Here is a 72,089-nt window from a genome sequence, read left to right on the forward strand (position 1 = left end):
TGAGGAGGCTAGGGACACGAGCAGGGCCAAATTAAGATCAAAAATCAGACAAAGGAGGCTGGCCCGCGGGGAGTGTTTTGTCTGCGGCTCTTGCGAGCACATGCAGAAGGACTGCCCAAAACGGTCAATCTACAACGCCCGTCCTTAGAAACTGGGCTAAGGGTGGGTCATAACACGCACGCGGGAAAACCCCGCAAATCAGCACGAATCCCAGTAACAATCCTTTGTGGGGATTTAACCCTTCATGCCCCAGCACTGATAGACACAGGGTCTGAAGGGAATCTGCTGGACAGCAGATGGGTAAAGGAAGTAGGGCTCCCTCTGGTGGCTCTGCCGGCACCATTGCAGGTGCGAGCACTAGATGGCACCCTGCTTCCATTAATCACACATCAGACACAACCAGTGACTTTGGTTGTGTCTGGGAATCACAGGGAGGAGATAGTGTTCCATGTAACACCTTCTACCTCCCGAGTGATTTTGGGCTTTCCATGGATGGTGAAGCACAATCCCCGGATTGATTGGCCGTCTGGGGTTGTGACGCAGTGGAGCGAAACCTGCCACCGGGAGTGCTTAGGATCCTCGGTTCCTCCCGGCACCACGGCTAATGAGGAGGTCAAAGTTCCCCCCAATCTATCGGCGGTGCCAAGGGAGTACCACGATCTTGCTGACGTTTTCAGCAAAGATCTGGCACTCACTCTTCCCCCGCACCGACCGTATGATTGTGCCATCGATTTGGTCCCGGGCGCTGAGTACCCGTCCAGTAGGTTGTACAACCTCTCACGTCCGGAACGCGAATCAATGGAGACCTACATCCGGGACTCCTTAGCTGCCGGGCTGATCCGGAACTCCACCTCCCCGATGGGTGCTGGTTTCTTTTTTGTGGGCAAGAAAGACGGCGGACTCCGTCCATGCATTGATTACAGAGGGCTGAACGAGATCACGGTTCGCAACCGATACCCATTACCTCTGTTGGATTCAGTGTTCACGCCCCTGCATGGAGCCCGAATTTTCACAAAATTGGATCTTAGAAACGCGTACCACCTGGTTCGGGTCCGGAAGGGAGACGAATGGAAGACGGCATTCAACACCCCGTTAGGTCATTTTGAGTACCTGGTCATGCCGTTCGGCCTCACTAACGCCCCCGCGACGTTCCAAGCTTTGGTAAATGACGTCTTGCGGGACTTCCTGCATCGGTTCGTCTTCGTATATCTGGACGATATACTCATCTTTTCCCCGGACCCTGAGACCCATGTCCAGCATGTACGTCAGGTCCTACTGCGGTTGTTGGAGAACCGGCTGTTTGTGAAGGGCGAGAAGTGCGAGTTCCACCGCACTTCTTTGTCCTTCCTGGGGTTCATCATCTCCTCCAACTCCGTCGCCCCTGATCCAGCTAAGGTTGCGGCGGTGAGAGATTGGCCCCAACCGATAAGCCGCAGGAAACTACAGCAGTTCCTAGGTTTTGCAAATTTCTACAGGAGGTTTATTAAAGGTTACAGTCAGGTAGTTAGCCCCCTGACTGCCCTGACCTCCACCAAGGTCCCCTTCGCCTGGTCGGATCGGTGCGAAGCCGCGTTCCAGGAGTTGAAACGTCGGTTCTCGACTGCACCAGTTCTGGTGCAGCCTGATCCTGATCGCCAGTACATAGTAGAAGTGGACGCCTCTGACTCAGGGATAGGAGCCGTGCTGTCCCAGAGCGTGGAGGCTGATAAAGTCCTCCATCCTTGTGCCTTTTATGCCCGCAGGTTGACCCCAGCTGAACGGAACTATGACGTCGGCAATCGGGAACTTCTTGCGGTGAAGGAGGCTCTTGAAGAGTGGAGACACCTGCTGGAGGGGGCATCGTTGCCCTTCACGGTTTTCACGGACCATCGGAACCTGGAGTACATCCGGACCGCCAAGCGGCTGAACCCCAGGCAAGCCCGCTGGTCTCTGTTCTTCGGGCGCTTTGACTTTCAGATCACGTATCGCCCCAGGACCAAGAACCAAAAACCAGATGCATTGTCCCGGGTGCACGAAGAAGAAGCCAAAGCGGGGCTGTCGAACCCCACCGAGACCATCATCCCCGAGTCCACTGTCGTGGCCACCCTCACCTGGGACGTGGAGAAGACCGTCCAGGAGGCCCTGACAAGGAGCCCGGACCCGGGAACTGGCCCCAAGAACAGACTGTACGTCCCACCAGAGGCAAGAGCTGCCGTATTGGACTTCTGTCACGGGTCCAAGCTCTCCTGTCATCCCGGAGTGCGTAGGACCGTGGCAGTAGTCCAGCAGCGCTTCTGGTGGGCGTCCCTGGAAACCGACGTCCGGGACTACGTCCAGGCCTGTACCATCTGCGCCAGGGGCAAGGCAGACCATCGGAGGACGACGGGACTCCTCCAACCCCTGCCAGTGCCTCATCGCCCCTGGTCTCACATCGGCCTGGACTTCATCACGGCCCTCCCGCCGTCCCAGGGCAACACCGTTATTCTCACGATAGTGGACCGGTTCTCCAAGGCGGCCCACTTCGTGGCCCTCCCGAAGCTCCCAACAGCCCAGGAGACGGCAGACCTCCTGGTCCACCACGTCATGCGGCTGCATGGGATACCATCGGACATTGTATCAGATCGTGGTCCCCAGTTCTCTTCGCAGGTGTGGAAGAGTTTCTGTAAGGAGCTGGGGGCCACCGTGAGTCTCTCGTCCGGGTACCACCCCCAGACCAACGGCCAGGCAGAGCGGGCTAACCAGGAGTTGGAACAGGCCCTTCGCTGCGTCACCTCCGCGCACCCGGCGGCCTGGAGTCACCATCTGGCCTGGATCGAGTATGCCCATAACAGCCAAGTCTCGTCTGCTACCGGCCTCTCCCCTTTTGAGGCATGTTTGGGGTTCCAGCCCCCATTGTTCCCGCTGGTGGAGGGAGAGGTCGGTGTGCCCTCGGTCCAGGCCCACCTCAGGAGGTGCCGCCGGGTGTGGCGGACCGCCCGCTCTGCCCTGTTAAAGGCCCGGACGAGGGCCAAGACCCATGCGGACCGCCGACGTTCCCCGGCCCCCACGCAGGAGGTGTGGCTGTCGACAAAGGACATCCCCCTCTGTGTGGACTCACCCAAATTAAAGGACAGGTACATCGGACCATTCCCCATCCTCAAGATCATCAACCCGGCCGCAGTGAAGCTCCGACTCCCAGCTTCACTGCGGATCCACCCTGTCTTCCACGTGTCCCGTATTAAGCCACACCACTCCTCGCCCCTCTGTGCACCTGGACCTTCGCCGCCTCCTGCCCGGCTCATCGACGGGGAGCCTGCTTGGACGGTCCGCAGGCTCCTGGACGTCCGTCGTAAGGGCCGGGGGTTCCAATATCTGGTGGACTGGGAGGGGTATGGACCTGAAGAACGCTCCTGGGTGAAGAGGAGCTTCATCCTGGACCCGGCCCTCCTGGCCGATTTCTACAGACGACACCCGGACAAGCCTGGTAAGCCAAATTGGTACTATTTGTTGTGTGGGCCGCTGAAGAGGAGGTACTGCTGGCCCACTACCACCAGAGGGCGCCCTGTTTGGAGTGCGGGCTCCAAGCACGAGAGGGCGCCAGACCCAGAGGAAGTGACAGCTGTCACTCATTACTCCAGCTGTCACTCATCTACACCACCATATAAGCCGGACTGCAACTCCACCTCCCCGCCGAGAAATCGACTACCAGTACTAAGGTAATTTCTCTGCTGAATTTAAACTGTGACTTACGTCTGATCTGTTTGCAGCCGTTGTCCTGTGGTGCCCTTTCAACTGGGTTGGCGGTCAGTGAGAGAAGCGACGTCTTCGCCTCTCACTCCATCCAGATAAGTGGTTACAGGAGCTGCTAGTGTGTTCCTAGGTTGGAGGTGGAGGTGCTTCCTCCCAACTGTGTTTGGACTGTTAATTACTGAGTGTGCGGACTCACACTCACACATCATCTTTCTGTTTCCTGCCAGCAGTACCAGGGTCGACAGCCGAAGACAGAGGCCACCTGGGGACTCGGGACTTGGCGGCTCCGGTGTTCTTCAGGCCGTTGGTGGTGGAAGCCGTGTGGGACGCGGCTTCTCTCTCGTCGGGCGTCTTCTATCTTCGAGCCTGCCCACACGTCACCTGGTGTTTATTGACTGTGAAAATTAAGACACGTTTCGTTGTGTAATATCACAACATTAAATTGTTACCTTTTGGCTTACTCATTGTCCGTTCATTTGCGCCCCCTGTTGTGGGTCCGTGTTACGACACCTTCCCAACACTATTATTATTATCATTATTATTATTATCTCTCTATTATTATTTATTTGTTTTTTTGCATTTGCTACGTTGACCCGGTGTTAAAGGGCCTTTAGTGGTTTGCACTGTTGCCTCACCGCAAGAAGGTCATGGGTTTTTTTTTCCCACCTGTGTCCTTTCTGTGTGGAGTTTGCGTGTTCTCCCCGTGTTTGTGTGGGTTCCCTCCAGGTGCTCCAGCTTCCTCCCACATCCAGAGACAAAGATTTTAAACTGACTGTAGGTGTGAATGTGTTTGTGTGTCTGTATGTGTCCCTGTGACAGACGGGTGTCCTGTCCAGGGTGAACCCGCCTGCTGGGATAGGCTCCAGCTCCCCGTGACCCTTAGCTGGAGTAAGCGGGTATAGAAAATGGATGGACGGATATTGCTTATGACATCACAGTGGTGGTTAGATTCAAGGAAAAACTGGAACCACGGGAACAGGTTTTGTTTTTGTTGTCATATTTGTTCCAAAGCAGGAGCACAATCGAAGCTTTTCCTCCTGATTAATTGAGTTGAGAGACTCTTATTTATAAAGTGTTTATCATTTTTTAAAACCTCACCCTGAAGCACAGAAATGAGAACTGTTTGGTTTGTCGTGGCAGCAGAAAACACACACAAAAAGCTGTTCTGGTTATTTATCAGGATCTGTCCACCCTGATGGACAAGTGAAGAATGATCTTGACTTTTCTCTTTTCTTCGATTCAGATTGAGTGATTTCCTCATGTCCATCTCCAGATGAAATGTGTTATCGCTGCACCACACACAAGCTGTCCTCTGAGAGACATCTGTCATCTTTATGAATCTCACCGTTGCGATGCCAAGAAACTGGACTCCGGATGGTCTCATGTTTCATGCGTCATGGATTACTTTGGATCAGGCCGGCAGTCGATCTCACACACTGAATGCCTGTTTGTAATGTTTGTGCCGTACTTTAACTGACCGTTGCTACACGTCCAAACCTTTCAGCAACACAGGTGTGTCAAGTTGCACATTGCAGCATGCATAGGGTATAGATACATTCCCCATCAGAACTATTAACACCCTGAGGTTTTCAGACAGTAATGCACATTAATGTACAGTATGTGTGCCATCAGAATATTTAATAACAGCTGGGGTGGTTTCACTGAAGGCCTCCCCAGCCGTTTAGGGTTTGTTAGAATTTGTTGGAAAAAAAATTTAGATGTTGTTTAGTAGATTATACATTAAAATTTGTCAGCTAGTCATCAATTAACCCTTTCAGTTGGATCCATTTTCAACATGAATGAGCATCTTTTTAGCAACACAAGATATATGACATTTATTATATACTGTATATCACATTTCACAAATGTTGCCTCAACTGCATTTGAACTTTTTAAATACAAAATATAGACTTTGAACCATCTGCCCACTTTTTCCCCCAATTCTCTTTGTTTTCCCACCCAAAATTCATCCATCCATTCATTTTTTTGACATGAAGCAGAAAGTCTGACCACATTACACCCATTTTGGCATCCCTTCACTGGTTTCCTGTCCCAGTGAGATCAGAGTTTAAGGTTCTGCTACTAGTCTGTAAAAACTGTTCACGGACTGGCACCTCCCTACCTAGCTCACCTAATTAAACCTTACGTACCGCCCGGGCTTTGTGTTCTCAGGGTGCAGGACTACTTTGTGTCTCTAGGGTGAATAAGAAGTCTGCAGGTCAAGTCCAGACTTAAGATACACTTATTTTTCTTTTCATATGGCTAGCATACTGGCATAGTATAGTTCTACACTTTTTATTCTTTTAATTAATTTTATTAGCAAACTTTACCTAAATTCTGGGTCTTTTAGTGAAGTTTAGGGCTAGTGGCCGGCGATCACCTTAGTATTTCTTCTGTTTTTCTTGTTGTCTAATACTGACAAGTTATACTGTATTTGTTGCCTTTGTGATGCATGATTCTGTTTTTTCTCTCTGTTTAAGGTGCAGCTCCATCGAGAGATGGTGTGGTATCTGTGCTAGAGACTCTCCTGTCCTGTGCACCAACAACATTTCCTGTATGTTCGTTTTGTGAATTGTTTTGTAATTTATGTCTGTATCATGGCCCAAGCAGAGGGTCACCCCTTTCTGGTCTGCTTGAGGTTTCTTCCTCAGAGGGAGTTTTTCCTTACCACTGTTGCTCTGGGGGTTAGTCTGTGTGAAGCGCCTTGAGGCAACTCTGTTGTGATTTGGGGCTATATACATTTAATTTCAATTTTCAATTTAATTTCATTAATGAAAATAAATTGAAATTTTCTATAATCTATAATTTTCTATCTTTTCTTCTTTGAAGCTTGAAGCAATGAAGCATCGAACCGACCGGCTGCTTTGTTGGTGCTTTGTTTTATTTTGTTTTATTTTCTTAATTTTTTCCCAGCTAAAAGAGCATATGTCTGTGAGTAATATTTACCTTTTTTATGTTAAACCGACCTGTTATGTTCTTCTGAAACAGTTGATAGATGAATTTTATAACTTAAAATGGGACCGACGTTAACGTTTTAGCATATCTATGGCATTTTCAATGTTAGAGTTAGCATTAAGATGTTCGCATCTCAGCACGTTTGTGTGCATTTGTTTTCTGTAAAATAATTAATGGCTCAGAGTTTGTTGTTGTAAAAGAGTCAGATGTATTACAAATTGTAATATTTTTTTATTTATATATTAATAATAATAATAATAATAATAGCAACAACAATAATAGTAATAATAATAATAATACAATAACATGCTTTTGGAGGGTGAATATCTGTCATTGCAGGCGACGGCATGGACGGAGGGACTCAGAAAATGCATACCGCAGGACAACAGCATGTTATTTGCATTATTATCACTTTTTACTGAGATACACAACACGTAACGCGTACATAAAAAGTTGGCTCACTTTAACTTTTGTCGTGTCGGCTGGCACGCGCTGCTCTCCAAATTCAGCAGTGCGTCCTCATCAAGAAGGCTGCTTAATTGGCTGCTGTTCATTGTAATACTATCCATGAGAAAATCATCCGGAATATCCATATTGGACCAAAACACACTTCTCTCCTTTTTATCTTTTTCTCTGCGGACAGTTTTTTTTTTCCCTCTGCGGACAGTTCTTGGGCTGCGCACGCTATGACGTCATTTGTTTACACACAGCGGGCGGGTATAGCCAGTTAGCATCAATGTAAATCTACGATACCGGCCTAGCAACGCCTCGGTAAAGTGATAATAATAACTAATAATGCTACAATACAGTTTTAGAGAAAGAGACAAAAAGAACCTGATTAAAAACACAACAGAAAAGATAAAACCAACTAACAATGAACATAAATAGATACATATAGAAATAAATAAGTGTTTCCTGTGAACACCTAGTGACTCTTAAACTTCCACTTCATCCCTGTTTTATTTAAGTTTCATGACAATTTGTTTCAGTCAAACCATATTTTCAATGTGGTTAATTTCTTCTGTGATTTCCTCCAGAAACGTATCTCTTTTGCATAGTTTTCTCACACACTGACTACTGTTTCACTAACTGGACATTTGCAGCCACCTCGGTATTAAAATCCATAGAGCAGCTGTATAATAGAGCAGTTAAGATATATGATAGACAATCTAATTCTTATCATCACTGTAAGGTTCTGGAAAAGCAGAAGTTTCTAGACTTTGAAAATCTGAAGGTATTCAAATATGCCTGCTTCATATATAAATGTTTACACGGACCAACTCCTGTTAAAGAATTCATCCACATAAAAAGATTCACAGGGTACAAGAGCTGACACAGAAGGACCACCTTTGGTCAGAACATGTTATTCATAAAAGGTGGGCAAGCTTGGAACAACCTCCCAGTCACAATCAGGGAGAGCACCACTTTCAGAAGGACAGCTGAAAGTTTGGTTACTGGCAAATCAGACATGCAACCATCTGGAGCCTAACTGTGGAGGCACCACTTGAGTTTTTTTCTCTTTTTTTCCAGTTATATGTATGCTATGCCCTTGTGTACTTTATGTTAATAAACAGTTTAGTAGTCTTTACACAATAAACTTGTGTAGGACACCCTGTGCAGTATTTACACTTGTGCACGTGCAAATGAGTGTATTGGGCAACGTGCAGTACAACCCAGTACTGTAATTAGCAAAAATTAGCATCCTGCTACAATCTGGCATATTTACATGTAACTATGTTCATTAATGATTTGTAAGGCTTGCTTGCCTCTACTGGTGGTTGGCTCTCACTGCGGTATTGTATCACTTCCTGTTCCGGAGCACAGCGGTGTTTTGCTGTATCTGTTAGCTGTTTAATCTGCGCAGTTAGATTGATCTAGTTATCTAGATAACGATTTGTTTCACAGTGTAATCTTTACGTGCCTTAACTAAAGCACTCCCTCTGGTGAATCACCTCTAAATTATTTACACATTATTCACTTTGTGTGTTTTTAGGAATCCGCTAGCTTAGCGCAGCTACTAGCTCTTAGCCGGTTTAGCATGGCGGCTTCTCCTGTCTCTCACGCACTTTTCTGCTCTGGGTGTGAAATGTTTAGTTATTCCTCGGCCTCCTTTAGCAGTAATGGTACTTGTAATAAGTGTAGCTTATTCGTAGCTTTGGAGGCCAGGCTGGGCGAATTGGAGACTCGGCTCCGCACCGTGGAAAATTCTACAGCTAGCCAGGCCTGTAGTCAGTGCGGACCAAGGTAGCTTAGCCGCCGTTAGTTCCCTTCCAGCAGATCACGAGCAGCCAGGAAAGCAGGCCGACTGGGTGACTGTGAGGAGGAAGCATAGCCCTAAACAGAAGCCCTGTGTACACCGCCAACCCGTTCACATTTCTAACCATTTTTCCCCACTCGGCGACACACCCACCGAGGATCAAACTCTGGTTATTGGCGACTCTGTTTTGAGAAATGTGAAGTTAGCGACACCAGCAACCATAGTCAATTGTCTTCCGGGGGCCAGAGCAGGCGACATTGAAGGAAATTTGAAACTGCTGGCTAAGGCTAAGCGTAAATTTGGTAAGATTGTAATTCACGTCGGCAGTAATGACACCCGGTTACGCCAATCGGAGGTCACTAAAATTAACATTAAATCGGTGTGTAACTTTGCAAAAACAATGTCGGACTCTGTAGTTTTCTCTGGGCCCCTCCCCAATCGGACCGGGAGTGACATGTTTAGCCGCATGTTCTCCTTGAATTGCTGGCTGTCTGAGTGGTGTCCAAAAAATGAGGTGGGCTTCATAGATAATTGGCAAAGCTTCTGGGGAAAACCTGGTCTTGTTAGGAGAGATGGCATCCATCCCACTTTGGATGGAGCAGCTCTCATTTCTAGAAATCTGGCCAATTTTCTTAAATCCTCCAAACCGTGACTATCCAGGGTTGGGACCAGGAAGCAGAGTTGTAGTCTTACACACCTCTCTGCAGCTTCTCTCCCCCTGCCATCCCCTCATTACCCCATCCCCGTAGAGACGGTGCCTGCTCCCAGACCACCAATAACCAGTAAAAATCTATTTAAGCATAAAAATTCAAAAAGAAAAAATAATATAGCACCTTCAACTGCACCACAGACTAAAACAGTTAAATGTGGTCTATTAAACATCAGTTCTCTCTCTTCTAAGTCCCTGTTAGTAAATGATATAATAATTGATCAACATATTGATTTATTCTGCCTTACAGAAACCTGGTTACAGCAGGATGAATATGTTAGTTTAAATGAGTCAACACCCCCGAGTCACACTAACTGCCAGAATACTCGTAGCACGGGCCGAGGAGGAGGATTAGCAGCAATCTTCCATTCCATCTTATTAATTAATCAAAAACCCAGACAGAGCTTTAATTCATTTGAAAGCTTGACTCTTAGTCTTGTCCATCCAAATTGGAAGTCCCAAAAACCAGTTTTATTTGTTATTATCTATCGTCCACCTGGTCGTTACTGTGAGTTTCTCTGTGAATTTTCAGACCTTTTGTCTGACTTAGTGCTTAGCTCAGATAAGATAATTATAGTGGGTGATTTTAACATCCACACAGATGCTGAGAATGACAGCCTCAACACTGCATTTAATCTATTATTAGACTCAATTGGCTTTGCTCAAAATGTAAATGAGTCCACCCACCACTTTAATCATATCTTAGATCTTGTTCTCACTTATGGTATGGAAATTGAAGACTTAACAGTATTTCCTGAAAACTCCCTTGTGTCTGATCATTTCTTAATAACATTTACATTTACTCTGATGGACTACCCAGCAGTGGGCAATAAGTTTCATTACACTAGAAGTCTTTCAGAAAGCGCTGTAACTAGGTTTAAGGATATGATTCCTTCTTTATGTTCTCTAATGCCATATACCAACACAGTGCAGAGTAGCTACCTAAACTCTGTAAGTGAGATAGAGTATCTCGTCAATAGTTTTACATGCTCATTGAAGACAACTTTGGATGCTGTAGCTCCTCTGAAAATCAGAAGTGCCTGACTCCGTGGTATAACTCACAAACTCGCAGCTTAAAGCAGATAACCCGTAAGTTGGAGAGGAAATGGTGTCTCACTAATTTAGAAAATCTTCACTTAGCCTGCAAAAAGAGTCTGTTGCTCTATAAAAAAAAAGCCCTCCGTAAAGCTAGGACATCTTACTACTCATCACTAATTGAAGAAAATAAGAACAACCCCAGGTTTCTTTTCAGCACTGTAGCCAGGCTGACAAAGAGTCAGAGCTCTATTGAGCTGAGTATTCCTTTAACTTTAACTAGTAATGACTTCATGACTTTCTTTGCTAATAAAATTTTAACTATTAGAGAAAAAATTACTCATAACCATCCCAAAGACGTATCGTTATCTTTGGCTGCTTTCAGTGATGCCGGTATTTGGTTAGACTCTTTCTCTCCGATTGTTCTGTCTGAGTTATTTTCATTAGTTACTTCCTCCAAACCATCAACATGTCTATTAGACTCCATTCCTACCAGGCTGCTCAAGGAAGCCCTACCATTAATTAATGCTTCGATCTTAAATATGATCAATCTATCTTTATTAGTTGGCTATGTACCACAGGCTTTTTTTTTTTTTTAAATATTTATTTCATTCATTTAAAAGAAAAGCAGAAAAGCAAAAAACAAAAGCACCACAATACCAGAATGAAAAGGAGCAGAAAGAAGAACAAGTCTTATGATTTCTGCCCCTTTTAACAATACAATCTTTCAATATACAGCATCATAGTCAACATTATTTAACAGATTGCATTTCTTTAACTTGTCACATACCACTGACCCATTTCATAATTATGACCATTAATTAATAGATTACATCACTGACAGGTTACATTTAAACTTAAGACACTCCAAACATTATTAACAGTTTACTTTTTTTTTTTTGACTTTCTTGCAGCCCACTGACTTACTTCATAGTTTCATACTTACTTAATACATCTAATTTAATATTTTTTTTAAATAATTTAAGCGACCTTAATTCTTTAATTTCTTTATTAAGATTGTTCCATAATTTGACACCATTTACTGCAATACTCCTTTCCTTTACTTTGGTTCTAAATCTTGTTTTTTTAAAGACTTCTATTCCTTTCAATTTATAACTACTTACTCTTTTTTCAAACATATTTTGAATGTTTGTTGGTAAAGTATTTTTATTAACTTGGTACATCGTTTGTAATATTTTCAAATCGACTAAATCATGAAGTTTAAGTACTCTATACTTAATAAACAATGGATTAGATGGATCTCTAAAACCACTGTTACTAATCACTTTTAAAGCTCTTTTCTGCAAAATAAATAAAGGTTGTATATAGGTTGTATATGTTGATCCCCAGATTTCTAAACAGTAAGTTAAATATGGGACAATCAATGAATTGTACAATGTTAATAAACCATAACTATTTAATGAATATTTTACTTTATGCAAAACAGCAATGGCTTTCGCTATTTTTCCTTTTATGTAATTTATGTGTGACTTCCATGTAAGATCTTCATCAATCATGACTCCTAAAAATTTCATTTCTTTTACCCTTTGTATATCCATTCCATCTATTTGTAATGACACATTATTTTTTTTCGCTCTATCATTAAACAATATGAAATTTGTCTTATTAATATTTATTGACAATCTGTTTATATCAAACCAATGTTTAACTTTTTCCAACTCTGTATTTATCACTTGTGCTACTTCCTGTATATCTGATCCAGAGTAAAACAGCGTTGTATCATCAGCAAATAAAATGCTGCCAAGCACATTGGATACATTCACAAAATCATTGATATACAAAATAAACAGTTTGGGTCCAAGTACCGATCCTTGTGGTACTCCATAAATAATGTTACACAATTCTGATTTGGTATTATTTATCTGAACAAACTGTTTTCTATTTTCTAAGTAGCTTTTCACCCACTGATGTGCAACACCTCTTATTCCATATTGTTGTAACTTGTGGAGCAATCTTGAGTGGTCTATAACATCAAAAGCCTTTTTCAGGTCAGTAAAAATACTTACAAAATAATCCTTATTATCTATTGTTGTTGATATTTTCTCTATTAATTCCATAATTGCCATAGCTGTCGAATGTTTTGTTCTGAATCCATAGTGAGCATTATTTAAAATATGATGTTTCTAAATAAATTTATCCAATCTTGTTACAAAAACTTTTTCCGTAATTTTAGAAAACTGTGGAAGCAATGATACTGGCCTGTAATTAAAACAATTATGTTTGTCTCCATTTTTATATAATGGGACTACCTTAGCAATTTTCATTTCATCTGGAAAAACCCCAGTTGACAGAGACAGATTACAAATATAGGTAAATGGTTCAATAACAATTTCTATTATACTTTTTACAGTCATCATGTCTAAATCTTCATGGTCAGTTGATCTTTTGCTTACACAGTTTTTTACAATATTTCTTATTTCATCTTTTTCCACATTGTCCAGGAAAATACTATTGACCGTATCTACCAATGTACATAATTTATCTTCTATTATTGGTTTATTTCCCACCAGACTTGACCCTACATTTGAAAAATAATCATTAAACCCATTTGCAACTTCTTTTATATCATATATCTCTTTATTTTCCTTAACAAAGTAATTTGGAATAGTTTCTTTCGTTCCATCACTATCAATCACACTTTTTATAATTCCCCATGTTACCCTCATATTATCTTTACTCTTATTTAGTTTTTCACTGTAATAATCTTTTTTTTGTTTCCTAATTATTGTTAATAGTTTATTTTTATATTTTTTGTATTTATGTTCTGATTCCTTTGTTTGCAATTTTAAAAAGCACCTGTATAAATAGTTTTTCTTTGCACAAGCATTTTTTATTCCCTTTGTCAGCCATGGTTTATTTACTCTTTTCTTACTAATTTCAATTAATTTACAATTTTATTGTATGATTTCATCAATATTTTCATAAATGCGTTATATGCTACATTAACATCACTGACATAAACTTCTTCCCAGTTTTGATTTTTAAGGTCATATTTTAATGCCTCTAAGGCTTTTACTGACATCTCTTTTAAAGTTTATATCAGTTTTTTTGTTGTACCTATTTTTATATTTAAATATTGAAAAAATTGGTAAATGGTCGCTAATATCTGTCATGAAGATCCCATTCTTGATAATTTCATCTGTTCTGTTTGTAAATATATTATCAATTACCGTTGCACTTTGTGATGTAATTCTGGTTGGTTTTGTTATCAAGGGGAATAACCCCAAACTATACATTGTATTCACAAAATCACTTAATCTTTGGCAGCTGGAGCTTTCTATGTTAATATTAAAGTCCCCACACATAAAAAGCGTTTTGTTTTTAATTTGATGGAATAATTCAATTATTTTATCTGTAAATTTCACAACACAAGAATCTGGTGCTCTGTATACACAACTGATTAAAATATTCTTAGATGTTTCATGTACAAGTTCCACTGTTACAATTTCTATGACATCATTCATAATTGTCATTTCTTCAACAATTGTACACATCAGATCTGTTTTTGTATACAGAGCAACACCACCGCCTTTTTTATATCTTCTGTTTACAAAATACAGCTCATATCCCTCCATTTGAACTTCATCCATGAGATCATCTTTAAGCCAAGATTCAGTGATTACAACAATACTAAATCTATTTTTAAACTGATTTAAATAATCTTTTATTTGTGACATTTTACAATACAAGCTTCGACTGTTTATATGTATGAGTGACAGGGTATCTTCTGCAATTTTTTCACTATTCAGCTGTTCTACTGTATAATACTCACAACCAATCGTTTTTAAGTCAGATATACTTTCATCAATATTAGTGTCTATGTCATATATTTTATCCTCTGTTTCCATGTTTGATCTGATTTTTTGTTGGTCCAATTACCAACAGATGTTATATTTGATTGTCTATTCAGGTCTGTATTTTGTAAGGTCCTCCATGTTTTTGATTTGTATACTGTTTGTTCCTTCTTTCACTCTAATCCACACCCTACAATTCCAGACCCATGTAGCAACAATATGTTTCTGTTTTCTTAGTAGTCTTGCTTCCCTAGCAATATCTGCATTTTTTTTGTTAGATGCTCATTTATATAGACACTCGTTCCTTTCAAATTCTTTGCCTGTCTTAATAACTCATTTTTATATTTTCTGCTTGTAAATCGTATAACAATGTTAGATAGTTTATTTTTTCTATCTTTAGTTGGAATAGTATAACAGTCTGATATTGTGTCTTGATGGATGACAACACCTTTTTGATATAAAAAGTTTGTAACTTGTTGTTCCAATGATTGTCTTTCTTCAGGTGGCAGTAATTAAACCATTACTTAAAAAGCCATCACTTGACCCAGCTATCTTAGCTAATTATAGGCCAATCTCCAACCTTCCTTTTCTCTCAAAAATTCTTGAAAGGGTAGTTGTAAAACAGCTAACTGATCACCTGCAGAGGAATGGTCTATTTGAAGAGTTTCAGTCAGGGTTTAGAATTCATCATAGTACAGAAACAGCATTAGTGAAGGTTACAAATGATCTTCTTATGGCCTCAGACAGTGGACTCATCTCTGTGCTTGTTCTGTTAGACCTCAGTGCTGCTTTTGATACTGTTGACCATAAAATTTTATTACAGAGATTAGAGCATGCCATAGGTATTAAAGGCACTGCGCTGCGGTGGTTTGAATCATATTTATCTAATAGATTACAATTTGTTCATGTAAATGGGGAATCTTCTTCACAGACTAAGGTTAATTATGGAGTTCCACAAGGTTCTGTGCTAGGACCAATTTTATCCACTTTATACATGTTTCCCTTAGGCAGTATTATTAGACGACATTGCTTAAATTTTCATTGTTACGCAGATGATACCCAGCTTTATCTATCCATGAAGGCAGAGGACACACACCAATTAGCTAAACTGCAGGATTGTCTTACAGACATAAAGACATGGATGACCTCTAATTTCCTGCTTTTAAACTCAGATAAAACTGAAGTTATTGCACTTGGCCCCACAAATCTTAGAAACATGGTGTCTAACCAGATCCTTACTCTGGATGGCATTACCCTGACCTCTAGTAATACTTGCTTGCTCACAGGGGGTCGTTTTGACCGTTGGGGTTTTTACGTAATTATTGTATGGCCTTGCCTTACAATATAAAGCGCCTTGGGGCAACTGTTTGTTGTGATTTGGCGCTATATAAATAAAATTGATTGATTGATTAATTGAAATGAGAAATGTGGTTTAAAGATCGGTCAAGATTAAAGACGTTTGAGATTAAAAATGTTCAAATAACATTATAAAGGCTTTATTTACTACAAACATTCCTAATCACTTTGACAGCCAACAAGTAGTTTGATGATGTCATAAGGCACCAGTGTACTTCAGTGACATCATGAAGCCCTTTGATGTTTGTGTGTCACCAGTGTTGCCATATTTACTTTGAAAAGTTACTTTTTGAGTTACTTTATACAGTTATTTTATTAGCAGTTTTATGCATTTACTTTATTAGTGTTGTGTGGGCCGCTGAAGAGGAGGTACTGCTGGCCCACCACCACCAGAGGGCGCCCTGCTTGGAGTGCGGGCTCCAAGCACAAGAGGGCGCCAGACCCAGAGGAGGTGACAGCTGTCACCCATTACTCCAGCTGTCACTCATCTACACCACCATATAAGCCGGACTGCAACTCCACCTCCCCGCCGAGAAATCGACTACCAGTACTAAGGTAATTTTCTCTGCTGACTTATACGTTGAAAAGTAATCTGAACTTCTGTTGCAGCCGTTTTTCCTGGTGCTTTCCTTGTCTGGAGGATTGGCGTGACAGTGACGGCTTCACCTCGCACCCCATCCCAGATAAGTGGTTGATCAGGAGCTGCACGAGTGTGTGTGATGTTGGAGGTGGAGGTGCTCCCTCCTAACGGTGTCTGGACTGTTAATCACTGAGTGTGCGGACTCACACTCACACATCATCTTTCTGTTTTCTGCCAGCAGTACCAGGGTCGACAGCCGAAGACAGAGGCCACCTGGGGACTCGGGACTTGGCGGCTCCGGTGTTCTTCAGGCCGTTGGTGGTGGAAGCCGTGTGGGACGCGGCTTCTCTCTCGTCGGGCGTCTTCTATCTTCGAGCCTGCCCACACGTCACCTGGTGTTTATTGACTGTGAACATTAAGACACGTTTCGTTGTGTAATATCACAACATTAAATTGTTACCTTTTGGCTTACTCATTGTCCGTTCATTTGCGCCCCCTGTTGTGGGTCCGTGCTACGACACCTTCACAACAATTAGAAGCTGTCAACAACTTGCAACTAATAAGTAATTTAACTAATAAGGTAACTGGTAATCTAACTTGGTTACTCTTAAGACTGAGTACTCAGTAAAGTAACTAACTAATAGTTACCTTTCTGAGTACTCAATCTTAAAAAATAACCAATCAGTTACATTCAGCAGCAGTTGTCCGCAGCTGCTGAATGTAACTGTATAAAGTAACTGTAAAATGTAACTAATAAAGTAACTTTTCAAAGTTACATTGGCAACACTGGTGATCAGAAACAAAAACAGAGATGAACATAAAACCTGGATATTAAATCAGGATCAGAAAGATCTTTTCAATAAAACAAATGTACAATAAAATTACTGAAGGCTTCTCTTGAAATGGAGAAAATCAAAATCCAGAAGAACTGAACAAAATGTGGGGGCAAGAAACATAGAAATCAGAAGCAGCAGCTATGACACACACAGACACACACACACACAAAGTCAAAATTTGAATTATTTAAAATATCGTTTTACAATGTTTACAATGAAAAATTCCCCATTTTTGTGTGAAAAAGGGTGTCAATTTTTTCAAACATTTTCAAATAAAATAAACTTCACTCTGATGAATAGAAATGTTAAGTCACAAATTTAATTCTTACCGTACAGATGTCTTCAAACTAAACGTCATCACAGTCCTAACAAAGTGATGACAGTGATGGATTTGATCTCTTCCTTTTCTTTCAAACCACAGACCACTTCCAAAGAAAGGAAACAGTCTCTCCCTGGTCTTAGAACCAAGAACCCTCTGCTGAATTTAGCCCCCCCCCCCAAAAAAGAAAGAAAAGCAGAAAAGTTTGAGTATCAGAGCGAAAAACAGAGATAATTATCAGTGGCTTAAAGATTAAAGCGCCATATTGTAAAATGGCAAAATAAAGACTGCTACAAGAATTTACACACACACACACACACACACACACACTCACACACACACATATATATATATATATATATATATATATATATATATATATATATATATATATATATATATATATATATATATAGGCCGCATTCGACAAGGAAAATGTTGCACTAATTTGAGAATTTTTACATAATATCATTTTGCTGCAAGTTTTCATACATCAAGACATCAGGCTCATTTCAGATGGATCATCAGATTAGTGTATCCTTCATAGTCTATCACATGCTAACATTAACTAGTAAGCAATGTTAGCTTATCTCTATGCTCATGTGCTAAGGGCTAACATTAAATGTCCAAAACATACCTTCATTGTTATGTATGTACAGTAGTGTTCAGAATAATAGTAGTGCTATGTGACTAAAAAGATGAATCCAGGTTTTGAGTATATTTCTTATTGTTACATGGGAAACAAGGTACCAGTAGATTCAGTAGATTCTCACAAATCCAGTTTCATAGCCTTAAGAGTGTGCATATCATGAATGCTTGGTCTTGTTGGATTTGTGAGAATCTACTGAATCTACTGGTACCTTGTTTCCCATGTAACAATAAGAAATATACTCAAAACCTGGATTAATCTTTTTAGTCACATAGCACTACTATTATTCTGAACACTACTGTAGGTTGAAACGTACCATTTAAATCCTTTAGACTTTTTCTGTGGCTGCCGTCTTTGATGCTGGTTGGATAATGTGATTCACGAAATGAACGTGAGTTGCAGCAGGTGACTGAGTGAAAAACAACATCATGACCCATTAGTCTTCCTTCCCCTGGAAGCAGTTGAGCCGAGTGGATGAGCGCGAAGCACAGTCCACCGAATAGTCGAGCAGGCAGACATGGAAACTTGACAGGCCAGCTGGTTTAGAGGTCACCCTGTGGTTACATTAACTACAAATGACGGAGAAACGCAGTTGGCTTTATCAGCTGATGGGCGTTCCCTGGACGTGTATGCTAATATCTCCTAAAGGTGTCTAGTAAATCATGTAAGAGGTGTCATCTAGTTACAAAAACAGCTTTTCTAGATTTCAAAGTGTTGATTTCTTGCTAACTTTTACAACATATATGAGAAACCTATTTACACAGAAACACAGCTGTTTCGCAGTGTATTCTGCTATCTTGTATTTCTTTGTTGAAGAAAACCACCAGCTGACGTCACGCTGGCTCTTCACTCTGACTGGCCGTCACCATGTTGCGCCGCCCAGGGTTTGCATAAAACAGACTTCAAGTCGATTTTGGCCCCACCTAGCTGGCGTCAGAGCGACCACTGCTAAACGCCCGCCCTGATTGAAAACGAACGGCAAGTCATCGCTTTGCTTCTGTCGCTTGTAGCTAATGTGACCTTCGGGGTAGAGACGTGGGACTGTGACCAGTGGATCCTCGGTTTGATTCCAGTCCTTTGGGCATGGGCTTTAATCCCCAGCTTGCTCCTGGTGTGCAGTTGAGCGTGACAGCAAGCTGACATCAGTGTGTGAATGGGTGAATGTAGAGTGAATTATATTGTAATTATAGTTTTCAATCACAGCAAGAATATATCCATCAGGTTTGGGGTCAGATCAACAAACAAACAGGAGCTCATGTGACTCCAGAGTAAGAAGGTCCCGTGTGAAGCAGGAAGTTTGCAGGTCGTTCCTGCTGTTTCTGCTTCAAAGAACCGCTCAGTAATGCTTCGCTGGCTTTTATCTGTGAGCCAAATGATGGCCGTTAAGTCGCTAATGGGATTTTTATTGTTTTTTACAGTGCCTGGAAAGCTGCAGGTTCAGTGTTTGGCTGCAGTCTGGACAGAAGTCATTTGAAGGTCTTTTTCATTGTGCTTTGATCCAAACTGCAGATGCTGACTGAACATCTTCTTTCTTTAATTATGAAGTTTGATTTATTGCATAAATCAGTTGAGTGTAATTTTATTTTAATGTGTGTAGTTGCAACAGATCATTCAACAGAAATAAATCCCTGTTACTGTGACTCATGAACACTTCTCATAGTGGACTATCTGATGGTTGTAAATTATTCAGAACATCTGAGTAATTGTCAGTCAATGATATAAATATTTGTTATTTCTAACAATTTGGTTTTGATGTAAATGTCGGATATCATTAGTGATTTTATTTTATTATTTTATTTTTCAAATTTCATAGTTGGTGTCACTTGTTTAGAGAAAGATTATTGGTTGTGACTTGCTTCATGCTGATTCTTTGCACATACATTGTAATTTCAAAGCCGAGACTGCACCTGGGGACAAACTGGTATTTTCATATTGTGACAATAAAACAATAAATTTAACAGCACCGACAAAGGAACCTGACTTTGTCAGCTAGGAAAGACTTCCTGACCTTAACTTTATGGACCATGGTGTGATAGGTGCAGAATTAGGGGATGCCCTTGTTGCAGAACTTGAACAGCTGGGGTCTGAGTATTCGGGTTTGAAAGTGTCCTGGAGCCAGATTTTCAGTTACTTCCTGGACTCAGCTATCAGAAGTGTATCTCTTTGTGCTTAAAGTACTGAACCTGTGGAGAGATTGTCTTATCTCAGCAGTCCTCTGCCTTTGAGAATGACAGTAGGCCTCCACCATATGAGCAAACCTCACTATATATTGCAATGATGATGCAACTTGAGATAAATGAACATACATTGATGAATCAACATTGTTTCTGGCTCCTCTGTTTCCCCTGACATACCATAGTTTGACCAAAAAACACAAATGTTGAACTCCTTTGTGGTTAGATTGTGTCTAACTGTAATTAGGATGGTTAAATGCAGAGGGCAAGTTTTGTTGTATGTATATACTTGAATGTGCAATGACAATAAAGTTTCTATTCTATTATTCTATTGGCTTTCCAACTTTCTGGATCCAGGGCAAGACACAGTCAAGGTGCTGGGGAAGATGAGAGGTTGCAACTAAGATGCACCATCGGGGAGATCCTCTGCTGCACCTAGCTCTAGGTGCTGATACCCTGCTGCATAACTCCAAAACATTCTGTGATAGATAGTGCAAACTATACCTTATTGAAATCTTCATGATCACTTAAATAATGTTATGCACTTTTCAATATTGTTGGAACATTTTAAATTTTGATTCCTGTGTAATCCTGCACTGACCCTGACATGGCTATAGCTACCACCCTGGGATGGCCATCACACCTTCTTGTGTTGGCCATGGTACACTGAGGCTGGATTGTGCGTATTGTTTGGACACCTAAGTGGTACAGATTAGCTCAAAATTGGCTTTGAGCTCACGAGCTATTATCCAAGGAGACAAGGTGCGATGCTGGGAACCAGCCAGAATTTTCACTAATTCACAACAGAACCACTCACTAACCAACCAAAGTGAACACACTGTCTTCCTTTTCATTTTTACAAAACATCCAGTCTTTGTGAACAGGATTGGAAGCCCTTCCACACTGGAGGAAAATCACATTACTCAGCTGCCATGTTTGAGGCCAGTGTCGTATCTGAAGCTGGAGCCGGTTGGAAAACACTTCCAGACACAGTCTTTGTCTCGTCACCGAGCTGAAAGTGGATATTAAAGGGAAACAGACCTGTGTTCCATGCTTCCTGTAATGGCTGCTGCAGTGGATCCATGTGTAGCAGCAGATTTATGAGTCATTAATGAGGAGCTAAATGATGACTGTGAGTGGTGGGTGAAATAATGACCACAAGGTTGTTCATGGGTTATCGCTTAAATGTTTTCCTTCACACGGGGGGTAGGTAGTCCATCTTTAAATCTTTTCACACATTCATCGCTCTCAAGTAGAAAAGTCCCTTCAGAGCGCAACACGCTGTGACACAACCACCATGAAGGGTCACACTGTGGCTACATCCAAACGCGGAGACTAGCATGCTATATAGTTAGCAAAAAGTAGAACATCTCAATCAGTAGGACATCCAAATACTCAGTAGGCATTTAGTAGTAGTCGGATGGTATCTGGATGATCTACAACCTCCACAGTGTGCAAACTGACTACACTGTGCTATCCCATGAGGCAGCTAGAGCTTGTGAACCAAACAAAAAGTACTTTCTGGGAAACTTCAAAAAAGACAGCAGACATACATGAAGATGGGAGCATCATCCACAGGGCAATGGTTTTATCCCAATATATAATTAGAAACCGTTTCTAAAAGTCTACCATGGTACAATAAAAATTTTCAGAGGATATATAGATATGCATCGTCTGTTAACATTCAGGCCAAAGGACAGGTAAGATGGCGGCCAGATAGTACATCCAAACTGTGTCCCTACTACTTGCTGGCTTAGTTCTAGTATGTAATTGTTGGGTTAGTAGTCATCATCATGGTGGTGGCAATCCTTCAGTGAGGAGGAAGGTTGTCTCTTTATGGATTCCCGGATGGGATGGCTGAGGCGCAGATGACTGAACAGTCTTTCTGGGTTAATAATACGTTCCTAACCAACACTAGGACGTACTCAGTATGTGAATGCAGTGAGTGCTCACCGTCTACACTCTAAAAATGGAACTGCTGTCTTAATGAGAAAAACTGATGTAACAATTTGCATAGATTTTTTAAAGTTATTGCAACTTACTTTTTTCAACTTTCAACTGAGTTAATACCACAATACTTCTCTAGTTAAGTTGCAATAACTTAACAATTAAGTATATATATTTCACTCCACAGATGAATAAAATAGACATTTCCTTAAACACAACATCCAGAATAACACTATGTAACAAATTTTTATTTTGGTTTTGTTCCTGGGTACACAGAGTGTTTTCCTAACCTGTTATGTCTTAAATAAATAGAAAATAGCTGTTATTCCACAGAAACTTTGCTTCTGTGATCAGGACAATGATATTTTGAAATTTGTCTGTTTTCAAGAATATTCTCGATTCGCCTTCACTACTACTGCTACTGAGTAGTCTTCTAGAATATTCTTGAACTGCTAGAACGGTCCACAATTTTCTAGAAGTTTCCAGAATTATCTAGAAATTTCAAGAAACTTTTAGAACTTTCTAGAATGTAAAAAAATAAATAAATAAAATCAAAGTTTATGCTGAATGTAGTCATTTTTCCATAGACTTTAGACATAAGCAGTTGAAATATAACAGAAGCCAGGAACAAAAATTGTGTTACATAGTGTAATATAATGTTTGAAAGATTTATGTACCACGGAAATTGTTAAATGTACGCTGTAAAATATGCAAGTTTATAATCAAGCATTGACCTTTTTTTTCCATGGTGCAAAATGTTCATGTGCATGACTGTTATGGGAAAACATACTTTATACATAAATCATACATTTTCTGTGAACATTTTCCATAGTGTTACAATCAAAATACAAAATAACTCAAACAACTGGATTATGTATCTGAAACAGAGTCAAACCTTTGAGACAACATCTGCTGTCTTTCATCAGTACACTGTGAGTGAATTTCTGAAGACAAGTGGTGTGTAATTTGTGTGCAAATGAGTCTTTGAATTGAAAGACATCCTGGATCGTAAGCTGCGCTGGTTTGAAGAGGCCATCTACGAGCGAATCTGCAACCCCGACCTGAACAGGAAAGAAGGGCTACGTATGTGGGACCCTGCCCTGCCACACCCAGAGACAAATGGTCCACAAAGGAGATACTTGATTACATCAAGAGACTCTTTAACACATCAATTCATAGACTCATTTACACACGACATTACACACCACTTGTGTTCAAAAACTCACTCACAATTCATTGATGAAAGACAGCAGATGTTGTCTGAAAGGTTAGAGAGCTTATCCAGTTGTTTGATTTATTTTGTCTTTTTTACCTGGATGTTTAACCTTCATCAACGTAGCAATAGAATAAGTTTTGTATGTGGAAGATCCATCAGTTTATCTAACAATAAACATATTTGTAATCGGAATATTAATTGATATATGATTAGTGCTTACTTAAATCTATACTTTTATAAGATGAAATTCAATAAAGTTTCATGTAAATAATGTGTTTTTTCCAGATGCAATCCCTGCGCTTCTCACGTTAATACATAATTTTTTGTTTATTTTTAGGTGTAAAGAGTTTCCTGCCGATCCAAATACAACCAGCAAGATGATAAATCCGGATGAACCCCCACGTGTCCAGCCAGACTTGCCAAAGTCATCAACTATTCCATCAACAGCGTCTGAATGGGCAAAATCCCTAAACATGGTTCCACCTGGATTTGGCCAATCATCTAAGCACATTGGAGGCAAAACTGAGAAGCAGAGAGTTGCAGGTTACACTATATGTGTGACAACGTGCAGCAAATGAAAGTTTATAATCAACCATCATGTTTCCAAGTGAAAACTGTAGTGGTGCAAGTTTCTCCAAAGGTTGCTATAAAATAAAAATCCTTTTGTATCCAGAGCATTCTGCAACTGTAAAGCAGGAGCTCAGGGGAGCTGCAGGCATGTATCAGCTACTTTATATCAGCTGAATGACAGATACAGATTCTTTATTTGTCATTGTAACAGGTACAATGACAAATAAAGCTTCTATCCGATTCTATTATCACATAAAGTGATTTCCTTTTCATGACTAATGACACTTAGAAAAATAAACGATTGAATTATCTGAAAAATGTATTTAAAAAAATTAAAACTGATTTTTCTGGTTTATGATGATTTTCAATCCGTCAGCATCCTTTGTAAGAGGATGAGATGGGATGTCAGCTTGAGGGCTTTGTCCATGTATGGCGTCATCATCTGCAAAATATGATGAATACATATTTGTTACAGGATAATTGACTTGAGTATTACTCCCCAAACAAATTGTATAACAATTATAACTGGGGCCATAAAAAAATCACAAAGTTATTTGATAAAATTCATAAAATATTAACACTCAAATTTTGTATGTAAAAATTTGTTTATAATGATGCAAGATGGCGTTCAATGGTCTGATCGTTCCTCCGTCCACTACAAAGCAAATGTGTCTGAAGAAAGTTTGAATGGTTTTAAAAAATGGTCACATTTTTTTCCACATTTTAGAATAAAGTGTTGGATGATGTAAATAAACTACATTGCCCTTTATTTCCAACTCTTCCCATTTTCCTTCTTCATAAATTTTGCTGCTTCACATCCTTAGGACTTGTAGAATTTCCAGAGGTGTCAAATCCAGCTTCAGAAAGTAAAAGTCCAGCCACATATTTGTTCCATCTTCCCAATAAACCAGCTGATTGTAATTAGTTCAGCTCTTCAGGCAGGTGGATGAGCTAAATATTGACATCATCTGTTGTAGGTGCACAGGTAGAAGCAACACATGGGAGGGTTTTTAATTTCTGAAGCCAGATTTGACAGCTCTGAGAATTTCAAACGGGATGTTTTTGTTGATTTGAAAGCAGGTACAAACTGGCGTGCTGAGATGACTTCAACTCCCATGATGCATAGCATGATCGGAATCCAAGATGGCCGCCAAGCAACTTCGCTGTTAGCCGCTAAGCTAATCGGTATGCTAATCGATAGCTTTTGTTGGCGCCAAATACTGTAATACTGATCACTAACTACAATTATCTACTAATCTAAACAGTAAATTAATTTCTGGTTCTGCTGAATGGAAAGGTTTAAAGTGTGGAGAAAATGTTAAAGGTGCACTTACAAATGCCATTTGGTTTTCATGTAGTTCAATAATTTGATTTTTTTTTTTTTTTGCACAACTGATTTTGGTTATTACATGTAATTGTTATTTCATTATTCAAGCTAGTAGGGAACATGCAATTCATGTTTACAGAGAAATTATGTTAAATTGTGGTTTAAAAAGGGGTTAAAGTGCTACATACTAAAGTGTTTTAAAAAGATAAGTAATTCATCAGTACTGAAATGTCATTTTCTGTTGTAATAGTTGGTAATCCATTGCTTTGTTACTTTCAAAAATGCATTACTGATGGTGTGATAGATGTTATTTTATCTTGTGGTAAACTCAGCTACCCTTAATGATTGGTTACACATGAAAAAAGGTTCTAATTGAAGACAAGAAGTTAATGAGGTCTTGTGTTGGATACAGGACAAGAAGAGAATAACTCATTATTCAACACTGTCTGTGTAGACTGGATCTCCAGGATCCGTGATGCTGAACACCAGCCCAGAGACACTGTGGGTGATGGTGAAAGCCATGTGGCCAGCTGTAGGACAAGTCTATAGGTCACATGTGATGAACTAGATTCAACTGGATTCCAGGTAAGAACAAAAACACTCTATTAACTCTACCTGGGTAGTATAGGAGTTGTATTAGTAGCAGCTGTACTGAACAAAACAAAGGAACAAAAAGTTATGGAAAACTGAACTTCTGGATCTCAAATTCCTTAATAATATAAATGTTGGAGGTAAACTCAACTCAAGGAAAAGACATTTTAAAGTCCCTTCAGCTTCTCCCTTGTTTCTCTCGGGGTTACCACTGCAAATTCAAGGTGGACTTGCATCTTGATTTGGCACATGTTTTGCTGCAGATGCCCTTCCTGGGACAACTCCACATTACATGGAGAATGGGACGGAGGTGTCCTTCAACTGGGAATCTTCCACTCTAGAAACAAGTGCACTAACCACTTGGTCAACACATCTGCACTAAAAAAAAAAAGACACGTGTTATTTTTTTCAAAGAGCTCTACTTTGTGTATTATTATTATTATTATTATTTTTTATTATTGTTATTGATGTACGGTGCTACTGAGCCTAGCATAAATCTCAGCACCCCTTTCACTCCCATTGGTTGGGGCTCATGGGGCACTGCAGTTGGTTAGACGGAGGTTATCCCGTTTGGGGGGAGCACTTCCACAGCCTGCCCTGCTGATGTCCTGGGTCCCCTGGGTTCCATCATTCACTCCTGTGTGAGGAACCTTGGGCTCATTTTTGACAGCCATTTTAAATTTGATAAGCAGATCAGTGCTGTTGTTAGAACACGTTTCTTCCAACTCCGTCTCCTTGCCAAGTCCAAGCCACCCTGGTTCTGGAAGTTTCACCTCACACCTGTTCTTAATTTAAACCTAATCACCTGGGTGCTATTTAAGTCTCACAGTTTTCTCTTGTCCTTCACCAGATCCATGTGTCTTGTGCCTCTTTCCAGCTCACTTCCTCATGTTTTTTAAGCCTTGCTTTGATTGCCTCATCATGTTTTTTGACTACCTGCCTCTGTATGTTGACCACGCCTAAGTGTGATGTTTTGGTTACTGTTGCTTTTTTTGGACTGCCTGTCTGTGTACTAGTGATCGGTCGATGAGGCGTTATGAAGCGTTTCAACATATTGCCAAACTGTATTGATACTGTGTCGATACTGTGTCACTGACACCTGCTGGACCAAAAAAATCCCTAAAGGCACCCAAGTTGACAGACTCAGCCGACACTGATTTCATGGCCTAGTATATACAATAATATAATCTAAGTCATTGTATGTCATTTTGTATCATTTCACATCTTCAGTTAAATTTAAAATCTTTAATAATAAATAATGTGAACATGTATCATAACGTGAAAATCTAAGTGAACGGGTTAGGGTTAGGGTTTGTGAATGAGGATGCTTGTGGACTGGGATTTTATTGTATTTTGTTTACAAATTTTATTCAAAAAAGTTGTTCCAAAGTCTTGAATTTGAGTCTGTTACGCTTGTTTGATGCAGCTTCTCCAACTGTAGAAAACACCCGCTCACAGGGCACAGATGAGGCTGGAGTGCAGAGAAACTGTAATGACAGCTGGAAGAGGTTTGGATATACTGTCTTCTGGTTGTCCCAGTATCTCAGAGGATCCTGGGACCTGGCAATATTGGCCTCTGCCAGGTACCGCTGCACCTCCTGGATGGCATCAGCTGTGGCACTTTTGGTCTGCCTGCCCCCTTCGACAGTGAGATGTTGCCAAAGGTCATCTAAAAACAACAACGTGACATTTCAGTACATGATTTCCAAACAACAACAAACAAATAATGCTGAATATGAGGGCTGAAGGACCTGAACCAGTTCCCTGAACCCTTCACTTACCACAGTGCTGAGGGGCTGGCAGTCCTTCAGGATGAAACTCAGCAGAGCCTCATCCAGCATCTGCTTCCTGGAAGCTTGATGGTTAAAAATGAGGTAAAGAATAAATTAATAGGAATTAATTATCAATAAATGAACTGTGAGTAAGTTGTAGGATGGCTGTGTACCTGAGTTCATCCTGGGTGTATTTGGGACTTCATTCTCATGTCTGGGCCTATAATGTCTCAGCATTGAGGAGGTGGTTTTGTTTAAATAGGAAAGTTCTACTGAACAAATGCGACATTTAACCTGCAGAAAATAATATGAATAGTAAATTAAGAGTCACTTTGAAATTAATATGAATTCAGATAGATCAAGTGGAAACTCTGAGAGTTGCTGGATGAAACAAGGAAATTAAAACATACCTTATTTTCCGATATGACATCAAAATGATCCCACACGGTGGAAACTTTCCTTTTTGTTTGCTGCTGCTCCATGACGTTTGGTGAATTTGATGATACACCGCAAAAGATCCAAGATTCTTTTGGCAGATGCATCCTGTTGACAGATACGCTTCCTTATAAACACAGTTTGGCCACTTTGGCGCGTCAGTGTCAGTTCGAAACAGTTCTTGTATCAGTCACGTGACTTTCGCAAAGCAATACACGCACCGACACGGGGTTTCACTCTATGAACTCGATGCATGCGCTGACACATTGGTGTTGCTGGACCCATCACTACTGTGTACCGACTCCAGCGTAAGAACCCAGTAAACACTTTAACTCTAACCCGTGGTTCTTGTGTCAAATGACAGGAAGACTTGCATTTGACCACACCACATCTTTAGTGCAAACACCCCGAGTGCAAAGATTAACACAAGTACATTTGGTGTCAAAGGAAAATGGGCGCTGGGTGGAAACTAGCAATAACACTTGCATTGCGTCACATGCCGCTTTGTGCATAGTGAAAGAGGGAGCTTGCTGGTTCATGTGCTTCAATGCACATATCTGTCTTTCACACACTGAAAATAAAGAGAAGTGATTTAATCCAAATGCTGACTGAGCTGCCATAAGTACCCGTAAAACACCAGTGCCAGTAAAGAACTTTTTCCACCTCTTGTTTGTCATTTGATCAATGGCCAAATGTAATCTGCAGTGTCAGGGGTCAAAGTGCAATGTGTCAGGTCCAAGAGCCTCTAAGTTCAAAGGTCATGTTTGAACATTTGAGGCTGAGTTGTGAAGGAGCAGCAAAATGAAACAAAATAAATCACAGTACATGTCATTATTTAGCTTTTATTTATTAAAATAACTGACTTTAAACAATATTCTCGTCTTCTGAGTGTGACGTGATAAATATCTGACAGTGATAATCTTCTGAATATTGTAGTGGGAAGTGTGGAGCACCTGTGGCTTCTGGGATTTGTCTTCTGTTTTGGCACAGCACTTGTTAGCGAGTGATTATTATCAATCACTTGTCGATAGTCGTCCTCCCAGCTGTCTTTCATAACTTCACTGATGATTGCTTCTTCTGCTTTCATTGGCCCAAGTCTGTCCAAATGCTGATATTAGAACCTCGTATTGATCTCCTGATATGAAAACAGTAATGTGAAAGGATGATTAATGTCATCTGACTTTATAACTGAGACTGACAACAAGCTGAAGGTTTCTCTCACAGCCATGTGAGTGCACACAGAAAACAAATTATCTTCATGTGCCACTGACAATATTTTCTGTACAGATTTCTGTTCCGATTTCAGAATTATGGAAATCATGGACTTTTTTTTAAAATCATACCCAAAAATTGTATGTAACCTACTGTTTTATGGGTTATTCCACAGTTGTTCCTTCCTGTTTAATCCCGAATAGCAAATCATGGCACGTTTTGAAGCATCACTGTAACTTCTTGATCCATTTTTTGTCAGTCTTGAACAAACTTGGTATTAGTAGGAAATTAAAATTCGGTGCCATGAAAAAGTGTGGGTACCCTTTTACATTAATAATTGAGAAATAGACATTGTATGGTTCTGTATGCTAAATCTGTCTGGAGTAGACAGCTCTCAAAAACTGACTGTACAAAAAGGAGACTAGTGAGGGAAGCCACCAAGATACCCATGCCATCTCTGAAGGATAAATAGGCTTCTGTAGCTGTGACTAGAGAGACTGTGTGCAGTGCAGATGTTGTCTGCTGGATCAGTCGTTACACAGCTTCATGGTGGAGTCAAACAGATAAATTTCTTCTGTAGTGCATCCAGAAAGTATGCACTTTTTCCACATTTTTTTTGTTACAGCCTTATTCTAAAATGGATGAAATTAATTTTTTTCTTCAAAATTCTGCACACTACTTCTTCTTATTCTTCTTTCGGCTGCTCCCATTAGGGGGCGCCACAGCAGATCAATGGTTTCCATCTCACCCTGTCCTCTGTATCTTCCTCTGTCTCACCTACCACCTGCATGTCCTCCCTCAGCTCATCCATAAACCTCCTGTTTGTCCTCCTTCTTCTCCTCCTGCCTGGTGGCTCCATCCTCAGCATCCTTCTCCCTATATACCCTGGGTCCCTCCTCTGCACATGTCCAAACCATCTTAGCCTCACTTCTCTGACTTTGTCTCCAAACCGTCCCACCCGAGCTGTCCCTCTGATATGTTCATTTCTAATCTTGTCCATTCTTGTCACTCCCAAAGAGAATCTCAACATCTTCAGCTCTGTCTCCTGTCTTTTTTGTTAGTGTCATGTCTCTAAGCCGTCCAACATTGCTGGTTTCACCACTGTCTTTCTCCTTCACGCTTGACGATATTCTTCGGTCACAAATCCCTCCTGCCACCTTTCTCCACCCACTCCACCCTGCCTGCACTCTCTCCTTCACCTCTCTACCACGCTCTCCATTACTTTGAACAGTTGACCCCAAGTATTTAAACTCATCTACTTTCACCACTTCTACTCCTTGTAACTTCACTATTACACTGGGCTCCCTCCCATTCACACACATGTACTCAGTCTTGCTCCTACTGACTTTCATTTCCCTTCTGTCCAGAGCATATCTCCACCTCTCCAGACTAGACTGAACTTGCTCTCTACTCTCATGACAGATCACAATGTCATCTGCAAACATCATAGTCCATGGAGACTGATCCTTGGTGTAATCCCACCTCCACCTTGAATGAGTCTGTCTTCCTACTGTACATCTCACTGCTGTCACACTGTCCTTGTGCATGTCCTGCACTACCCTAACATACTTCTCTACCACTCCAGACCTTCTCATACAATACCACAGCTCTTCTCTTGGCTTCTCTTCTCTAAATCCACAAACACACGATGTAACTCCTTCTGGTGGTATTCACAGCAAAATCAACAACCGTCTGTCCTTCCACATTCCTGTCCTTGATACCATGTCTACTCATTACTTCCTCATCACCTCTGTTCCCTTCACCAACATGCCCATTGAAGTCCGCTCCGATCACCACTCTTTCGTGCTTGGGTTCACTCTTCACCACCTCATCTAACTCAGAAATCTTCTTTCTCCTTCATCCCTCAACCTAACTGTGGGGCATATGCACTGATGATACTCATCATCACCCCTTCAATTTCAACCTTCACACTTATTACCCTGTCGGACACTCGCTTAACCTCCAACACACTCTTAACATACTCTTCTTTTAAAATGACAAAAACACCATTTGTCTTCCTGTCCTCACCATGATACAACAACTTGAACCCACCTCCTATGCTCCTGCTCTTACTTCCCTTCCACTTGCTCTCTTGCACACACAATATGTCTACCTTTCTCCTCTCCATCATGTCAGCCAGCTCTCTCCCTTTACCAGTCATACTGCCAACATTCAAAATCCCAACTCTCACTTCCACTCCTACACATCTGATCTGCTCCCACTGTGGAGTGTATTAAGTCCCGTCTTAAGGCCCACTTTTATTCCTTGGCTTTTAACACCGCGTGAGTTGTACGGTCCTTGTGTCTTATTTTATTTTTATTTTATTGAAATGTATTGTTTTATCATGGTTTTATTTATTTATGTATTATTTTATCTTATTTATTTTACTGTTATTATTATTATTACTATTTTGCGTGTCTATGCTTTTGCTGTGCAGCACTTTGGAGACTCGAGTCTGTTTAAATGTGCTTTATAAATAAAGTGGATTGGATTGTATTGGATTCCACCCTTCTAGTTTTTCTTTTTTGTCTGTGGACACGTTCTCCTCCTCTTCTTCTCCTCCTCCCATCAGTAGCCCAATTTCCACTGGCATCCTGTTGGACAGCGGTGGCGGTCTTTGTTAACCCGGGCCTCGACCAATCCCGTATCGAAATTCAAATTGTTCTCTGCCTCTTTATTTTGACTTGTTTTGCACCGGATGCCCTTCCTGACGCAACCCCACTCATTTATCCACTGTTGCTGACCGAACAGTCCCCCCTAAGAATCGGTTCTCCCTGCCTTCATTGCGCATACATCATTTCAGAACTCAGCAGTGTCATTTATGAGCGTCACCTCTTTCTGCTTCAAACTGCCTCCAGTCATCATCTATCTCAGCAACAGATGTCTTTTGTACAACAATCATTTCTACATAAATTCAGCATTATATCATAATAAAAGATGGGGTAAGCGATTAGAGCGCTGCAGCAGCACGTCTTAAGTTTCATGTGCTGCCGCGCCTACGTCATTTCAGAGCATCAGTAACAACTCGCCGATTATTGCCTCGTTTTCTGCTTAAAACTGACTTTAGAATGATTTAAGAGGTTTTACTTTGTCATCTGATGGTTAATCATCACATTATTCCCTTTGATCGCTTTGGGCATAGAGAGTCAGACTCAGAGAGTCCGTCTCAGACGTGCTGTTGTGGTCCCAAATGACACATGCGCAGTGAAGGCAGGGTGCACCGTTTTTTAGAGGGGACCGTTTGGTCTGCGACACCGGGCTTGGGACCAACACAAAATTCTACACACAATTCATCTATACTGAAAAGGTTTTTTTTTGTTGTTGTTTTATTTTTTTTTTTTTACATATTTGCAAATTTATGACAAATAAAAAAATAAGAAATCACTTGTACATAAGTATTCACAGCCTTTGCCATGAAGCTTAAAATTGAGCTCAGGTGCCTCCTGCTTCCACTGATCATCCTTGAGATGTTTCTACAGCTTAATTGTAGTCCACCTGGGGTAAATACAGTTGACTGGACATGATTTGGAAAGGCACACACCTGTCTACATATAAGGTCCCACAGTTGACAGTCAGAGCACAAACCAAGCATGAAGTCAAAGGAATTGTCTGTAGACCTCAGAGACAGGATTGTCTCAAGGCACAAATCTGGGGAAGGGTACAGAAACATTTCTGCAGCTTTGAAGGTCCCAATGAGCACAGTGGCCTCCATCATCTGTAAAGAGATCGATGCCGGCTGACCTACTTAAACCCTACGTAACGGCCAGGGCTTTGTGTTCTCAGGGTGCAGGACTACTTTGTGTTCCTAGGGTGAATAAAAAGTCTGTGGGTCACAGAGATTTCACTTATCATGCCCCTGTTTTGTGGCATGGTCTCCCTGTGTCAAGAAAACTGTTGTGAAAGTGTAGGAACACGGACCCACAACAGGGGGCGCAAATGAACGGACAATGGAGTAAGTCAAAATAACAACGCTTTACTGTTGTGAATGTGCACAACGAATACAACCAATCACGGAAATGGACAACAGTCAATTCACAAAAGTGTCGTGTGGGCAGGCTCGAAGATAGGAGACGCCTCTCCAAGGTAAGACCGGAACCACACGGCTTCCTCCGCCACAGGACCCTGGGAATACTGGAGCCGCCAAGTCCCGAACTCCCAGGTGGCCACTGCCTCCGCGTGTCGGACCTGGTACTGCTGGCGAGGAACAAAGAACAGTTAAATGGGGGCGCGTTTGCACCCAGGACTCCGAACACCCTCTCAGGTAGAAACGATATCTCGGCAATGAGGTGGAGAAGCCGTCCTGCTGATATACCCCACTGATGATTGCTGTCAGCTGTCTCAGGTGATGGGTGACAGCTGTCACCTTGGCTGCTCCCGTGAGGCGGCGGCGCCCTCTGGTGCCTGGAGCCCGCACTCCAGGCAGGGCGCCCTCTGGTGGTGGTGGGCCAGCAGTACCTCCTCTTCAGCGGCCCACACAACAGGACCCCCCCCTCAACGGGCGCCTCCTGGCGCCCGACCGGGCTTGTCCGGCTGGCGACGGTAGAAGTCGGCCAGGAGGGCCGGGTCCAGGATGAAGCTCTTCTTCACCCAGGAGCGTTCTTCGGGACCGTACCCCTCCCAGTCCACCAGATATTGAAAGCCCCGGCCCATCCGTCGGACGTCCAACAACCGGCGCACTGTCCAAGCCGGCTCGCCATCAATGATCCGGGCAGGAGGTGGTGCCGGACCGGGTGTACAGAGGGGCGAGGTGTGATGGGGCTTGATCTTTGACACATGAAATACTGGATGGATCCGCAGTGAGGCTGGAAGCCGAAGCCTCACTGCGGCGGGATTGATGACCTTGAGAATCTTAAACGGACCTATGTATCTGTCTTGCAGTTTTGGGGAGGCCACTTGCAGTGGAATGTCCTTGGTGGACAACCACACTTCCTGCCCGGGGCGATACGTAGGGGCCGGGGTCCGCCGCCGGTCTGCATGGGTCTTCGCCCTCATCCGGGCCTTCAACAAAGCAGAACGGGCGGCACGCCACACCCGACGGCACTTCCGCAGGTGGGCCTGGACCGAGGGCACACCGACCTCTCCCTCAACCACTGGGAATAATGGGGGCTGATACCCCAAACACACCTCAAAGGGGGAGAGGCCGGTGGCTGATGACACTTGACTGTTGTGGGCGTACTCGATCCAGGCCAGATGAGTACTCCAGGCCGCCGGGTGCGCGGCTGTCACACAACGTAGTGTTTGCTCCATTTCTTGATTGGCCCGCTCTGCTTGCCCGTTGGTCTGGGGGTGACACCCGGATGAGAGACTGACCGTGGCCCCCAGTTCCCGGCAAAAGCTCCTCCAGACGTGCGAGGAGAACTGGGGACCGCGATCGGAGACGATGTCTGATGGTATCCCATGCAGGCGGACGACGTGGTGGACCAGGAGGTCCGCTGTCTCCTGGGCCGTTGGGAGCTTCGGGAGGGCCACGAAGTGGGCCGCCTTGGAGAATCGGTCCACTATCGTGAGGATGACGGTGTTTCCCTGGGACGGCGGGAGGCCCGTGACAAAATCCAGGCCGATGTGGGACCAGGGGCGATGAGGCACGGGCAGCGGCTGTAGCAGTCCCGGAGCCTTGCGATGGTCGGCCTTGCCCCTGGCGCAGGTGGTACAGGCCTGGATATAGTCCCAGACGTCGGCCTCCAGGGACGCCCACCAGAAGCGCTGCCGGACAACTGCCACGGTTCTTCGCACCCCTGGATGACAGGAGAGCTTAGAGCCGTGACAGAAGTCCAGGACTGCAGCCCTTGCTTCTGGTGGGACGTAAAGTCTGTTCTTTGGTCCAGTCCCGAGGTCCGGGCTTCGTGCCAGGGCCTCCCGGACGGTTCTCTCTACGTCCCAGGTGAGGGTGGCCACGATAGTGGACTCCGGGATGATGGGTTCCGGTGGATCCGACAACTCCGTTTTGACCTCGTCTTCGTGTACCCGGGACAAGGCATCCGATTTCTGGTTCTTGGTCCCGGGCCGGTAGGTGATGCGGAAGTCAAAACGGCCGAAGAACAGTGACCAGCGGGCTTGCCTGGGATTCAGCCGCTTGGCGGTCCTGATATATTCCAGGTTCCGGTGGTCAGTGAAAACCGTGAATGGCACGGACGTTCCCTCCAACAGGTGTCTCCACTCTTCAAGAGCCTCTTTCACCGCAAGGAGTTCTCGGTTGCCGACGTCATAGTTCCGTTCAGCCGGGGTCAACCTGCGGGAAAAATAGGCACACGGATGAAGGACCTTATCGGTCTTCCCACTCTGGGACAGCACAGCTCCTATCCCTGAGTCCGAGGCGTCCACTTCAACCACTAACTGGCGACTAGGATCGGGCTGCACCAGAACGGGTGCAGACGAGAAGCGCCGTTTCAACTCCTTGAACGCGGCATCACAACGATCCGACCAGGTGAAGGGGACTTTTGGTGAGGTCAGGGCTGTCAGGGGGCTAACAACCTGACTGTAGCCCTTAATGAACCTCCTGTAGAAATTCGCAAAGCCGAGGAACTGTTGCAGCTTCCTACGGCTTGTGGGTTGGGGCCAGTCTCTCACCGCCGCAACCTTGGCCGGATCAGGAGCGACGGAGTTGGGGGAGATGATGAACCCCAGGAAGGACAAAGAGGTGCGGTGAAACTCACACTTCTCGCCCTTAACAAACAGCCGGTTCTCCAATAACTGCTGCAGGACCTGACGTACATGTCGGACATGGGTCTCAGGATCCGGAGAAAAGATGAGTATGTCGTCTAGATATACGAAGACGAATCGGTGCAGGAAGTCCCGCAAGACATCATTAACTAATGCTTGGAACGTCGCGGGAGCGTTGGTAAGACTGAACGGCATGACCAGGTACTCAAAATGACCTAACGGGGTGTTAAATGCCGTCTTCCACTCGTCTCCCTTCCGGATCCGAACCAGGTGATACGCATTCCTAAGATCAAGCTTGGTGAATATCTTGGCTCCATGCAGGGGCGTGAACACCGAATCCAACAAGGGTAAGGGGTATCGGTTACGAACCGTGATTTCGTTCAGCCCCCTGAAATCGATGCATGGACGTAATCCGCCATCCTTTTTCCCCACAAAAAAGAAACCTGCACCCATCGGGGAGGTGGAATTCCGGATCAACCCGGCAGCCAAAGAGTCCCGGATGTAGGTCTCCATTGATTCGCGTTCAGGTCGTGAGAGGTTGTACAGCCTACTGGACGAGAACTCAACGCCTGGAACCAAATCAATGGCACAATCATACGGGCGGTGCGGGGGAAGGGTGAGCGCCAGATCCTTGCTAAACACCTCTGCAAGGTCATGGTACTGCACCGGCACCGTCCCTAGATTGGGCGGGACTCTGACCTCCTCCCTGGCCTGGGAACCGGGAGGAACCGAGGAACCTAAACATACCCGATGGCAGGTTTCGCTCCACTGAACCACTACCCCGGACGGCCAATCGATCCGGGGATTGTGTTTCAACATCCAGGGGAAACCTAAAATCACACGGGAGGTGGCCGGAGTCACGAAAAACTCGATCTCCTCCCGGTGATTCCCCGACACCACCAGAGTTACTGGTGGTGTCTTGTGAGTGATTGGAGGGAGTAGGGAGCCATCTAGCGCCCGTACCTGCACAGGCGAGGTAAGCGCCACCAGAGGGAACCCTATCTCCCTGACCCATTGGCTGTCTAGCAAATTCCCTTCTGAGCCCGTGTCCACCAGTGCTGGGGCCTTCAGGGTTAAATCCTCATAAAGGATTGTAACTGGGAGTCGTGTGGCGATGTGGGTGTGTCCCACGTGAATGTCTCGGCCCACCCCTAGCCCAGTTTCTAGGGGCGGGCGTTGGTGTTTAACCGCTCGGGGCAGTCTCTTAATTGATGCTCAATCGAGCCACAAACAAAACACGCCCCGCGGGCCAGCCTCCTTTGTGTACCCGGTGCCCTAAATGTTGCCCTACTCGTGTCCATAGCTTCGTCAGCAGGGGGGGCTGTAACCACACGGAGCGCAGGGGCCGTGGAGCGTGGGGAGGGTGGAACGCGATCGGAACCGGAAGGGAGAGGGACGACGCGTGCCTGGCCACGCCCTTCGTCTCGTTCCCGACGGCGCTCATCTAACCGATTGTCTAATCGTATGACAAGATCGATGAGCCCATCTAAATCCCGCGGTTCGTCCTTAGCCACCAGGTGCTCCTTGAGAACCAACGACAGTCCGTTTACGAAGGCGGCGCGGAGGGCAGCGCTATTCCAGCCGGACCTCGCAGCCGCGATGCGGAAGTCGACTGCATAGGCAGCTGCGCTCCGGCGCCCCTGTCTCATTGACAGCAGCACGGCTGAAGCGGTCTCTCCTCTATTAGGGTGATCGAACACTGTTCTGAGCTCCCTCACAAACCCATCATATGTCAGAAGGAGCCGTGAACTTTGCTCCCAGAGCGCTGTAGCCCAAGCGCGTGCCTCACCACGAAGCAGATTTATCACATAAGCTACTTTGCTAGCGTCGGTCGCGTACATGACGGGACGCTGTGCGAAGACGAGCGAACACTGCATAAGAAAATCCGCGCACGTCTCCACACAGCCTCCGTACGGCTCTGGGGGGCTTATGTATGCTTCAGGGGAAGGTGGGAGGGGTCGTTGGACAACCAGTGGAACGTCGCTGTTACGCACAGGGTCGAAGGGAGGGAGAGCCGCAGCGGCGCTTCCACCTGCGCGGCGAGAGCCTCCACCCTGCGGTTCAGGAGGACGTTCTGCTCGGTCATCAAATCCAACCGAGTCGTGAAAGCGGTGAGGATCCACTGCAACTCACCGATTACCCCTCCTGCGGACGCCTGTGCGCCCTGTTCTTCCATTGGCCGTTCAACAGCCGGTTGACGCCCCTCGGGATCCATGATCGATTGGCCGAGATATCCTGTTGTGAAAGTGTAGGAACACGGACCCACAACAGGGGGCGCAAATGAACGGACAATGGAGTAAGTCAAAATAACAACGCTTTACTGTTGTGAATGTGCACAACGAATACAACCAATCACGGAAATGGACAACAGTCAATTCACAAAAGTGTCGTGTGGGCAGGCTCGAAGATAGGAGACGCCTCTCCAAGGTAAGACCGGAACCACACGGCTTCCTCCGCCACAGGACCCCGGGAATACTGGAGCCGCCAAGTCCCGAACTCCCAGGTGGCCACTGCCTCCGCGTGTCGGACCTGGTACTGCTGGTGAGGAACAAAGAACAGTTAAATGGGGGCGCATTTGCACCCAGGACTCCGAACAGCAGGGAAGTTACCTCCACCTCTCGTTGGAACAGTAATCCACAAACTAAGCACAAATCCAAAAGGATACACTCCGTCAGCTTTGATACGTTACCTCTCAGGTAGAAATGATATCTCGGCAATGAGGTGGAGATGCCGTCCTGCTGATATACCCCACTGATGATTGCTGTCAGCTGTCTCAGGTGATGGGTGACAGCTGTCACCTTGGCTGCTCCCGTGAGGCGGCGGCGCCCTCTGGTGCCTGGAGCCCGCACTCCAGGCAGGGCGCCCTCTGGTGGTGGTGGGCCAGCAGTACCTCCTCTTCAGCGGCCCACACAACAAAAACAGTCAGATTCTGTAAAGACTTTCAAGGCCAGACTTAAGACACACTTATTTTCCCTTTTGTATGCTTAGCATACTGGTATAGTATCAGTAGTGGGCGCAGATAATCAAAAAATTAACTTTGATAAGAGATAATCAGTTAACTGAAAAGTTATCTTCGATAAAGCTAAAACGATAAACCACCCAAAAATGTACCGGAAGTTATAGATAACCGATAAATTCCAGTATTGCCTCCGGTACACTTGCAACTAGTAACAACCTGATTTTGAGTTTCAACACCACAGTCACTTTTGAACACATCAAACGTGACAACAGACCCAAACAATGAGTCAGCACTTCTGTCTGCACCCAGCCCCTTGCTGGAAGCTCCAGTTTACTACATGGCTTCCAGCACACACACAAACTGAGAGGAGCCACACAACTCAACTCTCTACTCAATCACAATGCTGCCGTCAGGCCGAGGTCTTGGAAAATAAAGCAATGCTGAGTTATGGTTTGGTGTATAAATAAAATGAATACTGATAGAATAACACCATTAATGTCAATCCTGTCATTTGTGCAAAGTTAAGATATAACATATATCTTTTAATGTTGAATAATGCACTAATTCTGAAGTTTTGTAACAAACATAGACAGATGGCATTCTAGGTAAAATGTGCCTCGGCTAACACTGATTGGATGATTCATTCTATGTAAACCAACACGTTAATGTGAGGTGTGTCGTGTGTTGGTGTTTACAGATAAATGTGCTTTTGTAAAGTAGAGAAGCTTGAATCTTCGACTGGACTGGGTTGCTTGACGCGAAGACGTTTCACTTCAAATCGCAGAAGCTTCCTCAGCTAAAATTCTTGCTCTGGTGGTCTGACTTCTTCTTGACTCTTGTGTAGAAGAATGAGCCGAAGTCACAAATGCTGGAGTTTTAAACCTAACCAGACCCCTCCTACTGAGAGGCCGACTGCTAAGGCTAGTGACTAAACAATAGCTCTAATTAGAACCTATTGTGCTCTAGTTAGCACCCTCCTAATGACAGGGCAGCTGTGGCTCCCTTGATGACTCTGCTGATGACGTGAATGACTCATTACCATGAGCAAAAGACTGAAACTGCTTTGACCTGAGTACCCCATTATAAACAATGGATAAAGCATGTCTCAGACCCCCTCCTCGGTTAAGGCTGGGTTTCAAACGTTTCACAAAGAATGCCTCCTTGACCCCTCTCTCAAACCATTTCTTCTCTCTGGCTAATATTTTAACTTCCTTGTCCTCAAACGTGTGGTTAATGTCTTTAAGGTGGAGATGAACTGCAGACTGAGGTCCACTGACGCCCTCTCTGCGGTGCTGGTATAGCCTTTTGTGTAAAGGTTGCTTTGTCTCACCTATGTAGTGTTTGCTACAGTTTTCCTGACATCTGATAGAATACACTACATTGTTCTGTTTGTAACTAGGGATCATGTCCTTAGGGTGAACTAATTTCTGTCTCAAGGTGTTAACCGGTTTAAAGTAAACTGGGATTTTGTGCTGTCTGAAGATCCTCTGTAGTTTTTCCCCTACTCCTGCTAAATAAGGGAGAGACACTCCTCTTCTTCTTGTCTCCGTCTCTTGTCTATCTGGTCTCTTTGTTCTTTGGGACTTCTGCACTTTGTCCAGGGACCATCGTGGGTACCCACATACTATGAGGGCTTTCCGGACAAGTTGTTGTTCTTTAGCCCTTCACTCTGCAGTTGTGGGCACCTGTAGGGCTCTGTGTTGAAGCGTCCTGATCACACTTTTGTAAAATATGCCATTTTCTGTTCGTAAAAAAAAAAAGGCATTTTCAAAAAAAAGAGCCAAGTTGTAATTAGATAACTGTCTGATATAACCAGTGTCAAAATAAACAGAACACTGCCATGATCTACTGGTGCCAGTGTGAGTTTTGGTCCTTTTTCAGCTGATGTTTAATTTGTGCGATTATTTTTTGGATCGCACAGAGTTTCAGGTTAATCATGCGTCCTGCATCGTTTAGTATACATGGAGTAGCGAGCTGCATTTAACATCTCATGACCACCTCCTGATTGGCAATCGTATGGTCTGATGAAAATCAAACCTGTTTGATATTCTTTTCGGCTGTCGTGAGGGTATCCCGCTGCTGAAGCGCTACAAGTGTCCAACCTCTCGCACTGTGCCTGTGTAAACACTGCAGATCTGTCTTTGTTGTTGTTGTTGATTTTTTAACTTTGATGTCTTCCATAGAGAGTTTTTGTAAATTAAGTAAATTAAGGAAACACAAGTCTGACGTGGTTTTTGAACGTACCTGTGTGAGAACATAAATCGTGTGCTCTGAACTTTTACACCGTGCTGTTCTGTCGTACAGCTGAGGTGGAACCGAGTACAGTGATTGAAAATATCATACAGTGTCTGCCCAGCTTCAGTTTGAATACTGCCATGAACACTACTGGCCAGTAGATGGCAGTAGAGACCTTGAAAACGTCCCAAAACAAAATTCCAGATAATCTGTGTTGCTACTTGCTACGTTTAAGATGTGTGGAATTTAACAAATGCAAACACAATAACAACGTCTATAAACCCAGAGAATATATTCATGTGAATTTTAGGCACTAGAGTTTAATGCCGTTGTCCCAATCAGAGTGTCTGAAATGCATTTCTCCTGTTGGGAACGTCATAACCATAATGCACCTGGGCACAGCATATGCTCACTAAAACCTTAAAAATTAGCGCATTACTTTAAAACTAAAACATATCTGATATTTTCACTTTATAAAACTTCAGATGTGACGTTAATTTAAATAATTTGTCTGAAATAACTTTGGTTTAAATTTGAACCGTAAGTTAAAAATGTATGCCTCTGGATGACATGGGTGATATTGGCCGTGTATCAGTATGGGGTTAAAAGAAATGATTTTTTTTTTTTTGTGACCAGTTCTCCTTTATCTGCAGAGGATAGAGCGGTTTCTTTTAGAAGCAGCTCTTCTCTGTTTGCAGAAGGTAGAACTACACATCTGTTCAGCTTTGCTTACCATGTTAACGGTCTAAAAATTCGGACAAAAATGTATTGGAAGATAATTATTCCGATAATGGTTTTCAAAGTTATCTGAAAAGATAATCCGATAATGAAAACTTTATCTTCGATAATTATTGGTTATCGGATTATCGGAACTGTGCCCACCACTGCATAGTATGGTACTATGCTACCTACCCTTTTAAATTCATTTTATTAGGAAACAGAGTGGGCCGCGGGCTCAACTTTATCTAAAGTCTGGGTCTTTTAGGGCCCCTTCACACATAGTGCGAAGTTTGGTCGACGTGCGCACAAAGCAGGAATTTCATGCAAAATGTGTGGAATTGTCCCTTCCTTAACGCTTCATAAACCTGTTGCTACAACTGTTTGTGAATACCATCAGCTGAAAGACAGAGTGTGCACTGTGCAAACCCATTGCACCCTCTCACGGCAGGTGCTGGCCAAATTCCAGGTGACACACAGGAACATCTAACATTGCTTGCATGGCACTTCGAAATGTGTGGCCAGTCGCACAGCAGACTGCAGGCAACCCCTGTTGTACTGCTGTGAAATTTGTCTAAGTTCCCCACAAGTGTGACTTTGCAAACACACACACTGACACGCAGGTGTGTGTGCTCCACTCACGGGAGGCGTGGCTTCCGACAGAAGCAGCTATGAGAATCTGTGGATCTGGACATTCCAGCTGGACAACACCTACTGTGTTTGGACAGTCATGGACTAACAACTGTCCACTGTGAGGCATGTGTGTCTGATTGCTGTACTGTATTTAGTGGACATAAATAAAACATTTATCGCCGTGGTGGCGACAAGCTGCAGCAAGCAAGCTCGTGCACGGAGCGGACACTGACAGCCCCCAGGTTTAAACGGACCGTCAGAACACGCAGCAGGCGATCTGACAGTCTTGTCACCCATGTGAGCTCTGTTCCACATGACGTGGTGTCTGTGCTGCGGTGCGCTGTCCACAAGACACACGTGTCAGGCAGAACACGTGCAGCAGACTGAATGCACCAGACCAGTAGATGTGGACATCAGAGCACACTGCTTCTCATTCATGTCATTTCATGACTGTATGACTGTGGCCATGAGTCATCACCAGAGGAACAGACGGACCATATTTGTATTGCTCGCTTGATAAATGCGGTGTTTTTATATGGTGTGTGTGATTTAATTTTTTTTTGTAATACTTCCATGTCCTTCCTGATATGAGGCAGCTTCCCGCAGCTTTCAAAGAACAGCGCCATAGCTCAGTGGTAAAATTGCTGTCTGGTAATCAGAGCTTTTGGAAGGTGCAGGTTCATGTCCAGTGGGTGGTATGTGTTTTTCTTCTTCTTTTTTTTTCCACATATGCAGCACAATGTGGTCCCACAGGTACCGGCTGTTTGTTTTTTTTCACATAAGTGGCGTGATGTGGTCCCACAGGTGTTCCTGCTCTCTCTGAACTCTCACACTGGGATCGTGCATACCTGCCCATCGGCGCAATGTTTTGTGGTGTGCACATTCGAACTGTTTTGCACTGTTTCGCCCTATTTGTCCAAACGTTGTCCAAACTTTGCACTATGTGTGAAGGGGCCTTTCTGGAAACTTAGGGCTAGGGGCAGGTGACCACCTGAGTATTTCTTCTGTTCTTCTTGTTGCTTAATGCTGATAAATTATACTGTATTTGTTGTCTTTCTGATGCCCGATTCAGTTTTTTTCTCTCTGTTTAAGGTGCGGCTCCATCCAGAGGTGGTAGTGGGTGTTTTTCTTCTGCAGACCTCCCGTCTTGTGCACCAACATGGACTCCCAAAATCTCCCAAACTTTCCTGTATTGTCTATTATGACTGTAGCATGGCCCAAGCAGAGGGTTGCCCCTTTGATGTTATATGGCTGGGGGGGCCTGGCTGCCGGTTTGTTTGTCTTTTTGTTTTCCTCCCAGGTGGCGTGCATTTGGGACTGAGTGGCTGTGTTGCTGAGGCTGTCAGGACCTCACCCTGATCACCTGCGACTCGTCAGGACTCACAGCTGAGGTGCATCTGGATGGATTGGAGCATGTTGGCATTTAAGACTGGAGTGCACAGTGTGTATTTGCCAGAGACTCGACCTTGTGACCAGACGGGTGAGATCGTCGTCTTGGGAGCCATCTCATCAGCAGCGGACGCTGAGAATGTCCAGGTTTGATGCACGGTCTGTGAAAGAGGAGGGGGTGAGGTCTCACGCTCGTCAGCACACTTCCTGAGGTACGTTGGATTTTGTGACTAACAGTTATACAGTCAGTAAATGTGGTGTCCCTCACACCTTATTGTATTGAGCTGTATGTTAGTCATGTATCAGCTTCCACTGCGGTGGAGTTTTGTGAACGGGATGTTCCATGCCTGCAGGTTGGGAAGCTGATCAGTAATCAAGCCAGGAAGTGTTTGCTGTTTGTACACCTTTAAGTGTTCTGTGTGTAGAGTGTGGACTCACATAATGGTTCCTTCTTTCACAGACTCGGTTGTTGCGGCCACCTGGGGGGTGTCGGCGGGGTCCTTGGGTCCAAAACAGCTTCTGGCTCCGGACCGTTAGCGCTGCTGGGAGCGCACCACGCCAGGCCGCACCTTTCTGTTATTACATTTTCACTGTTATGTATTAAATTCAGTTAGCCTTTGTACCGTGCTCTGCTTATTTCATACTGGGTCCTTCAAACGCTGGTCGGTTCTCCGAGCTGCGTCCGACACATAACATTTGAGTCTGGTCTGCTTGAGGTTTCTTCCTCAAATCAACAGAGGGACTTTTTTCTTACCACTCTCACCTGTGTTCTTGCTCTGGGGGTTGGCAAGATTAGACCTTACTTGTGTGAAGCACCTTGAGGCAACTTTATTGTGATTTGGTGCTATATAAATGAAAATAAATTGAAATTGTGCCAAAGATAGGTGCACCAAGCTTGAGGCTATAATTGCTGCCAAAGATGCATCAACAAAGTATTGAGCAAAGGCTGTGAATACTTGTGCACGTGATTTCTTTTTTTTTTTTCAAAAATATTTATTTACAACAATGTATGATACACAACAAGTGAGGCAGTAATAAACATCGCAATAACATTACCAAAGCAGGCCACACAAATAAAAAAGTGCAATACAACAAAAGAAAAACAAACAAACAATAGTATTCCAATTGTTATACAAGGGGTTATGCATTTGTAGAAAGTTTGCTCAATATATCATAAATTGTTTCATATCTGTTTGATTTAACACATTTTAGGGATTTTAGATACATTTCCAATTCCATTAAAAAACTTTGAAGTGGGGGAGGGGGTGATTTGAGTTGTCTTTGTTTGTGTATAAAGAATTTGGCTAGACAGAGGACTAAGTTGTAACACAGTTCAATGTCCTTATTTTGAAGAAGGGTTCCAAAGGTTACAGTGTCTCTTGAAATGTGGCTTGGGGTCATAATTTCACTTTGTATCCAGTCCTGCAAGTGTTTCCAAAACATTTGCGTTTTGATGCATTCAAAAAATATATGATCTGTTGTTTCTATATTCATTTCACAAAAAGTACATTTATTCATTTTTTTTATTTTTGAATAAAAAAATAACTTTTCTTGTCATTATGGGGTGTTGTGAGTGGAATTTTGAGGGTAAAATGAATTTACTCCATTTTAGAATAAGGCGGTAACATGGTCTGTTTTATTGTAGCGACGTTATTCTCTGTTCCACTCCACCATGAAGCTGTGACTGATGGTGCAACCAAGCGCACAGTCTCACCAGTCACTGCCGCTGAAGCCTGTAACTCCTTTAAACCCCTGTCACAGTGGTGTATTCGTAGAGCTGCTCATTACAGCGTATCATCTACGCCAGGGGTAGGCAACCTGTTCCAGAAAGAGCCATGAGGGTGCAGGTTTTCTTTGCAGCCACTGACTCCACCAGGTGATTTCACTGATTAACTGATTCCATCTGCTCAAAGTGATATTAATCAGTAAAATCACCTGGTGAAGTCAGCGGCTGCAAAGAAAACCTGCACCCTCATGGCTCTTTCTGGAACAGGTTGTCTACCCCTGATCTACGCTGTAATGAGCAGCTCTCTGCCCACTTCACGTGGAGTTTTTTCTCAATACGCAGCAGTATGTTGAGGGCTACGCACGTAGTTTGGAAAGAAGTAGAGTTTGTGTCGGTCTCTTAGTGGTCTGCTCGGGGTTGGTAGGGTTAGACCTTGCTTGTGTGAAGCACCTTGAGGCAACTTTGTTGTGATTTGGCACTATATAAAATTAAATAAATTGAAATTGTGGCTGCCCTCACTTTTACTTTTGGAGGGCTCAGTCAGAACTAGGACTATCTCCACAATCGAAGTAAAAATAAATTAATGAATAAAACTCAGTGTTAAGTCACCAAGAGTGCATGAGATTTGCGGAGAAATGCTGAAGTTTCTGGATATTGTTGGGCTGTCATGCCAGTTCCATGGAAATCTGGGACAGTACCTCTGGATTTGCAGCCTGGGGAGGTGATGGTCTAGTGGTTAAGGCGTTGGGCTTGAGACCAGAAGATCCTTGGTTCAAATCCCAGCCTGACTGGAAAATCACTAAGGGCTCTTGGGCAACGTCTTTAATCCCCTAGTTGCTCCCGGTGTGTAGTGAGCGCCTTGTCTGGCCGCACCCTCACATTGGGGTGAATGTGAGGCATTATTGTAAAGCGGTTTGAGCGTCTGATGCAGATGGAAAAGCGCTATATAAATGCAGTCCATTTACCGTTTTACCATTTGGGATGTGGTTTCCATTCGTAAAGAAGGGGAGCAGAATTTGTGTTTTATTTACACTATGTAAACAATTAATAGGCAAGTGCATTTTCTGTCGTACTTCAAGCAAGAATGGGAAAGAATTCCACCTACAAAGCTTCAGCAATTAGTGTCTTCAATTCCCAAACACTTATTGAGTGTTGTTAGAAGGAAAGGTGATGTAACACAGTGGGAAACATACCACTGTCCCAGCTTTTATGAAATGTGTTGCAGGCATCCATTTCAAAATGAGCAACTATTTGCAGAGAAGCAATAAAGTTTATCAGTTTGAACATTAAATATCTTGTCTTTGTGGTGTATTCAATTGAATATAGTTTGAAGAGAATTTGCAAATCATTGTATTCTGTTTTTATTTCCATTTTACACAATGTCCCATCTTCCTTGGAATTGGGGTTGTACTTAGTCTAATAAATTAAAATACACAAGTAAGATAAAAAAAAAGGTTTTTCATTCAGTTACGTAATAACATTGTTGTACAAATATTGAATGTTTATGAGTTCAATGATACAAATATTTCATGAGGTGAAAGTTGGAACATACCATTCAACGAGGCGAAGTCAAGTTGAATGGTATGTTAAATGGTATGGATGATGTGGTAATGTTGGCTTCAGCAGACAGAGACCTCCAGGTTTGAGGGTTCGTGTGAGACTGGGGTGAGGATGAGTACCTCCAAATCTGAGACAACGATCCTCTTTTGGAAAAGGGAGGATTGTCACCTCTGGGTCAGGGGAGAGTTATTGCCCCTTGTAGTATCTCAGTGTCTTGTCCATAAATGGGAGAAAAGATGGAGGATGTGATTGATGGATCGGGCTCTGTTGGGTCATTGGAGCATTCAGACACCAGACAGCCATGATGTGACTGTTTCCATATGTGACTTTCATTACTATAGCAACCAATGTGGATAAGATGGCAGAGTAGGATTGCAGCACAGACACACAACTCAGATCTGGTCACTTGCTATATCATGTGGACAGTCAATCCATGATTCAAATTAGATATGCAATAAATCTGATTTGCATTGGCAGTCTGAACAAAACATTAGAGGACTTGACCAAGGATAGTGAAGTGTGGGATGAACTGCTTAGTCTGCTGTTGTCCTGACTCGGACCCAGATAAGTGGCACAAGAATAATGAATACAGATTCAGCATTTAGTCCCATATTGTTTGCATTTGCGAATGACTGATGTAAATGAATTCCAGGTCATAATCACTGAGTTTGAAACATTCACGTAACCATAATTTTTACAGACAGCTGGCTGTAAAAGTGATGATTTAGTTGTTTTAGACTAAAGGGTGCCCATAATTATGCATTCAATTATTTTTGCTTAGACATTTTTATTTAATTTATGTCATGTTGTGGAGATTTGTTTTCACCGTGAGTTTAACAGGGCACAATTTTAGAAATTTGAATTTAGAAAAACCTGATTTTTTTTATTTATATTTGATTTTGTAAAGCAAATTTCAATGTGCAAAAGCAGTTTCCAACCACTGTAAACGCTACTAATGGCGTTGCAAAAGTTACAAAATGAAACGAAAGTTCATCTCCATATGCATCATTAAGGGCTCCTTCACACATAACACGACCGGAAGAAAATCTGTGAACCAAAAACGGGGGGAGAGGCGTCCCATGGGGTGTCACAGGGGGACACGCCCACCTCTGTCAGCGGACTTTGCTTCTCACAGAACAAAAAGGCTCCCTCTCTGTTACTTTGTTCTGTGATTTTAATTTTATGTATGTGTTATTATGCATTTGACCTGCATCTGTCTGATGTCTGTGTTGTAATGTGACACCTTACGTGCACGGTCACGTCCAGCTGTCACTTGGCAGTCAGCTGACAGACACCGTATGTCTACAGCAAAGCGTTGGAGCAAAGCGATCACAAATGAATGTGTTCACGCCTTCACCCTTACTTGTTTTATTTATTTTCCACTCTTTCTGTCTGTCATGTAAACAACAATTTACATGGTGGAAGTGACATCAGTCGGCCAGACGGCTTCACACCGTGCCGTGCAATCAGATGCTGAACAGTCCTCATGAGGGCATTAGCGCCCTCACACTCATGTGCACTGCGTGTTGTCCAGCTGAGCCACAGCTGACAATGTTGGATTCATGGTGTGTGTGTGTGTTGGGGGGCACACTCCACAAGCCATTTGTGTTGGGGGGGCGGATGATGATGCCACACTCCGCAAGCCATTTGTGTGTGTATGTGTATGTGTGTGTGTTTTGGGGGGTGGTCCGCACAGCTACACCCATGTGTGTTGCTAGGTTACACCATTTTTGTGTAGCACTTTTCACAGACAGATCGAATGTGGTCACCTGCTGTCTACTATCGTACCAGGAGCACAAATAGCCACGCCTTTTCTAAGTGCCCAGCGAGATGTTTGTGTGTAGCACCTGGAATTTGGCCGACACCGCCGAGAAGGGGATTGAATGAGCACGCGCAGGACATTCACTGTCTTTCGGCTGCTTGTGTGCACGAATGGTTGTGGCGACAGGTGTACGAGGCGGTTCCGATTTTTCACGAATGGCATGCAGTTCCTCCTTCATGCTCTCATCAGCTTCAATCGTGTTATGTCTGAAGGGGCCCTAAATCTTGGTCAAAAGGTATCAATATCTATCAGTAAAGTAACATTCCGGACTGAAGCTCACCCACTGAGAGGCCTAGTCAATGATTTATTAATGTTTTAAAAATAATTTTACACAAGAATGAAAATCCCATTTGTGGCATTGTTATATCATGTTGTCATATCAAACAGTCCTGCTAATTAAGCAGTAAGAGATTACAGAAGAATTCCATGCTTTTAATGTTATTTCTTTTCAAAAGGGAATAAATACTTAAGTGGAAAGCATTTAAATTTCTCCTTTAATGTTAGTCCGTCTTGTCACAGCCTTTAAAAAGGAGGTGCATCAATCTTTCTTTTTTCGTTCCAGTCACGGCAGGCCCAGTGCAGATAAAGCAGGAGGAATATGGGCCGTGCTGATAAGGTGCTGGTATATTTCATTTTGAGGTCAAAGTGGACAAACCACAGCTGCCCAGAGTGAAGCAGTGCTGGTCCCCAAAGTCATCAGTAATTTAGAGGTTTTAGGCCCTGCTACACATCTCTGCAGCCTGACATCGCTGCACCATTTGTTGCTTTTCCATATGTTGGAACTAGTGAAGTCCATTCATAGAGGATTTCAACAGATGAGAGTAGAACAATAGAACAAGTGAAGGCGTGGCCTTAAAATCCTTTAGTAATGTAAAATTATGCAAGACATATTGGGGGGGGGGGGGTGTGTGTGCGTGTGCTCAGATACCCCAAAGTAAGTGATTAGCTTGAGTGATAAGTTAGAGGGGTCGAGTTAAACAGTGTTCAACACCAGTGTGACTTGGAAGCCCAAACATGCACACCTATCTGAAAATTACCAAGGGATCCAAAGCTAACAGGCTAGGTTGCATGTTTGAAAATTCTTTGTTGTACTTTGGGGGGGGTCACCCCTGTGAGTCTGGTCTATTTGAGGTTTCTTCCTCAACTTATGCCCTATAGTGCAGGGGTGCTCACACTTTTTCAGCATGCAAGCTACTTATAAAACGACCAAGTCAAAATGATCTACCCCACTACAAAAATGCAAAACATATAATTATTTTCAAATGTATTGAGGATTCTTTGTATGTACAGTGTATGTTGATGTACCTTGCATAACCGAATGAGCCAATATTGCACAACACACATAAAACTATTAACATTTTTTTGTAATTACCTGAGTTTATTTTGATGACTTGCACTGAATTGAATCAGCCAGGGATGCGTAGTCCGGACAGTAGCTGCTGACAGCCAGCCTCAAGCACACTTCCAAATGTTCATCAGTCATGGTGGAATGGTATTTGGACTTAATGATCTTCATGTAGGAAAAGGCTGACTCACATAAATAAGTGGAGCCGAATAATGCAGTCAAGGAGGTAGCACATTTCCTCATGTTGGGGTACTTTTCCGCTGTGATTAAGTTCCAGAACTGTCCATGAGCTCTCGACTTCAGCTCAATGTCGGTTTGTAGAGTCAAATTCTCATTTTCCACTCCAGAAGAGTTCACATGAAACAGTGCTGCAATGTTTGATGTGAGTGAATCAACCTCAACATCTTCCTGAAAAGGATAGCACATGAATGTAGCGACTCGCTCAAGCAAAGAAAAGTCTTGAAAGCGTTTGTCAAACTCTGACAGACAATCGTCGATCTGCTCCATGTAGCGTACACTGTCAAGTTGCTCACGGGCCTTCCCTTGCGTCTCCAGCTCTGACGCCAGGTTCTGGAAATTTGCCAAATCATGGCGCTGCAGCTTTGAGGAGAAATGTTGCATCTTTTGTTTGAAAGCGTTAACTGAGCTGATCATATCGGTCACTTTTTTGTCTTTTCCTTGCAGCTCAAGATTAAGGTCATTCAACAAGTTTGTCAGATTGGTTAAAAATGCCAAGAAAACGTCTGAAATATGTCCTCTCCTCGCGTCTGTTCTTTTATGGGAAGTACTGTTAATAGCTCGTCTTTTGCAGTGAGATCACTAAACACCATACAAATGAAAATGCACATTTGGGCTGCGTCACTCACATCTGTAGATTCGTCCAACTGCAGTGAGAAACACTCACAATCTCCGATGCCCTTCCACATTTGCCGTCTTAAATCCTCAGCCATGGCTTCACAGCGCCGTGTAACTGTATGTCTTGACAGCTGCAGAGCTTTGACTGAAGATAATATCTCTGCCTTATTTTTAAAGTCTCGGAACAATGAATCAGCTGCTTCAACGAATGCCTCTTTTACCATCTCTCCGTCTTGGAAGGACTTATTGTTTTTAACAATGACGTGATAAACCCAGAACAATGCTTCGATGGCGGCTTTCGCTTTTGAAGTTTGTTGAGGGAAAAATGACTGCTGTTCAGACAACTGGGATTTTAGTTCCTCCACCTTTCTCTTTCTCAGCTAGGTTTTCGGCGGGGAGACGGTGTTGTATTTTCCATGAAGGGTCCGAAAATGCCGCTCCACATTTCCCTTCTTTGGTATTGCGATGGTAGACTGGCAGATGAGGCAAACGCACTTCGAAAATGACATTGTGAAAAAAAGTCCACCTCCCATTCCGTATGAAAGTGATATGTTTTTGCCTTCTTACTTGGTCCAGCTTTCTCACTCATTTTGATGAGCTTTAGCAAGGGCTTATCGGAGGTAATTTGTTGACTAGCTTGTAGGTTTTGCTGCGCTTCATGCCATTATTTACGCATGCGCGGTGACCTAAAGGTCAAAGTTCAGTTCAGTTCATCTGACTGATTGCCCTGTTTGTCAATCAAGTGACAGGATGGATAATAGGCTGACATCTATTTTTTTAATGTCACGCCACGATCGACTGGTACTACCTCCGCGATCGACCAGTAGATCGCGATCGACCAGCGATTGACGTAATGAGCACCCCTGCCCTAGGGAGTATTTTCTGGCCACTTTTGCCTATGATGTGCTAGCACGGGGGGGGGGGGGTTGGTTAGGTTAGACCTTACCCTTGTAAAGCCCCTTGGGGTGACTTATGTTGAGATTTGGCACTACAACCCCTGGCAATAATTATGGAATCACTGGCCTCGGAGGATGTTCATTCAGTTGTTTAATTTCGTAGAAAAAAAGCAGATCACAGACATGACACAAAACTAAAGTCATTTCAAATGGCAACTTTCTGGCTTTAAGAAACACTGTAAGAAATCAGGAAAAATAATTGTGGCAGTCAGTAATGGCTACTTTTTTAGACCAAGCAGAGGGGGAAAAAATATGGAATCACTCAGTTCTGAGGAATAAATTATGGAATCACCCTGTAAATTTTCATCCCCAAAACTAACACCTGCATCAAATCAGATCTGCTCGTTAGTCTGCATCTAAAAAGGAATGAACACACCTTGGAGAGCTGTTGCACCAAGTGGACTGACATGAATCATGGCTCCAACACAAGAGATGTCAATTGAAACAAAGGAGAGGATTATCAAACTCTCAAAAGAGGGTAAATCATCATGCAATGTTGCAAAAGATGTTGGTTGTTCACAGTCAGCTGTGTCTAAACTCTGGACCAAAGACAAACAACATGGGAAGGTTGTTAAAGGCAAACATACTGGTAGACCAAGGAAGACATCAAAGCATCAAGACAGAAAACTTAAAGCAATATGTCTCAAAAATCAAAAATGCACAACAAAACAAATGAGGAACAAATGGGAGGAAACTGGAGTCAACGTCTGTGACCGAACTGTAAGAAACCGCCTAAAGGAAATGGGATTTACATACAGAAAAGCTAAACGAAAGCCATCATTAACACCTAAACAGAAAAAAACAAGGTTACAATGGGCTAAGGAAAAGCAATCGTGGACTGTGGATGACTGGATGAAAGTCATATTCAGTGATGAATCTCGAATCTGCATTGGGCAAGGTGATGATGCTGGAACTTTTGTTTGGTGCCGTTCCAATGAGATTTATAAAGATGACTGCCTGAAGAGAACATGTAAATTTCCACAGTCATTGATGATATGGGGCTGCATGTCAGGTAAAGGCACTGGGGAGATGGCTGTCATTACATCATCAATAAATGCACAAGTTTACATTGATATTTTGGACACTTTTCTTATCCCATCAATTGAAAGGATGTTTGGGGATGATGAAATCATTTTTCAAGATGATGATGCATCTTTCCATAGAGCAAAAACTGTGAAAACATTCCTTGCAAAAAGACACATAGGGTCAATGTCATGGCCTGCAAATAGTCCGGATCTTAATCCAATTGAAAATCTTTGGTGGAAGTTGAAGAAAATGGTCCATGACAAGGCTCCAACCTGCAAAGCTGATCTGGCAACAGCAATCAGAGAAAGTTGGAGCCAGATTGATGAAGAGTACTGTTTGTCACTCAAGTCCATGCGTCACAGACTGCAAGCTGTTATAAAAACCAGAGGTGGTGCAACAAAATACTAGTGATGTGTTGGAGCGTTCGTTTGTTTTTCATTATTCCATAATTTTTTCCTCAGAATTGAGTGATTCCATATTTTTTTCCTCTGCTTGGTCTAAAAAAGTAACCGTTACTGACTGCCACAATTTTTTTTCCTGATTTCTTATAGTGTTTCTTAAAGCCAGAAAGTTGCCATTTGAAATGACTTTAGTTTTGTGTCATGTCTGTGATCTGCTTTTTTTCTATTAAATTAAACAACTGAATGAAAATCCTCCGAGGCCGGTGATTCCATAATTTTTGCCAGGGGTTGTATATACATAAATGAGTTGAATTGAATTGCTAGGTCACCTGGATTCTGGAAATAAAAAACAAACAAACATATTTTTCTAGACTGGGAGGTGTGTCTTATAACTGTTCATTTTGATATGGTATTAAAATGGTCTCAAGACTGTGGTACTAGCAATGCAAGTAACTTTACCCCACAAGCGATATCTGCTAACAGCACTAACATAAAAATTAAATAGTGCTAAAATTGGATGCAGTAGAAATACTAAAGCACAGACTTCTTAGATGGTCTGTTAGCACAGTTAACTGCACAGCAAGCCATATTATCTCAGATATTTCAAATAAAATAAAATCAAATTAATTTTATTTATATAGCGCCAAATCACAACAAACAGTTGCCCCAAGGCGCTTCACATTGCAAGGCAAGGCCATACAATAATTACGGAAAAACCCCAACGGTCAAAACGACCCCCTGTGAGCAAGCACTTGGCAACAGTGGGAAGGAAAAACTCCCTTTTAACAGGGTCACCTGATCCAGCCCTAACTATAAGCTTTAGCAAAAAGGAAAGTTTTAAGCCTCATCTTAAAAGTAGAGAGGGTGTCTGTCTCCCTGATCTGAATTGGGAGCTGGTTCCACAGGAGAGGAGCCTGAAAGCTGAAGGCGCTGCCTCCCATTCTACTCTTACAAACCCTAGGAACTACAAGTAAGCCTGCAGTCTGAGAGCGAAGCGCTCTATTGGGGTGATATGGTACTATGAGGTCCCTAAGATAAGATGGGACCTGATTATTCAAAACCTTATAAGTAAGAAGAAGAATTTTATATTCTATTCTAGAATTAACAGGAAGCCAATGAAGAGAGGCCAATATGGGTGAGATATGCTCTCTCCTTTTAGTCCCTGTTAGCACTCTAGCTGCAGCATTTTGAATTAACTGAAGGCTTTTCAGGGAACTTTTAGGACAACCTGATAATAATGAATTACAATAGTCCAGCCTAGAGGAAATAAATGCATGAATTAGTTTTTCAGCATCACTCTAAGACAAGACCTTTCTAATTTTAGAGATATTGCGCAAATGCAAAAAAGCAGTCCTACATATTTGTTTAATATGCGCATTGAATGACATATCCTGATCAAAAATGACTCCAAGATTTCTCACAGTATTACTAGAGGTCAGGGTAATGCCATCCAGAGTAAGGATCTGGTTAGACACCATGTTTCTAAGATTTGTGGGGCCAAGTACAATAACCTCAGTTTTATCTGTGTTTAAAAGCAGGAAATTAGAGGTCATCCATGTCTTTATGTCTGTAAGACAATCCTGCAGTTTAGCTAATTGGTGTGTGTCCTCTGGCTTCATGGATAGATAAAGCTGGGTATCATCTGCGTAACAATGAAAATTTAAGCAATGCCATCTAATAATACTGCCTAAGGGAAACATGTATAAAGTGAATAAAATTGGTCCTAGCACAGAACCTTGTGGAACTCCATAATTAACCTTAGTCTGTGAAGACGATTCCCCATTTACATGAACAAATTGTAATCTATTAGATAAATATGATTCAAACCACCGCAGCGCAGTGCCTTTAATACCTATGGCATGCTCTAATCTCTGTAATAACATTTTATGGTCAACAGTATCAAAGCAGCACTGAGGTCTAACAGAACAAGCACAGAGATGAGTCCACTGTCCGAGGCCATAAGAAGATCATTTGTAACCTTCACTAATGCTGTTTCTGTACTATGATGAATTCGAAAACCTGACGGAAACTCTTCAAATAGACCATTCCTCTGCAGATGATCAGTTAGCTGTTTTACAACTACCCTTTCAAGAATTTTTGAGAGAAAAGGAAGGTTGGAGATTGGCCTATAATTAGCTAAGATAGCTGGGTCAAGTGATGGCTTTTTAAGTAATGGTTTAATTACTGCCACCTTAAAAGCCTGTGGTACATAGCCAACTAATAAAGATAGATTGATCATATTTAAGATCGAAGCATTAAATAATGGTAGGGCTTCCTTGAGCAGCCTGGTAGGAATGGGGTCTAATAGACATGTTGATGGTTTGGAGGAAGTAACTAATGAAAATACTGAAAGCAGCCAAAGATAACGATACGTCTTTGGGATGTTATGAGTAATTTTTTCTCTAATAGTTAAAATTTTATTAGCAAAGAAAGTCATGAAGTCATTACTAGTTAAAGTTAAAGGAATACTCAGCTCAATAGAGCTCTGACTCTTTGTCAGCCTGGCTACAGTGCTGAAAAGAAACCTGGGGTTGTTCTTATTTTCTTCAATTAGTGATGAGTAGTAATATGTCCTAGCTTTACGGAGGGCTTTTTTATAGAGCAACAGACTCTTTTTCCAGGGTAAGTGAAGATCTTCTAAATTAGTGAGATTCCTCTCCAACTTACGGGTTATCTGCTTTAAGCTGCGAGTTTGTGAGTTATACCACAGAGTCAGGCACTTCTGATTTAAAGCTCTCTTTTTCAGAGGAGCTACAGCATCCAAAGTTGTCTTCAATGAGGATGTAAAACTATTGACGAGATACTCTATCTCACTTACAGAGTTTAGGTAGCTACTCTGCACTGTGTTGGTATATGGCATTAGAGAACATAAAGAAGGAATCATATCCTTAAACCTAGTTACAGCGCTTTCTGAAAGACTTCTAGTGTAATGAAACTTATTCCCCACTGCTGGGTAGTCCATCAGAGTAAATGTAAATGTTATTAAGAAATGATCAGACAGAAGGGAGTTTTCAGGGAATACTGTTAAGTCTTCAATTTCCATACCATAAGTCAGAACAAGATCTAAGATATGATTAAAGTGGTGGGTTGACTCATTTACATTTTGAGCAAAGCCAGTTGAGTCTAATAATAGATTAAATGCAGTGTTGAGGCTGTCATTCTCAGCATCTGTGTGGATGTTAAAATTGACTACTATAATTATCTTATCTGAGCTAAGCACCAAGTCAGAAAAAAGGTCTGAAAATTCACAGAGAAACTCACAGTAACGACCAGGTGGACGATAGATAATAACAAATAAAACTGGTTTTTGGGACTTCCAATTTGGATGGACAAGACTAAGAGTCAAGCTTTCAAATGAATTAAAGCTCTTTCTGGGTTTTTGATTAATTAATAAGCTGGAATGGATGATTGCTGCTAATCCTCCGCCTCGGCCCGTGCTACGAGCATTCTGGCAGTTAGTGTGACTCGGGGGTGTTGACTCATTTAAACTAAAATATTCATCCTGCTGTAACCAGGTTTCTGTAAGGCAGAATAAATCAATATGTTGATCAATTATTATATCATTTACTAACAGGGACTTAGAAGAGAGAGACCTAATGTTTAATAGACCACATTTAACTGTTTTAGTCTGTGGTGCAGTTGAAGGTGCCATATTATTTTTTCTTTTTGAATTTTTATGCTTAAATAGATTTTTACTGGTTATTGGTGGTCTGGGAGCAGGCACCGTCTCTACGGGGATGGGGTAATGAGGGGATGGCAGGGGGAGAGAATCTGCAGAGAGGTGTGTAAGACTACAACTCTGCTTCCTGGTCCCAACCCTGGATAGTCACGGTTTGGAGGATTTAAGAAAATTGGCCAGATTTCTAGAAATGAGAGCTGCTCCATCCAAAGTGGGATGGATGCCATCTCTCCTAACAAGACCAGGTTTTCCCCAGAAGCTTTGCCAATTATCTATGAAGCCCACCTCATTTTTTGGACACCACTCAGACAGCCAGCAATTCAAGGAGAACATGCGGCTAAACATGTCACTCCCGGTCCGATTGGGGAGGGGCCCAGAGAAAACTACAGAGTCCAACATTGTTTTTGCAAAGTTACACACCAATTCAATGTTAATTTTAGTGACCTTCGATTGGCATAACCGGGTGTCATTACTGCCGATGTGAATTACAATCTTACCAAATTTACGCTTAGCCTTAGCCAGCAGTTTTAAATTTCCTTCAGTGTCGCCTGCCCTGGCCCCCGGAAGACAATTGACTATTGTTGCTGGTGTCGCTAACTTCACATTTCTCAAAACAGAGTCGCCAATAACCAGAGTTTGATCCTCGGTGAGTGTGTCGCCGAGTGGGGAAAAACGGTTAGAAATGTGAACGGGTTGGCGGTGTACACAGGGCTTCTGTTTAGGGCTACGCTTCCTCCTCACAGTCACCCAGTCGGCCTGCTTTCCCGGCTGCTCGGGATCTGCTGGAAGGGAACTAACGGCGGCTAAGCTACCTTGGTCCGCACTGACTACAGGGGCCTGGCTAGCTGTAGAATTTTCCATGGTGCGGAGCCGAGTCTCCAATTCGCCCAGCCTGGCCTCCAAAGCTACGAATAAGCTACATTTATTACAAGTACCATTACTGCTAAAGGAGGCAGAGGAATAACTAAACATTTCACACCCAGAGCAGAAAAGTGCGGGAGAGACAGGAGAAGCCACCATGCTAAATTGGCTAAGAGCTAGTAGCTGCGCTAAGCTAGCGGATTCCTAAAAACACACAAAGTGAATAATGTGTAAATAATTTAGAGGTGATTCAGCAGAGGGAGTGCTTTAGTTAAGGCACGTGAAGATTACACTGTGAAACAAATCGTTATCTAGTTAACTAGATCAATCTAACTGTGCAGATTAAACAGCTAACAGATACAGCAAAACACCGCTGTGCTCCGGAACAGGAAGTGATACAATACCGCAGTGAGAGCCAACCACCAGTAGAGGCAAGCTAGAAGCCTGACTGTTGACCATTACAACCTCTCGTCGGATTTTTATTGCGAATAAAATGTCTGAACGATTTGGATCTTTGCTGCATCAAATTTTTCCAGAAACTGTGCGAGACCTCCAGGTGGACACTATTCAGAAAATTCAGATGGCATTCAGGGACGATTTTATGGGGATTACACAGATTAAGGAGTGCTCCAGGCGGTTTAAAGACCGCCCACAGCGTCTGAGAGCGCGGCGCACTCTGAGCGTCGATCGACAGTCTGAAACAACCAGATCATTTCCAACGTGAAGACTTTGTTGATCTGGGACGTCGTCTGACTTACACAACAATGGCAGAAGACGTGGACATCAGTACTTTTTCGGCACATTCCACTGTTACAGGAGTTTTTTTCATGGAAAGAGGAGCTGAGGGATGCGCCACCGTGCCGCTCATGGCGCGGCACAAAACCACAGGACGGCTTTCAGGCGGCTTTTCAGTCGTGTGACTATCCGAGAAATTGTGCATGAGCTGGACATGCCCCAACATGTCCTGTGAGGCTTCATCAAGGCGTTGCTAGGCAGCGAGAGGGGTGGACCACTGCTCACACAAAGCCTGCTCACAGGCGAATGACGCAACCGACAAGCGTGAAAAAACTCACGCATGCGCACGAAGGTTCAAGCTTGGCTGATGCAATCACACGTGATTCAAACCCATATGGTTTTTGAAAAAAATAAAAAGGTCGGATACTTTTCTAACAGACCTCGTAATTAAATGTTCAAAAAGAACAAACAATCATGTTCACAACACATGACCACCTGCTAGTAGCAGCAACCTGGACCTGAAAAATATGAGCTGTCACTCACAGAAACCATGTCTAAATATTCATAATTATATGTCTTAAAATAGCTGAAACTAATAACTTATATAAAACAAATCTCTCCTCCTTTACAGTAGTCACAAACGGGGAAACTAGCTACAGTATGGAGACTGCAACTATTTATTGCATCAGGGTGTAAACATATTTATTTCTGCTGAAGCCAGTGTCAAGTTGGCATTCAGATACTGCAGGATATTGGCACTACCAACCACTTTGACTTCATTTTTCAGCACTGAACATTGCTGCTCACTTATAACAATAATAAAAAAAAAGGTTTCCCCATAAATAGCTTGATACAGTTTGCAGTCAGTTGTAAAACAAGTCTGTGGAGTACAAACTCAGTCCTGACTATATCTGACTTTGTAACTGTCTCCTGACCAGGTAGCTGACAACTGACAGTGACAGTAACGGTGCCCTGACAATGTCACGACTTTGATCCCCGCACTTGCACACACATTGTTGTGATGATCCCAGCTGGATGCCGTGCTTTGTTCCACTGGCTGCCACGTGTTGGGTGCTGGATACTGCGTATATAAAATAATTATTTTGTAGCGGATTAAATCATTTTCTGTCCGAGTTAGGTGTTGAAAACCCCTAGAATCGCTTCCGGAATCACAGAGGAGTGCTCCAGCTCCTGCTTTTCTCATGCACGTGCTGAAGAAACATTTGGAGCCGTCTAAAAAGGTAATTATTTGTCATGTTTATACTGTAATGGCTTGGTAAATATGTTCTTTCTTTCTTGTGTGCAGCTGTAAAAGTATGTTTGTGATAGATTTAACATCTCGTTATAATCATTCAGAGGAGCTGTGCTCTGATGCGGTGCGCTGACGCAACCACTTGCACTGTTCACTTTTTACTCAACTTGACGAGCTGCACGTAGTGTTGGCAAGTAGATGGTGCAACATTCATTACCACTTCACGTTTGTTGCAAAACATGGACGCGTGAAAGATTTATTGAGCATTTCAAAATTCTCTTGGGGGTGAGAGGGGCGCAATTGCATACGCCGGCGCCCATCTCACGTTCATTATACACCTGTTAACAACGAGTTTACGTTTCTGCACGACACAGTACGTGCATCAAAGTCGTGCAAGTGTCAGAGGGCCTTTAGCTGTAACCCAAGCTGTGTGTCTGATATCAGCCTCCTCATTTGCAACTGTGATCACTACAATTAAAATCCTGTTTTTACAAAACACATTTGCTCATGTGGCACCACAGACTGCATCGCCAACACTAACCAAACTGACAGTTTAGTTGTTCAGTAAGTGGCCCTTCAGCTTTCTGAGTATGAAAAATAAATCCTCAGACATAAACACAGCACTCAATAAAATTGAAATGAAATCAGCTTGTCTGGGTGGAGATGCTATGAACATTACAGATGATTGCTGAGCCTCCACTTGGCTTTAGTTACAGCAATTGTGGTCCACTTGAAGTTGGACACTCTTTTGTGTAGTTAAGTGGACGTCTTGTCACTGATTGATGGAAAGCAGAACAGACACTGAGCCAGAATTGAAAGTTCATTGCCAAAACAAATTTTCAGAGGGCTCACTGGACATTTCAGGTGGTGGTTCTTTCATACGGTCTACTTTAGTTCCATTGTTTAAATGCAGTCACAACTCAGGTTCAACTGCTATTTGAATGGAAAATCCAGAAGAATGGACTCCAATGAAAAATATAAATATTGTAAGTTTAGTGTGAAGAACTTCAAGACAAAATAGTGCCACTAAATCCTGCACCTCTGCGTCTCCTCTTATGTGATGGGTAAGAGGTGAAGATTCTCGGTTAATATCCCAATCAGAGCCTGGGTCCTAATCACAAGTTGCTCCCTGGTATGCAGCTGAGCGCGCTGACATCAGTGTTTGAGTGTGTGTGTGTGAATATGAAGCATCACTGAGCATCTGCTTCAGATGGAAAATTGCTATAGAAATATAATCCATTTCCAATTCAACTACCATTAAGACTTGGGGGCGCTGTTGCACTTGCAAGATTGCAAAACAGTGTCCTTTTAAGGCAGATATGGAAATTGCATCTCACACATATATTCTTTTTGATGACCACCAAGTCAAGTCCAGTGTGGGAGAATGAATGCTCTGGTACTACCTATGTACTGCATCATGCACAGACAAACACGCCACATGACCAATGATCTGATACAAAGTCATTTCATAGCTACCCAAGGAACTTCCAAAGGGTCCTAGTACCAAAAACATCCAGTTGCTGCCTCACAACCACACACCAGAGCCCTAAGACTTGGACTTTTGTTCTTTTGCAGAGATGTCGACATTGCCAAACACCTCTGTCCAGTGACCTCATGACTCCATCAGGTCTCCCCAGACATCTCTTGATCTCAAAGGCCAAGGACCCAGAGAGTTGAATGTCACTGCTGAGATACGTGAGTGAATGTCTCTACAAGGTCAACTCTTTCACCACATACAGATAGATACACATCTGATGGCCGAGTCAGCTGTCACATCACTTCTGTCAATTAATTACACCTCTGATTACGAAAGTCCAAATGGACTTGCCAAAGCCAAATACTGCAAAATCAGTGAATTTGGAACATGTCAGCCAAGTTATATAGTGACGCTTATTTTTGCACACATCGCATGGTACAAGCCCGACATGTTACCAGATCACACTGTAGACATCTGTGGTCTTCACACACACGTTTGTCACGGCTTTAGACTGTGACCTTCTGGGACGCATATCTGTGTCGCATTGCTATCGTGACAGTGGGGGACATGTTTTCCACCAACGTGCTCAAGTGTCAGTTTTTGTTTATCCAACTGTCACACCTATGTGCTGGATCATGCACAGAAAAACACACCACTGTTGCTTCCTTATTATTTTTGGAGGTAGATACTGTATGTCCTGTATGTCTGTTTTGCTGTTGGTCCAAATCAACAGGCATATTAACTAAATTGCTTTTAGCATTAACATTTTAGGTGGTAATTAATTTTGTTTAACACTGCAGATCAACTCCAAAAGTCTGTGGTATATAAGAAATGACATTACTGTGTGGCATTTTACGTGATTTGTGTCTTTCACCACATGTAGCACTTAGAGATTTATGATTTCTAACTGTAGTATGTACGGAGGGTACGTGGGTAATTTCAATAAGACCCCCATTAGGGACTCATTAGTTCACTTGTAGTTGACAGCAGATTAAGTAATGTATCCTGAAAATATCTTTGCACTTGTCACTCCTCTGTCCATTCATTATGGATTTAGGCGCTTGGAATTCCGGTACTTGTAACAAGAGCCTGTGACACCCGTCCATAAGATAGATAGCAACATGTTATACTTCTCCTGACCTTTCCTCACCTCTTTATAAATCCCAGAAGATTGTTCACGTCATTCGTTAACAGCAGGAGTGGCTGCACAGTGAGCGTTTTAACTGCATGCATTATATCTAACCGTGACCTGCCCAGATGTTTCTGTGTTGGTGGTTTTATAGCCAAATCTTTGCATCCACATATGAAAACGATCCAATCTATACAATGGAATGTTTAACATCCGGTCAGCTGTGGATCTGTGAGGCAGCAAATCCCGTGCCCAGCTCTGGATGACCTCATGACCTATACATTAACATTAATTGTGACATTGATGACTTGCAGTCAGTTGTAGGTTTTGTCAAAATTGTCTGTTCCTACATTAAGTTGTATCTGAGAATTTGGGATCCTGAAAGTGATGTCATTCTGGTGCATGCACATGACTCGAAATGGCCAAGTGTGCCAATGTTGTTTGTATTTGAAGCGGAACACCATCAGCAGTTATTGGAACAGACAAAATGATGTCCAGTGGTTCAACGTGTGGTGGCATTAGACACGGAAGCTTGGTAAAGATACCTCACCAAGCTGAGGTGGTGTAAGGGAGTGAAAAGTCTTCCTGATCTCTACAAAATTCCAGTGGAGAAACTGATGAAGTTTGGAATTCAGACAAATTACACACATTTAATCTTGAGTTCAGCTTTATTCAGTGCAACGGCAAAGATATGACACAATCTCTAAGGCCTACAGATATGTATTGACCTTCTTTTTTGGCATGCATTTCTACATCTGTATCCTAAAAGCTGATATATTAACCCCTTAACGCCCATCGTCGCATATATGCTACAATCTCTGACTCAAATATGCAACTTACCAAATTGACCTGTATGCCCGTTGTCGCAAATTTAATTATTTTTAATTTTAATTAATTATATGAAAGGACAACATTTCTAGTAGAAAACATGTTTGATGAATTGATCACCACCAAAATGTGTTCCTTCTTCACCTGGTTCCCACTGTTTTCCTGTAACTTGGGTCCCTCTGTGCTTCATCCTTTGCAGTTCTGTGAAATTTCATACTCTTTGTTTGTCTGTGTCACATACTTTTCCCTCCTGCCCCATTGTCCATTTGGATGCCAATTGTTAACCACATGCATTAATATGTAAACGGGTTATGGTGGTTGCATCCTAGCTATGTTGATGGCCGGGCTACTTTCAGGAGTTGGATATCCACCAAATTCTGCTATATTCTCTAATATCCAAAACACACTTTTGCACTCACTGACTGCATGACTGAATTAATATGCAAATCAGGGTGATCAGTCTCCCCACTGCAACCAGCCCTGTGCCAAATTTGACTGGCTTGAGCCCAAGAGTCTTGGGGACCAGTCACTGTTCAACAGTCTGCAGATGTCGAAATGTTGGAGTCTGGAAGTTAGGAGGCATTGTGCTAATGTGAGAAGAGGACCCCTCAGAGTAAACCATGATCCGTCTCTTCTTTCTCCATCAATCAGGGATGTGCAATGATGAGAACACTTTTTGTTCATGTAAAACTGGACCCCTGCTACACTGCTCAAGACCGCGACCCACACTGTCACTCAGACGATCCAAGTCAGTTCCCTCAAAAGCTTAAAGTGGCCAAGACTGAGGTAACACAAAGTAAGTAAGGAGATGGTTTGGTCTTGCCACAGAGGGGCTCGGGGTTTACTTGGACTCATTCAGCTGGGAGGTTTTCCAAACCACCAACACCAGCCTGGATAATTACACTGATTCCGTTTCTGCATTGGGTTTTTAGAAGGTGATCAGCATCCAAATAAAAACTCTTTAGTGCAGCAACAATAAGCCCTTGTTCTCTGGTGAGTTGAGCAAACTACCACCAGCAAGCAGAAGACCCACAGGACTGGCAATGCATTTGAAAAGCACAAATATGACATTCACAGAGGAAAGTAGAGGCCTGTATGCGTGGCACAGCACAGAAAATATCAGTGGGCCCAGAGAGTCAGTCTGTCTGCAGTTGTAACTGCTTATCAATGTGGGGAGGTTTTACAGCTTCATACTTTACACTTTTACTCACAATTTGAAAAACAAAAGGCCCCCTGCAGCCATGACACCATCTCATCAATGCCTCTTTTCTCACCCTGACTTGTTCTCACCTCATCCTCCCTCATCTCCGTACCTTAATGCCCCTTTCACACCGGGCCCACTTCGAGTTGCGTCGTGCGGCGTCATGACCACACCATGTGGAAGCAACCCAATGCCGAGACGATGTAGCTCAACGCCACAACAGCGTGAGGGACGCAATGGATGAAGTGAATCGGATGCCAAAAATTAAACATGTTTAATTTTTTCTGCGTCAAGCACAGGATGCAGAAATTAAGTGGTTTCAGCGCAAGTCCGAGCAATGCCACGGTACTCAACGTGACTGGAAGCCACACCCTCACAATACAACGTTACCGGACGCCAATTTATGATTCCTGCTGTGTTCCATTGTTCTCGAAGTATAAATCACACTTGGGCTTGTCAAGTCAAGTAAAGAAGAAGTGAAGAGTGTGAGTGGTTGCGTCAGTGCACCGCATCAGAGCGCTGTCCCTCTGAACAATTATAACAAGATGTTAAATCGATCATAAACATACTTTTGCAGCTGCACACAAGAAGGAAAGAACGGGCAACTTTTTTTTACCAAGCCATGTGATTCAGAAACAGCCAACTCGCAGAGAAAATGATTAATCCGCTACAAAATAATTATTTTACAGATGCAGTGTCCAGCTCACAGCGCGTGGCAGCTAGTGGAACAAGGCACAGTGTCCAGCTGGGAACACAGCGGGTGGGATCGTCACAACGAGGTGCGTGCAAGTGTGTGGATCAAAGTCGTGCAAGTGTCAGGGCACCTTTACACAGCGCCTCCTTTCACCCATTTAGAACATCAAAATGCTACTGCATCTCTCCTGGTTTCTCCTGGAGCCGTGCGTCCTGGACCCATTTCTGTCGTTGCTTGCGGTCGGTCGTGTGGCTTCTGACGTGCCTGAGTGGTCCATGTCATATGGTAAGGTTCTGTACTGTAGTCTTGGCCCAACACACCAGCCACAGTAGTGATCGGATATTTAGCTGTGATCTGAGTCTCTGTGTGTGGATGGTTGCGTGTTTGTGGCCGTCACCACAATTTGGTTTTGGGTGCTCTCAAGGGGATCAAGACTCTGGTGTTCTAGATTAGGGTATGGATTCTCACTAATTAGACAACAGACTGTTGCTGTCACTGTTTGTTCATGTGTGGTTGTTTGTCCTGGTATGGTGTATGGTGGGGGCCCCGTCTCCTCGGTGTCTCATCGTTCGTCATCGGTAAAAAAAATATCTTGGAATAATCCCAAATAGTGCCGAACGTGTCCCCGTGGTAACACAGTTTTTTGGTGGTTTTCATGTCAACCTATAGTCCGTAAATTATACAGATTTTTCCAAGTTTCTGAGTCAGACGGACGTACAAATAAAGTCAGATATTCAGGGTTTGGTCTGCAGTGGTTCTGTAATCAACCATTTCTGCAGCATGACTCCACTTTGAAGCCGTGAACCATTGAAGCAATGCTTCAGTCCACGAGCTCATTGGTTCTTTGATTCGCTGCTCTTCAGAAACGGCAAGTCCACTTCTTATTCCCTGTCAAAGCCATTAAAATATCGTGAGTCACTTTTGTGTGGCTTAAAGTCACTAACTGGGACTCTTGTCTTGTTGCATTCAAGAAACGAGAATCGTCCTCCGTTCCGTTGGCACAGCTCCAAACGCTGCGCGTGCGGCTCTCTGCTGAGACAGAGTCCAGTCGGAATAACTTCAAAACGAATTGCCGCTTTAAATAAACACCTCTTTCCAAACGTTGTAATACAGACAAGAAACTACAATCGACTAAAATGTTTTTTTCCTCCCAAAATGAAACGTGCTGTATTTCTTTATAAATTACATTCTGACGTGCAGCACAGCATGTTGTAAAAGTGTCGTGACACGGACCCACAACAGGGGGCGTTAATGAACGGACAATGGATAAGCCAAAAGTAACAATTTAATGTTGTGAATCGCACAACGACGTACAGACAATAACAATATGGTGGACTGTCAATCATACACCAGGTGACGTGTGGGCAGGCTCGACGATAGAAGACGCCTGGCGAGAGAAGAGCTGGATCCCCACACAGCTTCCACCACCAACGGAGCTGAAGAACACCGGAGCCGCCAAGCCCTGCGCCCCAGGTGGCCGCTGTCTTCAGCAGTCAGACCGGTAGCTGCTGGCAGAAAACAGATACAGTCCTGATTGAGTGTGAGTTCGCACACTTAGTAATCCCACAGTCAGTGTTCAGTAAAGGGAGGGAGAACCTCCACCTCCAATCACACACTCGTGCAGCTCCTGTTTAACCACTTATCTTGGTTTGGGGTGTGAGGGCGAAGCCGTCGCTGATCACACCAAACGCCAATCCCACAGATAAGGCAGAACACCACAGGATAACGGCTGCAAAAGAAGTTCAGGTTATCACTCAGTGATTTGAGTCAGCAGAGAAAGTTACCTGAATGGTAGCTGATTTCTCGGCGGGGAGGTGGAGTTGCAGTCCGGCCTTATGGTGGTGGTGATGAGTAGTGGATGAGTGACAGCTGGTACGGATGATGAGTGACAGCTGTCACTCCTGGTTGCTCCAACGCCCTCTTCGTGCTTGAAGCCCGCACTTCAAGCAGGGCGCCATCTTGTGGTGGTGGGCCAGCAGTACCTCCTCTTCAGCGGCCACACAACACAGCAGCTCAGATGTATGGGAAGACATTCATGCCAATAATGTCTGAAAGGAAACTACAGATTTTGTTTATTCCTATTTATGTCCAGAGATCAAGGATCCACCATGTAGAGTTTATTATGTCCAAAGTTTAAGGATCCAGTGACCAATTTCATATTTATTTACTTTAAGACTCAATAAAATGTTCAGTTTCAATTTAATCGGCTTATTTCATATTTATTTACTTTAAGACTCAATAAAATGTTCAATTTCAATTTAATCGGCTTATAAAGTGCCAAATCACAACAAAATCTAAATATACTAAAACAATACATCACAATATCACAAATTACACATATCCAATTGTGATATATGTACAATTGTGATGTAGGTGTTTTAGTATATTGTAGTCATGGACATGATGAATATTGTTACCTGGAGCATGACAAATATTGTTAGCTGCTGGACTATTCTAATTTTGATTGGTATCAATGGAAAATGTCTTCTGTGAACTGTCTGTATCTCAATATTATTATTAAGAATATATATGGCAGTCATATTTTATTGAGTTTATCAATTGAAAAAAAACATATATAGATTCAGGTATAATTGAAAGATTTACAGTTTACAGTCAATTTTTGTTATAGTGTTGTTTTTTAGGATCATCATATTTATACAAATAAGAAGTGTTCACTATGGTCCATGAAGTATAAATAAATAATAAAAAGAAGTGTGACAGTGTATGTTGTACACAAATAAAAGAATGAAGATTATTGAATAACAAGGCACGTACGATTTTTATTTTATCATTGAGCAAAAATGCATCTGTCAGATTTTCACTCTGTATCCAGCCCTGCGAACTATATACCTTCTGTCTTGCAAGAATAAATTGCATATATGTGTATTAATGTTCATAAATGGTTCTGCCATTGTGGCATTTAGCATTACTACATATACAGACAGGGGGAAAAAAAGAAAAAATGCTGCTCCATCTCAATAACACACACACCCTCAACGAGTCATTATATTACCAAAGAACAGAACAGTGATGCTTTCACTGTTTTCCCCAACTGGGCCATCAGAAGTCTTTCTGTATGTGGCCAACATACTGAACTTGAAGAGCGATTTGCTTATCTCTGCAGTGACGTTCATGCCTTGGAGTCCTTGGCCTTTGAGGTCAAGAGACGCCTGCGAAGAGCTTATAGAGTCATGAGGTCGCTTGACAGAGGTGTTTAGTGATGGTGATGTCTTTGAAGGAGATTGAAAGTCCAAGTCTTGACAATCCTGGTGGTTCCTGTCTAAACCCTAACCACTGACTTAAGGGTCCCTGACACTTGCACGACTTTGATCTGTGCACTTGTATGCACATCGTTGTAACGATCCCACCCGCTGTGTTCCCAGCTGGACGCCGTGCTTTGTTCTACTGCCTGCCACGCATTGTGCACTGGACACTGTGGATGTAAAATAATTATTTGGTAGCAGACTAATGATTTTCTCTGTGAGTTGGCAGTTGAAAACGGCTTTAATCCCTTCCTGAATCACAGCGAACCGCTCCAGCCGCAGCTGCTCTCAACGCTGAACGACCTGGAGAAAGCATTTGGAGCCATCTAAAAAGGTAATTATTTGCCATGTTTACGTTCTCATGGCTTGGTAAAACAGTTGCACGTTCTTTCCTTCTAGTGTGCAGCTGTAAAAGTATGTTTATGATAGATTTAACATCTTGTGGGCACTGACGCAACCACTCACACTGTTCACTTCTTCTTTACTCTTTGCTTGACGAGCTGCACATAGTGTTGGTGAGTAGATCGCGCAACGTTGCACAATATTTATGCGTGAAAGATTTTTTGAACATTTCAAAATTCTCTTTGCACCATTGCACTCACCAGTGCTCCTCTCACTTTCAATCTACACCCTTTAACGAGTTTACTCTCCTGCATGACCGGGCATGTAAGTGAATGCATCAGTCACGCAAGTGTCAGGATGCAAGTGCAAGGATGTATGTATGTATGTATATGTGTGTGTGTGGTGTGTGTGTGTGTGTGTGTGTTGTGTGTATGTATGTGTGTGTATATATATATATATATATATATATATATATATATATATATATATATATATATATATATATATATATATATATATATATACAGTGAGGAAAATAAGTATTTGAACACCCTGCGATTTTGCAAGTTCTTCCACTTAGAAATCATGGAGGGGTCTGAAATTTTCATCTTAGGTGCATGTCCACTGTGAGAGACATAATCTAAAAAAAAAATCCAGAAATCACAATGTATGATTTTTTTAATAATTTATTTGTATGTTACTGCTGCAAATAAGTATTTGAACACCTGTGAAAATCAATGTTAGTATTTGGTACAGTAGCCTTTGTTTGTAATTACAGAGGTCAAACGTTTCCTGTAGTTTTTCACCAGGTTTGCACACACTGCAGCAGGGATTTTGGTCCACTTCTCCACACAGATCTTCTCTAGATCTTTCAGGTTTGGAGTTTCAGCTACCTCCAAAGATTTTCTATTGAGTTCAGGTCTGGAGACTGGCCAGGCCACTCCAGGACTTTGAAATGCTTATTACGGAGCCCCTCTTTAGTTGCCCTGGCTGTGTGTTTGGGGTCATTGTCATGCTGGAAGACCCAGCCATGACCCATCTTCAATGCTCTTACTGAGGAGGTTGTTTGCCAAAATCTCGCAATACATGACCCCATCCATCCTCCCTTCAATACGGTGCAGTCGTCCTGTCCCCTTTGCAGAAGAGCACCCCCAGAGTATGATGTTTTCACCCCCATGCTTCACGGTTGGGATGGTTTTCATGGGTTTGTTCTCATCCTCTAAACATGGTAAGTGGAGTTGATTCCAAAAAGCTCTATTCTGGCCACCTTCTCCCATGTGTTGTGTGCATGGAGCCCAATATTTTCACAAAGTGGATCTTAGAAATGCGTATCACCTGGTTCGGATCCGGAAGGGAGACGAGTGGAAGACGGCATTTAACACCCCCCTTAGGTATTTTGAGTACCTAGTCATGCGTTCAGTCTCACCAATGCGCCCGCGACGTTCCAAGCCTTGGTTAATGACGTCTTGCGGGACTTCCTGCATCGGTTCACCTTCGTATATCTGGACGATATTCTCATCTTCTCCCCGGATCCTGAGACCCATGTTAAGCATGTACGTCAGGTCCTGCAGCGGTTGTTGGAGAACCGGCTGTTTGTGAAGGGCGAGAAGTGTGAGTTCCACCGCGCTTCTTTGTCCTTCTTGGGGTCATAATCCCTCCAACTCTGTCGCCCCTGATCCGCCAAGGTTGCTGCGGTGAGAGATTGGCCCCAACCAACAAGCCATAGAAAGCTGCAACAGTTCCTCGTTTTGCGAATTTCTATCGGAGGTTCATTAAGGGCTACAGTCAGGTTGTTAGCCCCCTGACAGCCCTGACCTCCACTAAAGTCCCCTTCACCTGGTCGGATCGGTGCAAAGCCGCGTTTAAGGAGTTGAAACGTCGGTTCTCGACTGCACCAGTTCTGGTGCAACCTGACCCTGATCGCCAGTTTATAGTCGAAGTGGATGCCTCTGACTCAGGGATAGGAGCCGTGCTGTCCCAGAGTGGGGAGTCCGATAAGGTACTCCATCCTTGTGCCTACTATTCCCGCAGGTTGACCCCGGCTGAACGGAACTATGACGTCAGCAATCGGGAACTTCTGGCGGTGAAAGAGGCTCTTGAGAAGTGGAGACACCTTCTGGAGGGAGCCACGGTTCCCTTCATGGTTTTCACGGACCATCAGAACCTGGAATACATCCAGACCGCCAAGCGTCTAAACCCCAGGCAAGCCCGTTGGTCACTGTTCTTTGGTCGGTTTGACTTCCAGATCACGTATTGCCCCGGGACTAAAAACCAATGGTCCGATGCACTGTCCCGGGTGCATGAAGAGGAAGTCAAGCCAGAGCTGTCGGATCCACCGGACACCATCATCCCCGAGTCCACTGTCGTCGCAACCCTCACCTAGGACGTGGAGAAGACCATCCAGGAGGCCCTGACTCGACACCCGGACCCTGGAGATGGACCTGAAAACCGGCTGTACGTCCCACCAGAGGCCAGGGCTGCGGTCTTGGACTTCTGTCACAGTTCTAAGCTCTCCTGTCACCCGGGGGTGCGAAGAACCGTGGCAGTGGTCCGGCAGCGCTTCTGGTGGGCGTCGATGGAAACCGACGTCTGGGAGTACGTCCAGGCCTGCACCACCTGTGCCAGGGGCAAGGCAGAACATAAGAAGGCCCAAGGACTCCTCCATCCGCCGGTGCCGTCTCGTCCCCTGGTCCCACATAGGCCTGGACTTCGTCACGGGTCTCCCTGCGTCCCAGGGTATGACGACCATCCTAACGATAGTGGACCAGTTCTCTAAGACGGCCCACTTCGTGGCCCTCCCGAAGCTCCCGACGGCCCAGGAGACTGCAGACCTCCTGGTCCACCATGTCGTGCGTCTGCATGGTATCCCCACGAACGTAGT

General features: G+C 43.2%; 1 long non-coding RNA gene across 1 annotated transcript; it reads right to left on the reverse strand.

Moving 5' to 3' along the window:
- Nucleotides 1-19,169: 19,169 nt before the first annotated feature.
- On the reverse strand, nucleotides 19,170-44,118 carry LOC117513390. Its single transcript, XR_004561605.1, has 4 exons — nucleotides 44,108-44,118; nucleotides 37,024-37,031; nucleotides 27,632-27,633; nucleotides 19,170-19,239 (listed from the first exon to the last, which is right to left on the reverse strand). It is a non-coding gene; the product is annotated as an uncharacterized LOC117513390 (long non-coding RNA).
- Between the last annotated feature and the right edge of the window lie 27,971 nt (nucleotides 44,119-72,089).

Source organism: Thalassophryne amazonica, chromosome 7 (genome assembly GCF_902500255.1).
Source record: "Thalassophryne amazonica chromosome 7, fThaAma1.1, whole genome shotgun sequence".
Classification (NCBI taxonomy): Eukaryota; Metazoa; Chordata; class Actinopteri; order Batrachoidiformes; family Batrachoididae; genus Thalassophryne; species Thalassophryne amazonica.